General features: G+C 55.4%; 2 protein-coding genes and 1 pseudogene across 7 annotated transcripts; 2 read left to right on the top strand and 1 right to left on the bottom strand.

Moving 5' to 3' along the window:
* The first annotated feature begins 14644 nt into the window (after positions 1–14644).
* Positions 14645–28956, top strand: SOX13 (SRY-box transcription factor 13). Of its 2 annotated transcripts, none has more exons than XM_029069481.2 (13): positions 14645–14844; positions 15212–15320; positions 16463–16549; positions 17340–17512; positions 18216–18284; positions 19383–19497; positions 20579–20667; positions 22309–22471; positions 23103–23212; positions 23934–24030; positions 24399–24542; positions 25759–25975; positions 27244–28956. In XM_029069481.2, exons 1-13 carry the CDS (start codon positions 14647–14649, stop codon positions 27518–27520), a joined length of 1848 nt encoding a protein of 615 aa, XP_028925314.1. In that variant the 5' UTR covers positions 14645–14646; the 3' UTR covers positions 27521–28956. The 2 variants fall into 2 exon arrangements, with proteins under 2 accessions (XP_028925314.1, XP_028925316.1); XM_029069483.2 differs by having other exon boundaries at positions 19386–19497.
* Positions 22525–22625, top strand: LOC114813476 (annotated as a pseudogene).
* A 5809-nt stretch (positions 28957–34765) lies between the features above and the next one.
* ETNK2 (ethanolamine kinase 2) lies at positions 34766–60684 on the bottom strand. Of its 5 annotated transcripts, none has more exons than XM_029069120.2 (8): positions 60527–60682; positions 54302–54561; positions 49414–49536; positions 42473–42615; positions 41064–41147; positions 39550–39719; positions 37597–37670; positions 34766–36056 (listed from the first exon to the last, which is right to left on the bottom strand). In XM_029069120.2, the coding sequence occupies exons 1-8, from the start codon at positions 60662–60664 to the stop codon at positions 35984–35986; spliced, it is 1065 nt and encodes a 354-aa protein (XP_028924953.1). In that variant the 5' UTR covers positions 60665–60682; the 3' UTR covers positions 34766–35983. The 5 variants fall into 5 exon arrangements, with proteins under 5 accessions (XP_028924953.1, XP_028924957.1, XP_028924956.1 ...); XM_029069122.2 differs by lacking the exon at positions 34766–36056 and adding an exon at positions 37062–37212 and having other exon boundaries at positions 60527–60683; XM_029069124.2 differs by lacking the exons at positions 54302–54561; positions 60527–60682 and adding an exon at positions 49993–50016.
* Between the last annotated feature and the right edge of the window lie 264 nt (positions 60685–60948).

The raw sequence follows: 60948 nt of genomic DNA on the forward strand, positions 1-60948 counted from the left end.
TACTGTGTTGAGTTAGTGCCAAAGGTCACTGGGTCCAGCCCCATGGTGGGAATCTATGAAGCAGAAAGGGCAGCTGATGAGTCAGAGGGCTTCGATTTGGCATAGGAAAATCAAGAAGAAGTAAGCTTAACTTGTCATGGGCAAGATTGAGATGAAGTCATAGGAAGAATTTAGGTGAGGGATGATGGACGAAGGAGTTGGTGTGTTCAGAGCTCAGACACCCAGAAACAGCGGCGCGATACCCCAGCCTGGCCCTTCCCCAACGTTCACTTTCTTTGGTCCCCTCAGAGAATTTTATGTTTATGATGTACTGTTTGGGCTGGGCCTCAAATGCTTCATGTTTCCTCCTCTCATAGGGTTTCCCGCCAAAAAGAGACTCTATCATCTTCATGCAGACTCTCCTCGGGGGCCTCGTGTGGATCTGCACACCGTTTGCATACTGCCCCTTAAATCCATCGCAGAAGCAACCAACTGACTGATGGTTGCCCTCCTGGTTGCCCTCTTGGACAAGGCTGCCCCTCTGGCATTCTTAACTTTCCCTCAAGTTACTCATCATGAACTTATCATTCATATGACTCTTTCTTGAGCCTTCTAACATTCCTTAGGTTTCCTTCAAAGAGTCCGATGGCTTCCCTCTAGGGATCTAATACCTTTGAATTTCTCCAAACTGTCAAGCCTATTGTTATGTTCTTCCTGGCCATCTTCTTGTGACACAGACCGGGCATAGGATTATCTCTCAGCTTTCTGGCTGGTCTGGTGACATTCTGTTTCTTGTCTTTTTCTTTATTAACAATCATCATCATCATCATCATAACGGTATTTGTTAAGTACTTACTATGTACCGGGCACTGTACTAAGTGCTGGGGCAGATACAAGATAATCAGGTTGAACTCAGTCCCTGTCCCACAGAAGACTCATCGGGAGACGGGCGAACGTGACCGGTCGCCGGTGTGCGTTTGCTGCCCCTGCAGCGGAGCCAGTCCAAGAGCAGCGTGGTGTAGTGGATAGAGCCAGGGCCTGGGAGTCGGAAGATAATGGGCTCTAATCCCTGCTCGCCACATATCTGCTGTATGACCCAGGGCAACTCACTTCACTTATCCTCCAGACTGTCAGTTCACTGTAGGCAGGGAATGTGTCTGTTTATCGTTGTGCTGTACTCTTTCAAGTGCTTACTACAGTGCTCTTGCACACCATAAGCGCTCAATAAATCCAACCGAATGAATGAATTCTCCATTCCGCAGTTACCTCATCTGTAAAATGGGGATTGAGAGTGTGAGCCCCCACATGGGTCAGGGTCTGTGTCCAACGTGATTTGCTTGTATCCACCGCAACACTTAATATCATGTTTGGCACATAGTAAGCGCTTAACAAATACCACAGATATTATTAATAATAATAACCCACATTTTACAGTTTTGGTAACTGAGGCTCAGGGAGGCTGTTACTTGCCCAAGTTCACATAGCACAGTTCAACCCAGGTTGTCTGATTCCCAGGTCCACGGTCTTTTTACTTGATCACAGGCTCCTTTCTCTGTTCTTCTCCCTCATTCACTCCCACGGACTAGGATCCTGTATCTGAAGGGAAAGACGAATGGGGTAGAGAGCTGGTAGTAATCAAAATCTGGGTTGAGCCCTTACCGGAGCCCAGACTCCAAGCATGGAAGGCACTGCTGAGAGATGGATCTGTAGACAGAAATGGGGAATGTGGGTCACCTGCTTGAACACAAAAGCCTTTGTCCCAATGTCTTCAAAATTCACGTTGCTTTTAGGCTCGCTGTGATCGAAGGATTTTACTTGGGAGCGGATTTAGGGCAAGGAATGAGACTGCTACCTGCCTGTTCCCTCTTTGTTCAGATAATCCTAAAAGTGGAGAGGTGAGCATGAGGATAGAGAATTCCAAATTGGGATGAAGGTTTTGGTCTTTACATCAAAAGGTGATTGGGGAATCAAGGCAAAAAACCAATCAAGCTAACCCATGGTTTTCCCAAAGAGGGGACAGCATCATTCCATTCTGCTGGTATGTTACAAGGGTTAGGCTGGTTTCTAGCCAAGTGGTTGGCCTGCTATAGGAGGATAGGAAGCAGAAGGAGCTGGAAGAACCTAATTAATTTAAGGCTTCATGGCCCAAAGACCATCTTGCTATGGGAGGGAAGAGCAGCAGTGGGGATTTGGAACTGAGTGAAACAAGTCAGCAAAGACTTTTTTAAAATTTGTATTTGTTAAGTGCTTGCTATATACCAGACATTGTTCTAAATCCTGGGGTAGGTATAAAGTAATCAGATTAGACACAGTCCCTGTTCCACTTGGGGTTCACGGTCTAAGAGAAGGGGTAACAGGTTTTGAATTCCCATTTTACAGGTGAGGAAACTGAGTCACAGGGAAGTTAAGTAACTTGCCCAGATTCACACAGCAAGCACGTGATGGTGCTGGGATTAGAACCTCAGGTCCTCTGACTCCCAGGCCTAAGGCAGTGTGGCTTAGTGGAAAAAGCATGCGCTTGGGAGTCAGAGGACATGGGTTCTAATCCCGGCTCTACCACTTGTCTGCTGAGTGACCTTAGGCAAGCCACTTAACTTCTCTGTGCCTCAGTTACCTCATCTGTAAAGTGAGGATTAAGACTGTGAGCCCCACATGGGACAACCTGATTACCTTATGGCTACCCCAGCACTTAGAACAATGCTTGGCACATAGTAAGTGATTAACAAATACTATAATAATAATCATAATTATTATTAATATTAGGACCTGTTATTTCTCCTTTGAGTAAAACGTGGCATGTGGAAGGCAGGGAGGCTGTAGTGCCCAGTCTGGTTTACGTAACATTAGTACATTCAAATAATTTTCATCAACCACCCAAACAAGCTATCTGTACTCAGTTTCCCTGGGATTGAGAGCATCTTTCGAAAGGGGAAACTGAGACTCAGAAAAGGAAATGGACCAACTCGAGGTCCCATAACGCACGCATTCAGGGGCATGGCCCGATCTGGAACTTTAGGGTGCCGCCTCCCATTCTTGCATGTAGCCCCCGCACTTGTCCCCACTTCAGAGCTGTGGATCAAAACCGTATGGCCCTGATTAGAAGATGGTGGAAGGGCCTTGCGGGTGGAGGAGGGGAGGAAATGTGGTAGGAAAATCTTAGTCCTCTGCCTGGCTTCAGTCACCTCCAGCTTTTTGTGTTCCCTGATGTGGGTGGGACCTAATGACAATCGTGTCCGGGAGTTTTGTTCGGAAGCTGGTCCTGTTCATCTTTTTATAATTAAATGATTCATAAGTGAGGGTGTCTGCAGGCTTTGAGCTCAGATCCCCTTGCGGGGCAAGGGCAGGGACAGGGGCAGGGCAGGGAGGGATGAGCCAGGGATACGGATTTCAACGCGGGCTAGTCTTATTCTTTCAGTACCGCCAGCTCCCCAAGTAATTTCGCGAGGAACCAGTGGTGGTTGAGGCAGCCGCCTTTCCTTGCCTTCCCTCTAGACGGTAAGCTCACTGTGGGCAGGGAATGTGTCTACAAACTCGGTTATATTGAATTCTCCCAAGATCTTAGCACAGAACTTTGCCCTCAGTAAACGTTCAATAAATACGATTGATTGATTGACTTGGGTTCCTTTGGGCCTGAAGCCTTGTGCTCCTCTACCCGGGATGGCAGACTCTGGAGTTCTGGATGTCAGGAGGCCCAGGCAAGAAATGCTAAGGGGACAGGGTCCTCTAGACTGTAAGCTTGTCGTGGGCAGAAAACTCTGTTGATTGTCCTTTTCCAAGTGCTTAGTACAGTGTTTTGCTCACAGTAAGTACTCAATAAATACCATTGATTGATAGGGGAACTTAGAGGCAAAGAGGGGGATACAAGGGAAGAGTCTCATCCCCTTGAGGGTCTTTTCAGAGAAGGGGCAGTGGTTGAGCTTGGAGGGCAAAGAGGGGATGCCAGGGTGAAAAGCCGGATGGAGGCCAGCGATCTCGGAAGCTCGGTCCAGTCCACACCGGGCTTCTCCTCCACTCCTCCCGTACCCGGGGACTTGTCCGAATATGGCCCTGGGATTCTCCCGGCATAGCACAGCCAGGCCAAGACACTCCCTGGATCTGGCCTGTCCCGGTGCCCTCTGGGGGTGGTGGGAGGGGAGGAGGCGGTGGCCAGGGGTGGGGGAAACCTTTGTCCCTGGCATTCCTGTGTTCACTGTGGAATAAACAGGGGAGATAGGATCACTGCCGAGTCAGGAAGGGTGGCAGGGAGTGGCCCGGGAGAAGAATGGCAGGATGTGGCAGAGAGGTTGGCGCAGAGTGTCCACACCCCACAGCGATTGTTATAGTCCAGCCGGGTGCCAGCCTCCAGCTCACCCTCTCTTTTTGGGGTTTGGGAGAGGTGAGGAAATCCCCAAGGGAATTATCCCCCCTCCTACTCTGGGGCCTCCTCCTGAAGCCCTCCTTCTCCCGGGACCCCGCAGTTGCCACCGGGCACTGCTTCGCTCTGGGGTCTGAGGCCAGCACTTCCTGGCGGGAGGATGGAGTCCTGCTGGTGGGGGTCGTGGACCTCCGGGAAGGAGCCTTGGGCCCGGACTCCTGATCCTCTCAAATTCCTCAGGACTCTGACCCAGGGTTCCATTTTTCAGGCTGGTGAGAAAGTCCATGCGCTGGAAGATATATGATCTTTTCAACAATCATATTTATTGAGCACTTTCTGTTCATTCATTCACTTGTATTTATTGAGTGCTTGCTGTGTGCAGAGCACTGTACTAAGCACTTGGAAAGTACAATTCGGCGACAGATACCGAGACAATCCCTACCCTACATCGGGCTCACAGCCTAGACGCGGGGAGACGGACAACAAAACAAGTAGACAGGCATCAATAGCATCAGTATAAATAAATAGAATTAGAGATCTATACTGTTTTCTCTGTGCAGGACACTGTACTCAGCTCTTGGGAGAGGACCACACAACAATATAACACACATTCCCTGCTCACAATGAGTTTACAGTCCTACAGTCTAGTTCTTATTTGGGTTCCCGCTCCCCGCTAATCCTCAGAGACAATCTCTACCAGTCCCAGGTCTGTATTCTCTCCGCCAATCCCAGGTGTTAATTCCTGGCCTTGTTCTCCCACTCCCTCCTGCGTCACCCTGACTTGCTCCCTTTATTCACGCTCCCTCCCAGCCCCACGGCACTTATGTACATATCTGTAATTTATTTATTTACATTAATGTCGGTCTCCCTGTCTAGATTGTGAGCTCGCTGTGGGCCCGTCGATTGCTATAGCGTACCGTCCCAAGGGCTCAGTACAGTGCTCTGCACACAGTAAGCATTCAATAAATATGATCGACTGACTAGCCTCAGAGGCAGCTCCTAGATAGCTCAGGAACGTTCGGTGGCCTGGGAGGAAGTGACATGGTGAGAGCTGAGTTTCAGAGTGGCTGTTTCTGCTGGAAACCCCGCCGGAGTCCAGGGCGGTGGTTTTGGGGGGTGGGGAAGGAGATGGGGAGGGGAGTCTTTAGCCCTCTCATTACTCCGCTTTGTGACATTTTCACTCGCTTTGAACTAATTTGAAAGGGAGGAAAAATAGCCTGTCAAGAACCACGGACTTTGTCCCGTCCTCCCAGAAAGTTGGGTCGGATGTAATAATAATAATGGTATTTGTTAAGTACTTACTCTGTGCCAGGCACAGAGTTAATTGCTGGGGTGAATATGAACAGATCAAGATGGACACAGTCCCTGTTCACTTGGGGCTCACTGTCTCAATCCCCATTTTACGGGTGAGGTAACTGAGGCACACAGAAGTTAAGGGACTTGCCCAAGGTCACAGAGCAGACAAGTGGCGGGGCCAGGATTGGAACCCATGACCTTCTGACTTCCAGGCCTCTGCTCTGTCTACTGTCTCATTATCATCAATGGTATTTATTGAGTGCTTAGTGTGTGCAGAGCACTTTACTAAGTGCTTGGAGAGTAATATTACTAAACTGAAGCAGGTGTCCTGTGCTCTCGAACCTGGAATCTGACATTTCTTTTTAGGTCTCTCATTGCCTGGGGGAAAGATGGATGTCGATAATATTAATAATACTAATAATCAATTGATGGTATTTAATGAGCATTTACTATGTGCAGAGCATTGTAGTAAACATTTGGAGGAATACAATTCAACAGAGTTGGTAGACGTGTTCCCTTTCCACAAAGAGCATTCAGAATTGTAATAATAATTATGGTAATTAAGCGCTTCATATGTGCCAAGCACTGAACTAAGCACTGGGGAAGCTGCAAGATAATCAGGTCAGACAGAATCCCTGACCTAAACAGGGCTCACAGTCTAAATGGGAGGGGGAAAAGGTGTTGAATCCCCAATTTACAGTTGAGGAAACTGAGGCACAGAGAAGCAGAGCGACTTGACTAAGGCTCCACAACAGGCAAATGGCAGAGTTGGGATACGAACCCAGGTCCTCTGTCTCCCAGGTCATGCATTTTCCACTAAGCCATGTTGTGCTCAGCGTACGTATTTGACCGTGAACATGTGCCCCTGAGGGCAGCCCCATTCCAGTCAAGAAACAGCATGTCCTGCTGGAAAAAGCACAGGCCTGGGAGTCAGAGGCCCTGGGTTCTAAACCCGGCTCCATTTTGACTTGTCACTTAACTTCTCTGTGCCACAGTTCCCTCATCTGTAAAATGGGGATTAAAACTGTGGGCCCTATGTGGGACAGAGATGGTGTCCAACCCGATTATCTTGTATCTACCCCGGCACTTAGTAACCCTCCTCAAATTAGACATTACTCTCCCCACCTTCAAAGCCTTATTAAAGGCACATCTTCCCAGACTAAGTCCCCTCTTTCCTCTTCTCCCACCTCCTACTGAGCAGCCCTGTCATACTTCCTTTGTTCTTCCCCCCTCCCAGCCTTCCAGCACTTATGTGCAGTGTGGGTCAGTGGAAAGAGCATGGACTTGGGAGTCAAGAGATCATGGGTTTGAATCCCGGCTCTGCCACTTGTCAGCTGAGTGACTGTGGGCAAGTCACTTAACTTCTCTGTGCCTCAGTTACCTCATCTGTAAAATGGGGATTAAGACTGTGAGCCTCACGTGGGATAACCTGATTAACCTGTATCTCCCCCAGCGCTTAGAACAGTGCTCTGCACATAGTAAGCGCTTAACAAATACCAACATTATTATTAGCTGTAATTTATTTGCATTGTTGTCTGTCTCCTCCTAGACTAGTCTGCCTAGACTTTAAGCTGGTTGTGGGCAGGGAATGTATCTGTTTATTGTTGTATTGTAGTCTTCCAGGTGCTTAATACACTGCTCTGCACACTGTAAGCACTCAATAAATATGATCGAATGAATGAAAATTAACCCCCCAGAAAGCTGTCAGTGCCCTAACAGTTGCCTGAAGGAAAGGCTAGGTGATTTTTGACCTCTGGGAAACTGAAGGAGCCCGTGGCCTAGTGGATATAGCCTGGGCCTGGGAGTCAGAAGGACCTGGGTTCTAATCTCAGCTCTGCCACTTACCTGCTATGTGACAAGTCACTTCTCTGTGCCTCAGTTTCCTCATATGTAAAATCATAATAATAATGTTGGTATTTGTTAAGCGCTTACTATGTTCCAAGCACTGTTCTAAGCCCTGGGGGAGATACAAGGTGATGAGGTTGTCCCACGTGGGGCTCACAGTCTTCATCCCCAATTTACAGATGAGGGAACTGAGGCACAGAGAAGTGAAGTGACTTGCCCAAAGTCACACAGCTGATAAGTGGCAAAGCCAAGATTAGAATCCACGACCTTTGACTCCCAAGCCCGGGCTCTTGCCACTAAGCCACGCTGCTTTTCCAATGGGGATTAAGACTGTAAACCCCATATGGGACAGGGACTGTGTCCAATCTGTTTATCTTGTATCTACCCCATGGCTTAGAACAGAGCCTGGAACATAGTAAGTGCGGTGTCCAACCTGATTTTCTTGTATTGATCCCAGAGCTTAATACAGTGCCTGGTACCTAGTAAACACTTAATACCACCATTATTATTATTATCAAATACCATTGTTCATTCCAAGCGCTTAGTACAGTGCTCTGCACATAGTAAGCGCTCAATAAATACGATTGAATGAATGAACCATTAAAAAAAACCCAAACAGTTGCCTCCCAGTCCTCCTCAATGAAGAAACAGCTGTTCCCCATCTCCACTGGAACATGAGGAAATGGTCTTCACTTGCCTCAGCAAGGCCAGACCAAGGGGGCGGGGGTGTTTGCTATGACCTTTCCCAGCCCAACCTTCCTCCCAACCAGAGGGGTCTGGTATTTCCAATCCCCGCTCCCACCCGCAACAGCCGGAGCCGGGGCAGACCAGCCATTTTCCCCGCCCCAGGCCCCTTTTGTTCTGCTTCCTGTGCTCACTGGCTCCCTCCATTGTCTTCAGCTCCAGCTCCTACCTGTGCCGGGGAAGAGAGGAAGGAGGGGAGGGCCGGAGGGTGGGAGGGCAGCGGGCCTAGGAGTGAGCCAGCAGCCCGCCAGGGGCCAGGCCGCCCAGCCCTCCCGGCCCTCTGTTCCTAGAACAACGTGGCGGGGGTGGGAAGGGAGGCAGGCTCCATGCCAGGCTGACCTGGGGAGCTCCTGAGCCTAGTTTATCCCTTTGTGTGGCTGAGGGCTTTTCTTAAGCGAATAATTGTTCCCTCTCCTATTCTCTGTGAGGACAATGGAGCTCAGGAGAGACCTGCTGTGGGCTGTTGGTGTGTGTGTGTGTTTGTCCCCGGCCGACCGACTCTCCACAGAGTTGGTTGGAACAGGATTCAGACCCACAGTGGACAGTTTTCCCATCTGTCCAGTGCAGAGGGAGTGGGTCGGGTCCAGGGCCCGGAGTGGCCCCAGCATAAGGCCGGGAGATAGGTGGCCCCAGGGGTCTGCCACCTTCCCCCCTCAGCTAGCGAACAGTGCTTGACCTCAGGCAGCTGCCTCCCTGCATTCTGAGGTGGGGCACTGCCCAGGAGGAATTCTGGGCCCAACCTATGCCAGCGGGGGGTGGGAGGGGTGGGGAGTACCTGTGCCGAGACTGATGAGCGTGGGACCTAAACTCAAGTCCGCTCCTGTTCTCCTTTTGTCCTGGCTCAACTGAGCTTGACCTGGCTTCCAGGGTGTAGAAGCCGGGGCAGAGAAGACGCCCGTGACGTCGCTTCTCTCATGCAGTCGGGAATGCGTAGTGTTCATCGCGCTGGATGCCCTCCGTGGGGCTTGTAACCCGCCTGTGGGGTGGACAGAGAGCCGGTACCAGGTTACCAAAACTCAGGGCCGAGCCCTGAGTCATTCATTCATTCAGCAGTATTTATTGAGCGCTTACTATGTGCAGAACACTGTACTAGGCGCTTGGAATGGACAAATCGGCAACAGATAGAGACAGTCCCTGCCCTTTGACGGGCTTACGGTCTAATCGGGGGAGACGGGCAGACAAGAACAGTGGCGATAAATAGAGTCAAGGGGAAGAACATCTCATAAAAACAATGGCAAATAAATAGAATCAGGGTGATGTACATCTCATTAAACAAAATAAATAGGGTGATGAAGATATATACAGTCGAGCGGATGAGTACAGTGCTGACGGGGTGGGACGGGAGAGGGGGAGGAGGAGAGGGAAACGGGGGGAGAAGAGGGCTTAGCTGTGGAGAGGTGAAGGGGGGGTAGAGGGAGCAGAGGGAGAAGGGGGGAGCTCAGTCTGGGAAGGCCTCTTGGAAGAGGTGAGCTTTAAGTAGGGATTTGAAGGGGGAAGAGAATTAGATTGTCAAAGGTGAGGAGGGAGGGCATTCCAGGACCGCGGGAGGACGTGGCCCAGGGGTCGACGGCGGGATGGGCGAGACCGAGGGACGGTGAGGAGGTGGGCGGCAGAGGAGCGGAGCGTGCGGGGTGGGCGGTAGAAAGAGAGAAGGGAGGAGAGGTAAGAAGGGGCAAGGTGATGGAGAGCCTTGAAGCCTCGAGTGAGGAGTTTTTGAGGAGTCCTCGGAGACCCCAAAGTGGGGCCGACCTGGGAGAGAGAAGAGACAGTGGAGCAGAGGGAGGAGGAGGAAGAGGAGGATGTGTGAGTTCCAAATAACCTGGTCTGCGAGCATGTCCTAGGTGGGAGACCTCCACTCAAACAGCACCTGGCTGTGGTGTGGGCATTGCATTGGAAGAGCAGAGACAGGCCCATTAGAGCTCAGGCAGTGGGCCAGAACCCCCTGGGCTCATCCAGTCAATCAATCAATTAATCATATTTCAAACTAAACATGTCAAAAACAGAACTTCTTATCTTCCCACCCAACCCTGTCCTTCCCCTGATTTTTCCATCCCTGTAGACGGCACCACCATCCTTCCCGTCTCACAAGCCCGTTATCTTGGCATTAACCTTGACTCCTCTCTCTCTCTTTCAACTCACATATTCAGTCTGTCACTAAATCCTGTAGTTCAACCTCCACAGAATCTTTAAAAGCTGTCCTTACCTCTCTATCCAAACTGCTGCCATGTTAATCCAAGCACTTATCCTATCTCGCAGTGATAGCCGCAGCCTCCCTGCTGACCTCTCTGCCTCTTGTGTCTCCCCACTCCAGTTCATACTTCACTCTTCTGCCTGGATCATTTTTCCACAAAAACACTCAGTTCATATTTCCCCAGTCTTCAAAAACCTCCAGCGGTTGCCCATCCACATCCTTATCAAACAGAAACTCCTCACCATCGACTTTAAAGCACTCAACCGTCTTGCCGGCTCCTACCTTTTCATTCAATAGTATTTATTGAGCGCTTACTATGTGCAGAGCACTGTACTAAGCGCTTGGAATGTACAAATCGGTACCTTGCCTCACTACTCTCCTATTATCACCCAGTCCGCACATTTTGCTCCTCTAAGGCCAACCTACTCAGTGTGCCTCCCTTTCCTGTCGCTGATTCGTCCTGCGTCTGGCCTGGAACACCCTCCCTCATCATATCTGACAGACAGTTATTCTCCCTCCCTTCAAAGCCTTATTGATGTCACATCTCCTCCAAGAGGCCTTCCCTAAGCATGCTTTCCTTTTTCTTCCACTCCCTTCTCTGTTGCCCTGTCTTCCTCTCTCTCTTCATCTTCCCTCCCAGTCCCACAGCACTTACGTACATATCTTTAATTAATTAATTTATATTAATGTCTGTCTCCCCACTCTAGACTGTAAGCTCGGTGCGGGCTGGGAACGTAACTGTTATATATATTTTGTACTCTCCCAAGAGCTTAGTCCAGTGCTCTGCACACGGTAAGGGCTCAGTAAATAGGATCGATTGACTGGTATTTACTGAGCCCTTACTGTGTGCAGAACACTACTGAGAGGTTGGGAGGGTATAGCACAACAGTATTATAGATATCCTCGGTCCCCGGCCTTCCAGCCACGCTCTGTTGTGTGACACAGATTCCAGGCTGAGGGGATGAAGCAGACAGGCCTGCCGGTCCCAGGGGGAGAGAGAAGGAATGGGATACCGAAGAGGGAGGGCCCAGCAGCCTGCCCATCCCGAACAACGCGCGGGGGGGGAAGCACACAGAAAGGAGGAAACCCAATAGCCCAGAAAGCAGAATGGCTGGCTTGGAAGAGGGCACGGAATGGAGATAAAAACCCTGGAGCTGAGATCAGAAACTCAGGCGCGCACACATACACACACAGGCCCCCATTGTTCGGCTGTCACACTTCCTTTGGCTTTATTGCTTTTGTCCAACACCCTATTGTCTGGCTTCCTTTAGTCCCCCATTCAGAGCGGCTGCCTTTTCATTATCCAGCCAGCCTGGTTGTTTTCGTTTCTTTTGTCTGAAGTTCCTGAGAGGAAGGTTTTATTTTCAGCGGTTTGATTAATTCACAGCTTGAGCCTGGGGTTTGTTTGTTATGTAATTGCTGCCCTGAGCTTTAGGAGAACACCCGTTTTCCCCTTCCCCTCTTGCTGCCCCCACCCCCCAATCTGCCCTTCCCCCAGGCCCCCATATTCTTGCTCACCTCCCTTGTTTCGCTGGGGAGCTGTCCCAGTGTCTCCCCTTGGCCTGGATAAACTGGGCCCTGGCTGGCCCCTGGCTCCCTGGAGTTCAAGGCCTTGGAGATCTCTCCCTCCTCCTGGCCGGGACTAAGGAGAAGCAGGGGCTGGGAGCCTGGACTCCCTTCTGGCCCTAGATCCAGACAATCCGGTTGGCTTTGACTCCGGGTGGGTGAGCTGGAGTGCTGTCTGCTGGATCTGGGCAAAAGGGTCTGAGATTCTCCAGGCACATGCCTGGAGAATAATAATAATAATGGTAGTATTTGTTAAGCACTTTATCTGCCAGGCACCGGTCTAAGCACTGGGGTAGAAACAAGATAATCGGGTTAGACATAGTCCCTGACCCTCACAGGGCTCGCAGTCTTAATCCCCATTTTACAGATGAGGGAACTGAGGCACCGAGAAGTTAAGTGACTTACCCAAGGTCACACAGCAGACGTGTGGCGAAGCTGAAATTAGAACCCAACTCCTTCTGACTCCCAGGCCCGTGCCCTATCCACTAGGCATACTGCTTCTCGTGTCTACTATGTGCCAAGCACTGGGGTAGATACAATATATTTAGGTCGGTCCCCATCCCACATGGGGTTCACAGTTCTAAGTGGGGAGGGAGAACAAGTGTTGGATCCCCATTTTACAGATGAGGAAATTGAGGCACTGAGATGTAAAGTGACTTGCCCCAGCAGGCAAGTGGTGGAGTCAGGATTAGAACCCTGGTCCTTGAACTCCCAAGCCTGTTCTCTTTCTACCAGGCCTCCCTGCTTCGCTACCACACAGTGCTGCCAACCAGCACGCGTCTCAAAGGCCTCGACTCCTATTAGGCACTTCCTGTTGCCCCCAGGCCCTCCTCTCAGGCACAGGTGTGTCCAGCCCTTGCTATCTATAACCCCGGCCCCTCCATCCCCTCCATCCAGTTCCAGTCGTCTTTGAACACTGGCTCAGCTCACCCTGCCCTGGGAGGGAAATGACGAACCACAGACACAGAGCTGACCACAGGGGACCAGTTGGGGACCTGGAGGTTATTTGGGAAAGGCTGACTTGTCTCCCCTTATTCACCACTCCCATTCCTCCCAAGCCGATCTCTCGGGCCGTACCTCACTCTCAACTTTCCCTGTCTCCAAACCCTTGCTCCTGCTGTTCCCATGGCTTGGAAATCCCTCCATCCCCAAGTCAGACAGACCAGAGTATTTTTTTTATGGTATTTGCTAGTGCTTACTATGTGCCGGGCACTGTATTCAGTGATGGGTAGATACAGATTTATCAGGATGGACAGTTCCTGTCCCACAGAGGGCTTACCGTCGTAATCCCCATTTTACAGAAGAGGTAGCTGAGGACCAGAGAAGTTAAGTGACTCGCCCAAGGTCACAGCAGACACGTGGCGGAGCCGGAATTAGAACCCAAGTTCCTCTGACTCCCAGGCCCATGCTCTATCCACTAGGCTATGCTGCTTCTCCCTACATTTAAATTCCCCCTAAAATCCCACCTCCTAGAACAAGTTGAAAACACCCATCATCCAACTCCAGCCATTACAAATGTATTTATGCCTCTCCTCGGCACTCTTGTATATATGTCTGCTCGATCATTTATTTTAACCACTCTAATTTTAAGTGTGTTGATGTTTGTCTCCCCAGTGACAGTGAAAGCTCCTTTGGGTGGGGAACATGTCACTTCTTTATTCTGGACTTCCCAAGTGTCTAAAACAGTGCATCGCCCTGAATGGACCCTCAAATAGTTTCACTCCTACTTTGAGAATGAGAGAGAGCCCCGTGGATGAAAGAGTTAATGGGTAAGAGTCGGGCGGGGTTAGGGTCACACACCCAGTATTGGGGAGCAGCTGAAGGAATCCTGGCCCTCAAGGTAAATTTATGAGCTTGGCTTCACCTCATCAGACTGCTCTCCTCTTCCTCCACTCTAATTGCCCAAGCCACCTCCTCTAGGAAATCTGCCTTGACTCTTCAGCATCAACAATATTAAGCATATCAGGTGCCAGGGGCCCTGGGGGAACATGCAGTGGAGGTAAAAGATGCAGGCTTTGCCCCTGAGTCAGTCAGTTGCATTTATTGAGTGCTTACTTTGTGCAGAGCACTATCCTAAGCACTTGGGAGAGTATAACAGACACATTCCCCGTCACAGCGAGCTTACAGTCTAGAGAGGGAGACAGACATGAATTTAAATAGATAAATTACAGATATGAACATAAGTGCTGTGAGGTTGGGAGGGAGGATAAATAAAGGGAGCAAAGCAGGGTGACACAGAAGGGAGTCGACAAAAAGGAAAATAGGGCTTAGTCAGGGAAGGCCTCTTAGAGGAGATGTGTCTTCAGTAAGGCTTTGAAGCGGGGGAGAGTGTCGGATATGAGGAGGGAGGGCATTGAGGATGATTGGCCCTGCTTGCCAGCACAGTCTGACACTCATTCCTGCCATTTCCATATATTTCCATATCCGTCCTTCTGTACCGATGGGGACCGTCTGCGTGTCTATCTTAGGCTTGGGCAGAGTGTGTTTTGTAACCCAGGACCTGCACCACCTTGTACACAGCTCCCCAAACTGGAAGCTCAGAAAAGACTGGCAGGCTGCCTGCCTGACTCTTGTTGATTGACATTTGGGGCCAGAGGGGCCAGTGGGTTTGCGGAGAGACCCGCCCTTGCCGTCCACTTAACCCGTCGATCCTCCCTCTCCACCTGGCAGGATGTCCATGAGGAGTCCTGTCTCTCCACACCTGGCGCTCGATGGCGTGGGCACTATGGTGAACTGCACCATCAAGACGGAGGAGAAGAAGGAGATCCGCCCAGAGGCTCTTCTGGTGCCTACCCCTGGCACGGAGCCCCATCCCGGAGACCCTCCCCGAGCGCCCCGAGATGGCAACGAGCCCCGAGCCTCAGCACAGGTGACGTGCTCTCTGCTCCTTCGTTTCCTCCTTCCGGTGCTCCATGGCAGTGCTCCATGGTTCCTTGGTAGCAGGGAGAAGGGTCCCCACTGTCGATAGCCCAGCAGGAGCGTGTGGGCACCCTCGCGGGCAAGCTTCTAGAGGGTGACAGGGAGAGGAGGTGGGCTACCCTGGATTTTGTCTGGGCACAGACTCAGGGGGACTTCGGACAATCGTCCTCTAGATTCTAAACTCGTTGCAGGCAGGGAATGTGTCGATTTATTCTTATATTGTACTCTCCCAAGGGCTTACTACAGTGCTCCTGTACCCAGGGAGCACTCAGTAAAGATCAGTGATTGATGGTGAGATCATTTGGATTGTTTTACAGGAGTGCAGGTCCCCCGGGAGCGACGGGCCTCCAGAACCCAGGAGACCGGCCCCAGAGCTGGCCACTGGGAGCCAGGAGAAGCTGGACTTCAACAGGAATTTAAAAGATGGTAAAAAGAGAACAATTGTACATTTACAGAGGAGGTAAAAAGGGAACAATTGTGCATTTACAGAGGAGGTAAAAAGAGAACAATTGTACCTTTCCAGACAGCATCTCCAATGTCACCTGGTTCAGCCTTCTGCCGGGCTCCCGGCAGGTGACTGCCCAAATTCTTCTTTCCCTCTGAGGAGATGCTAGAATCGGAGAATTTTTATATTCCTTTCTTGTGAAATCTCATCTGCTTTCATGCAAGCCCTTTTCCTGGTATTTAATTGTCGGTGGGAATGGGAAACAAATAGATAGTGCCACCTCTGTCCACTAACTTGAAGAGAGCGACCCGGGTCCTTTACAGCTGTCTCTCCTGCAGGCTGAACCACTTCAAGTCCCTTAAAGTTTCCTCAGAGGACCCATTTTCCTATCACTTACATGATTTTTCTTGCTGGTCTCTCTTCATCCTTTTTAAAGAGAAGCAGTGAGGCCTAGTGGATAGAGCACGGGACCTGGGCATCAAAATATTTAAGTTCTAGTCCCAGTTCTACAGCTTGCCTGCTATATGGCTTTGGGCAAGCCACCTATCTTCTCTATGCCTCTGTTTCCTCATCTGTAAAATGGGGATGAAATGCTTATTCTCTGAGACTGTGAGCCCTTTGTATCCACTCCAGTGCTCAGTTCAGTGCTTGACGCAGAGTAAGCCCTTAACGGATACCACAGTCACTGTTATTATTATCATCATTAATGAAGAGTGAGCAAGTATAACTCCAAGAGCCCGATCAGGGCAGAAAAGAGTGGGTTATTTCTCACCTCTTGCAGGTCAGAATGGTGTTACTCCATTCCGGTACCAATTTGGCTGATTTAACCAAAGCCACAGTAATCGCTGGCTTTGTCAGACACACGTTCACCTAAGAGGATTTTCCAGGATTCTGAAAGGAAAGTCGGGAGGAAATCCTCTCAATCACTGGTGACCGTGGGCAAGTCATTTCACTTCTCAGTTACCTCATCTCTATAATGGGGTTTGAGAGTTGAGCCCCAATAGGACAGACACTGTGTTCAACCAAATTTGGATCTACCCCCTTCACTTAGTATAGTAGATGGGACGTAGTAACTGCTTAACAAATACCACAATTATTAACTAGTATTATTATTATCTCCCAGTTATGCCGACCATTGAGAAGCTTCTCTCCAGTGACTGGAAGGAGAGACTGCTGGGAAGGAACACTTTGGAAACCAAAGAGGTCAAAGGTGAGTAATATAATAATGTTGGTACTTGTTAAGCGCTTCCTATGTGCCAAGCACTGTTCTAAGCGCTGAGGTGGATACAAGGTAATCAGGTTGTCCCACACAGGGCTCCCAGTCTTCATCCCCATTTTACAGATGAGGGAATTGTGGCATAGAGAAGTTAAGTGACTTGCCCAAGGTCACACAGCTGACAAGTGGCGGAGCCGGGATTAGAACCCATGACCTCGGACTCCCAAACCCGTGCTCTTTCTACTGAGCCACGCTGCTTCTCTGAGTAGGCTCACGTTAGGCAGGGAACTTGTCTGCCAACTCTGTACTCTCCCAAATGCCTAATACAGTGTTCTGCACATAGTAAGCGCTCAGTAAATACCATTGATGGTGATGAGCGACTCCAAATCGGCTCTTGCCACGGGGAAGGATGGGGATGCCATCAATCCAGGGGTTTATGTCTCTTTTTCAAGGTTAAGATGCCAGGGGTGTGCATCTGTTGATCCAACGTACGAATGAAAACCCACATATTATCGAGTCATTGCCTACTAAACGGAAACCGATGTACTAATGGGTATTTGCCTAGCTCAGCTCCCGAGTATCACATCTCAATCTTCTGCTTTGTGGTGGTCACAAAGATTTGGCCTGAGGATTGTATTCCTTTTAGTTCCAGAGAAGAAGAATGGCCCTTCCCTACTCTCAGCTGTTGGGAACTGGGAAACTCTAGGCGGGGCTGGGCCCACCCGGCTGGCCGGTCAACCATCTGACAAGCTCTTGGGGTTGGGGGCGGCTCTTGTTTGAGCAGGAACCCAGGAGAGTCTGGCAGAGAAGGAACTTCAACTCCTGGTCATGATTCACCAGCTGTCCACCCTGCGGGACCAGCTGCTGACAGCCCATTCGGAGCAGAAGAACATGGCGGCCATGTTGTTTGAGAAGCAGCAGCAGCAGATGGAATTGGCCAGGCAGCAGCAGGAGCAGGTGAGAACTTCGGCCCCAGTTCTCTCTGCTCGGAGACTGGATGAGCCGGAAGAGGCCTTTGCCGTAGGGGAGGGGTTGATGTCTGGCAGACAGCAGAAAGCCAAGCAGCTGTCAGAGGGCAGAAGAGGGGTCCCCGGAGTTTCAGCCCTCTGGTTGGGACCGGGCTGGCCAGGACCCTATCTTGCATCAGTGGCCTTGGGGGTCTGGTCTACTCTCTGCAGACCCCTGAACTTGAGACTTTCAGGGAGAGAGAGAGAGTGTGTGGGTGTATGTAGGGAGCAGAAGGTTGGGGTTGGGGTCACAGTGTGGCAGGCCAGAAAGCCCCATCCACTCTGCAGATCCTAGACCAGGGAGACAGAAACCCGAATCTGCAGGGACCTGACCCCGTCACAGTCCTTGACCAGAAACAGTCCTGAAGTGATGCAGAGCCCTGGACAGGCCTGGTCTTACCCGGACCTCAGTGAATCACGAGAGCACAGGGCTCCTGGGAGTCAGAGAGACCCACATCTTACTACTCCTTGCTTCTGGGACCTGCTTCCAGGCCCCTCCTTGGGTCTCCCCGGGTGCCCCACTCCCTTCTGGCTTTCCCCTCTAATATTTGAGTTGCCCCCAGGAGGGAAGGGTGGGAGCTGAGGAGTTAGGAGACCCCATTCCCAGCTTCAGTGTTAATACCATTAATACCCTACTCTCTTGCCTTCCTCAGATCGCTAAGCAACAGCAGCAACTCATCCAGCAACAGCACAAGATCAACCTTCTTCAGCAGCAGATCCAGGTAGCCAGAAAGACTGATAGGGGCGGCAGGGAGGACGGGTTCAAAGCCACAGTCCAGCCGCCGGTCCCATATCCCGGTATTCCCCCTGGATCCATATCTATTTCCTGGCCCGGGATTCCATGCCCATCTCCCAGCACTCCTCCTGGATCCGTATCGAGATTTCTCCTCACCTAAGAGGACTGTAGGTGGGGAGATAGAGCTCAGAGATCCTTAGTGAGGAATTGAGTCCTCCCCGAGGGCAGAGCTCTATACTAGGTGATTAACGCCTTGACTGGAATATCAATATCACTGGTAATTGAGCGCTGCATGCTGTATACAGAGCTCTGTACTGGGTGCTTAAGGAGAAGTAGGGGAGTCCATCCCTGTCCTGGGGGAGCTTACAGTCTGATGGAGTAGATGGTTACAACACATATGTACATATCTTTAAATTACATCTTATAAATTACTTATTTATGCATATTAATACCTGTCTCCCTCTCCAGACTGTAAGCTCATTATGGGCAGGGAATATGCCTGCTAATTTTGTTGTATTGTACTCTCCCAAGTGCTTAGTATAGTGCTCTGAACATAGTACGTGCTCAATAAATATGATTGATTGATGATTGACATAAACTGTCGAATCGCCCATCTCCAAGGAACTCACAGTTGGAGCGGGACGTAGGAGAGATACACACAGACATTTAATCTAGCAGATCCAGCAGGAATGAACAGTTGCTGGGGAGGGGAGGGTCTCGGATTGTGTGAGGTGAGGTTAATCAGGTTAAAAGGTTATAAGGCTTCCTGGAGGAGGTGGGATTCGAATTAGAGGAAGAAAGCAGACAGGACCAGAGACACCATTCCAGGCATGAGGGATGTTTTGGGGGCAAAGGCCTGGGGACCAGACAGGGGGAGGACAAAGGCCAGAAGGCGAGTTGGGGGCTGGCAGGAGATGAGAGAGTTGGTAGGGTTGGTTGAGCCATCGGGCCAGAAATCAGAAGTGACTGATGTCCCTGGACACGAGTTCTGCCTTGCCCTCTGGGAAGCGGGAAAAGTGGGGGCTGTGGGGACGAGATGGTCTCTCATTTCCTCAGGGAGTCACTGAGATGTCTCTCCCTTCAGCAGGTCAACATGCCATACGTCATGATTCCTGCCTTCCCTCCGAGCCACCAGCCCCTGCCCGTCACCCCCGAGTCCCAACTGGCACTGCCCATCCAACCCATCCCATGCAAGCCAGGTAAGGGTGGAGAAGGGTGGGGCAGCCCCCTCCGGCTGCCTCGAGGGACAGACGGGGAGGCCTCTAGAACCATGGGGACACTGAGGATCTCATTCCTGCCTGAGTTCTAGAAACTCAGGCAGAAGCTACGTGTTGGGGGCTGTTTCCACTCAGGCACACAGTTCCCAAAATTTCAAAGCCACTAATTTCCACCTCCCGGCCCAAGACAGGTGCCTTTTCTCTGTATTGGCTCATGCCTGTCTTCTGCTCCGATGGCTACGAAGACAAGCCTGATACATATATAGGTAAAATGTATATATCAATCACCTTTCTATCTGTATATCACAAATGAATATATATGTGTATATATATATATACACACACACACATACACATATAAATATATCTATAATGAATCATATTATTTATTGAGCCCTTACTGTGTGCAGAGCACTGCTTTAAACGCTTGGGAGAGTACAGTATAACAATAAATAGATACCTTCCCTATTCACAACAAGCTTACAGTTTAGCGGATATCTATATAAATGCTCAGTCTACCCGGGCAAATCTAATCCCCCGAGGAATGGGAAGGAGCAAGGAACAGAGAAGATAATACAAAGAACAAGAGAAGTGACAGGCTAAATAGGACAAAAAGCCTAGGTTGCTAAATGGTTGGCAGACCTAAATTTCACATTACCCCACCACCTAATTTCTCTGAAACCTTCTGCAAGGACTGACTTCCTTCTAGCCACCCCCACACTCTACCAATCCAGGGAAGAAGAAGCTGTTTAGCATCGTTTCTCTTCTTGGAGCTCTGCTTCTCCTTCCATGTCGTGAGACTTGGGAGGGTGACTTGGCACTTGGGTGACTCCCCGGCATTAACGTTCCCCAGGGAATGGCAAAGTCAGGGCGGTGAGGGCATCTTGCGTCCAGCTGGACGGGGCCGAGGGTCCCGAGGGCAAGCCCGCGCCTGCAGGTGGGATCCGAGAACAGGGTGTCGTCCGCCCGTCTGCCCCAGGCCGGCTGGCCGCTGTGCCCGGGTGCCGTGTCAGTGGGTTCTCTGCTGTTCTGTGCTCATCCAGGGCTTTTCTCCTTGCCACAGTGGAGTATCCACTCCAGCTTCTGCACAGCCCTCCGGCCCCTGCGGTGAAGAGGACCTCCGGAGCCGTCTCAGCCCACCACTCCCTGCAGGTACTGCTGCCGGCCCCTTGTGGGAGCTGGGGTCAGTGGGTGGGGAACACGGGGGGGAGGGCTCCCAACTTCTCCTGTAGCCACCTTCTGCTTCCAGTCTCCCCATTCATAATAATAATAATGCTGGTATTTGTTAAGCGCTTACTATGTGCAAAGCACTGTTCTAAGCGCTGGGGTAGATACAGGGTAATCAGTTTGTCCCCCGTGAGGCTCACAGTCCTAATCCCCATTTTACAGATGAGGTAACCGAGGCACCGAGAATTTAAGTGACTTGCCCAAAGTCACACAGCTGACAAGTGGCAGAGCCGGGATTAGAACCCATGACCTCTGACTCCCAAGCCCATGCTCTTTCCACTGAACCACGCTGCTTCTCACGTTCATCTCGCTGGCAGCTCAGCCGGGGCATGTTCGGGGTAGGGAGGGCCTAGGCAGGAGGAAGAGTATGGGCAGGGAATGTGTCTGTTTATTGTTATATTGTACTCTCCCAAGTGCTTAATACAGTGCTCCTCACACAATAAGCACTCAATAAATACAATTGACTGACTGACTTGTCTGGCACCGAGAGGGGAAATCAATCAATCAGTTGTATTTACTGAGTGCTGACTGTGTGCAGAGCACTGTACTAAGCCCTTGGGAGAATACAATATAAGAAGAGTTGATATACACATTTCCTGTCTACATTGAGCTTACAATCTAGAGGGAATTGTGGATTCCTTGGGGAATCCCACCCTCGGGTGGAAGGAGTCGGGGGGAGGCCCAAAGTGGAGGAGGGCTTAAAATGGGAGGAGGTAGAGCTGCAGTCCTGTGGGTCGTCTCTCTCCGACCGTGGTGAGTGATCAATCGGTAAATCTATCAGTCATATTTATTGAGCACTTACTATGTGCAGAGCACTGGGCTAAGCTCTTGGGAGAGTGCAATATAGCAGATTTGGTAGACATTTTCCCTGCCCAAAAGGTGAAGAGCCACCGACTCAGCATCTCTTCCTATCAATCAATCAATCATGTTTATTGAGTGCTTACTGTGTTCAAAGTTCTGTACTAAGAACTTGGGAGAGTACAGTTTAACAGAGTTGGTAGGACATGCTCCTTGCCCCCAAGCTGAGCAGCAGCATGGCCTTGTGGAAAAAGCATAGACCTGGGAGTCAGAGGACCTGAGTTCTAATCCCGGCTCTGCCATTTGCTTGTGGTGTGGCCTTGGGCAAGTCACTTAACTTCCCTGGGCCTCAGTTCTCCTGCGCTCCCTCTTACTTGGACGGTGAGCCCCATGCAGGACAGGGACTGTGTCCAACCTAATTAATTCATATCTATTCCAGTGCTTAGAATAGTGTTTGACACATAGTAAGCACTTAACAAACACCATTAAAAAAAAGCTAGTGGGGAAGAGCCCTTGACTCAACAGCTTTTCTTCTTCACCTCTTCCCCTCCCACTTCTCCCTCTGCCTACGTCTTTGTGGCACGTACGTGTGTGTCTGCCTGCCTCACCGTGTATCTTTTGCTTTCTCTTACCTGTCTCCGAGGTTCTTTCTCTGCTTCTCGCTGTCTCCCTGCTTTTCTTTCTCGGTGTCTCTCCTCGGCACTATCTCTCCCTTTCTGTGTCTCTCCCTTCCCTGTCTCTGCCTCTTTCTGTTACCGCCTCTGCCAGGAGCCCTCTCAGCCGCTCAACCTGACAGCGAAACCCAAAGGCCCCGAGCTGCCCAACACCTCCAGCTCCCCAAGCCTGAAGCTGAGTGGCTGCGGCCCCCTCCCTTCCAGCCATGGGGGCCCTACCCGGGACCTGCAGTCCAGCCCACCCAGTCTGCCCCTGGGTAAGTCTGCCCCACCTCCAGCCCCCCAGCCCTTCGTCTCACCCTGAGAGAGAGGCTGCTCGGCAGCACATATTCTAAAATTCAAACGATAGAGAGATTAGCATGTCCCCTCCCCAAGGATGACAAGCAAGGTCATGAAGTGTTCTATATTTTTCTGTAATTTTATTTATTTGTATTGATGTCTGTCTCCTCCACCCCCCCCAGACTGTGAGCTCATTGTGGGAGGGGATTGTCACTCTTTATTGTTTGTATTGTTCATTCCCAAGTGCTTAGTATAGTGCTCTGCACAAAGTAAATGCTTAATGAATATGATTGAGTGAATTGAATGAATGAATGGATGGATTTCCCCTCCCAGGCCCTTGACGGGGACCCGAAGCCCTGTATTTCTAGTTGGCAACTGGTGGGGACTTTGGGTGCCTCACCCCAAGGGTCTCCTTGTGCCAGGAAGGTGGGAAAGGAAATCAGTGTGAAAGGGGGAGAAAGGAGTGAGTGCTAATGGGGATAGAAGGTCTCTGGAGGAAAGAAGGGGCTCTAGGAGATTTGAGAACTCATTTGTCCTCCTTATCTGTTTCATCTTTCTTTCCTCTCTGTCCCTTTTTCTCTCCATTCCTGTTCTCTGTGACTCTGGCAGGGTTCCTGGGGGAGGGTGATGCCATCACCAAGGCCATCCAGGATGCCCGCCAGCTGCTGCATGGGCACAGTGGAGCCATGGAGAGTGCCCCCAGCCACCCCTACAGGAAGGTGAGAGACCTCCGGGCTCCGGCTCCCGGCTTGGAGTGGGGGATTTGGCAGGAGGAGGCAAGGGGTTGGCAGTACACCTGAGAGCTCCGGTTGGCCGTTGAAGGAGATTGAGGGGAGGGAAGAATCGGGGATTCGGGGTCAGGGAGGCAACAGGAGATGAGCAAGGGCTGGGATCCGGGGAAGGAAGAGCAGGGACCGGAAGATCGAAGGACCCAGGGAGAAGGTGAGCATGTTGGGAAGTAGAGCAGGGGCCCAAACTTCTGGGCACTGACCCCACTTTGTCCTCCCTGGGCCTGCATTCATTCATTCAATCATATTTATTGAGCACTTACTGTGTGCAGAGCACTGTACTGAGTGCTTGGGAGAGTACAATACAACAATAAACAGACACATTCCCTGCCCACAACGAGTTTAAAGTCTAGAGGAGAGGAGACAGACATCATTTATTCGTTCAATCATATTTATTGAGTGCTTACATCAATACAAATAAATAAATTACAGATATAATAATAATGATGGCATTTGTTAAGCGCTTACTATGTGCAAAGCACTGTTCTAAGTGCTGGAGAGGATACAAGGTGATCAGGTTATCCCACGTGGGGCTCACAGTTTTAATCCCCATTTTACAGATGAGATAACTGAGGCACATATAAATGCTGTGGGGTCTGGGACATAAATGCTGTGGGGCTGGGACTTAAGTGCTGTGCTGTGGGGCCTGCAGGACCTCCTCAGTCTGGACTCGTCCCCGCTCAAGGACCGACTGGAGGAGAACTGTGGGCCTCCGCTGGATGAGGCCATGCTGAGCTGTGACATGGACGGTATGAGCCTCCCGGGGAGGGAAAATACAAAGGGCAAAAAACCCCTCACCCTCCTATTAGAGGTCCCAGGGCGGTGGGCTTCGGCCAAGCCGGGGCCAGAGAATTACAGGGCTTGGGTTCTGAGCTCTTGCTATCTCTCACCATGCTTCCTTTCGCTGGCATTGGAAGGTCCTTTTCGGGCAAGAGAAACACAGCAAGGAATTGCCTAATTCAGCGCCCACAGGTTTGGGGGTGGTGCCCATGAGCCTCCAGTGCCCCCTGGTTGTAGGAGAGCTGCAGGATGCTCACCACCTCCAGCAAACACCCCTCTCTTCCCGGCCCTTCTGGACCTGGCCACTGGCTTTCTGACTTTTCTCTCCTCCCGACAGGCTCCCGCCACTTCCCCGAGTCCAGGAACAACAACCACATCAAGCGGCCCATGAATGCCTTCATGGTGTGGGCCAAGGATGAGAGGAGGAAAATCCTCCAGGCCTTCCCAGACATGCACAATTCCAGCATCAGCAAGATCCTGGGTGAGATTTCCCAGGTGGCTCCTCGGCTTCCTGGGCGTGTGGCAGGGGGACGTGGATGAGCTCAGTGGCAGGGCTGAACTGGGCTCGGACTCCTTCGTATTGGCTGTTCCCCGTGGCCCCATCGTGGCTAGCCCCAGGTGGACCCCTGGGCATCGGAGGCAGAACCCCGGGGGTCCAGATTCCTAGTTGGGGCCCTAAATCCCTGCTGAAAGCCTCAATGGGGGATGAGTTGGGGGCTCTGCCCTGGTCAGGGATCTGTCAGCCTGGGACGAGGACCGCTTCTCGTTCCAAAGGAGGACGTCGTCAGTGGTGGCTGCTGGCTGGGCCGAGGTCTCCCCCCTCTTCTTCAGACCTTATCTCCCACCCCTCATCCTCCTGTCGCTCCTCTCTGAGCTGCAGGCATGGCACTGGGAACACTGACAGATGAGAAATGGAGAGTCTAATCACCGGTGCTGGTGGTGGTGGTGACAGTGGGGCAGAGAGGGCTATTTTAACCTCAGCTCCTTGCTGAAAGACACACTGTGAGAAAAATAGGGGTCATGGCAAGGCACCGGGAGTGAGCCCCCTTTTCCTTGCCCCAGGCCAATGGGGTCTCTGGCACTAGCCCCACCCCTCCGTGTCCCTGGGAGCTGGAGGTCTCAGCCCAGCTCTCCTGAGGCTGGGTCAGAGTTGTCTGCCAGTAGGGCATTGCCTAGCTACCGGGGAAGGCAGGAGTAACCTCTTCTTTGTGGGTTTAAATCCTGCAAGTAAAAGGTCCTGGGAAGTGAGGGGCTCATGGGTTAATCTGGGGGGGATGCGGTAACGCCATGTGAATTCACTACTGCCCAAAGGGCCGCAGCAGAAGCCCACCTGTGTATGTGTGAGTGTGTATGGGGATGGGGATCCCAGGGCGGGAATCTGATTCTGCCTAGCCTTCCCCTTGGTGGTGCCGGGCAGTGTACTCTCTGGCTGGCTGGTTGGCTAACCGATCGATCGGCTGGCTGTCTGGTTGTCTGGCTGACTGACTGGTTGCTAACTGGTTAACTGACTGACTGACCGACTGACTGACTAGCTGGCCGGTTGTCTGGCTAGTTGGCTGGCTGGACAACTAACTGAATGATTGACTAGCTGGCTGACTGGCCAACCGACTGGTTGACCGGCCAGCTGGCCGCCTGACTGACTGACAGACTGCCGGACCCGCTGACTGAGCGTTCGATTGTTCGGTCGCCGCCGCTAGGCTCCCGCTGGAAGTCCATGACGAACCAGGAGAAGCAGCCGTACTACGAGGAGCAGGCGCGGCTGAGCCGGCAGCACCTGGAGAAATATCCCGACTACAAGTACAAGCCCCGGCCCAAGCGTACCTGCATCGTGGAGGGCAAGCGGCTCCGGGTGGGCGAGTACAAGGCCCTGATGAGGAACCGGCGCCAGGATGCCCGCCAGAGCTACCTGATCACGTGAGTGCCCCGGCCCCAGTCCTTGGTAGCGAGGGCCCGGCCCGGGATGCCTCGACAGTCGGTTGGCCGGAATCGCTCTCTGTGGTCACGTCGCTGGCTGGAGGGCTCTGTCGCTGAATGGAAAGGATTTGGGGGTGTGAGACCGTGACAGTAAGCTAATGGTTGGCGTGTGCATGTGTGGGTGGGTGTGTGCCCGTGCCTGGAAGTGGGCAATTCAGCTAGAGGGGTGGGGTATACGTGCCCAGTTGTGTGATTGATAGTCTATGCTACTGTGTGTGGCAGTGTGTGTGAATGATTGAATGTGTGTAACTGTGTGAGGATGTGTGTGTGATTGAATGTGTGTGTGACTGTGGGGGAATGTGTGTAACTGTGTGTGTATGTGTGAATGTGTGTGTATTGTATGTATGTATATGTGCATGCACGCATGGGTATGCCTGGAGCTGGTCAACTCTCGGCTGTATGGTTGTGGTATACTTGCACAGTTGTGTAATTGATAGTGTATGTGACTGTATGTGGCAGTTGTATGTATGATTGAATTGCATAACTGTGTGAGGATGTGGATGTGTGATTGAATGTGTGTGTGTGTGTGACCGTGGCAGAGTGTGTGTGTGTGTGTGTGTGTGTGAGAGAGAAAGGGAAAGAGAAATTCCACGTTTATGAACGTGACTGCGATTGTCCAGAGGCAGGCTGGGACCTGGGGTTGGAGTGCGTGTGCTTGTGCGTGGTCGGATGACTAGGAGTGTCTGCGGGCATGTGTATAGGTGGACCTCTCCCTAGGCCCTGACCCCACTGCCTTTCTCCCCTTCTGTGGCCTGGGCCCCCAGGGGCAGTGGGCAGTGGGTGGTGGTCATCTCCAAGGATGTTTGGCTCCCAAACTTCACTTAAAAAGGCTATAGCTGGGGCACAGGGTGGGGTGTCAGTCGGGCTCCGCCCAGCCCCGGCCGGAACCCACCTGGACATTGAGAGACCCACCCGCCGGTGCCGTTGCTGGCCCTACCTCCTGTCCCAACCTGGTTTTTGGAGGGGCAGAAGTTGGAGGAGAGGTCCCGCTGTCATTCTGGACGGCCCAGGTGGGCCCCCGGGGGGGTAAGAAGGCGTCTGGGAGGCTCCACGCTGTGTGGAACCCACCCTTCTGAAGCCGCCGGTCTCATGTTAGCCCTGGTGGGTGCGGGGGGAGCCCCTCTCCCTGTCTGTGGCTGCAGCTCCGGGGGAGGGCTCCGTTGGGTTAGTTGGGGTGCTAACGCTCCCTCCGCCTTCCTCCCTTCCAGCCCACCAGGGGGCCCGATGCCCCTCGGCTCTCCAGAAGTCCTGTACCCGCGGGCGGCGGGCGTGCCCCTGGCCCAGCCTCTGCTGGACCCCTATCTGCCTCGGGGCCTGGACCCGAGCATGCCCGTCATCGTCAACACCCGCAGCCTCAAGGAGGAAGGGGACGGGCCGGAGGACGGACACTCCGTGGCCGAAGGCGAGATGTACCGGTACAGCGAGGACTCGGACTCGGAGGGTGAAGACAAGAGCGATGGGGAATTGGTGGTCCTCACGGACTGAGCCCAGACGTGTGGGTACCGGGGGACCCTGCCCCGGCCGGCCCCGTCCCGGCCGGCCCCGCCCCGGGCAGAGCCAGGGAGCCGGGGCGGGGGGGGAGTTGGGCGGGGAAGTGCTTGGTCCCTGGCCCCGGGGCGGGGGGCCCCGCGGGTTGCCGGGCACAGGAGAGCACTTCCCTGACGGGTGTCCTGGGGCCAGGGGGGAGCTGTGCATATGTAGATATGTGTGCTGAGGAGGGGAGACCGGACGGCGGACACTGCGCCCAAGAGAAAGGGAGACTTACGTGGCCTTGGATTAGCGTCGCCGAGGACTTACTTTCTCTAGTGGCGGGGGGAATGTCGGGGACTGAGTGGGGGTCTGGGAGCGTAGGCCGTGGCTGGGAAAGAAAAGGAGGAGAAGCCTCCCAGACGGGCCTGGAAACTTCAAATGCCAGCTGAGCCTGGCACAGCCCTCCTGTGCCCACCAACAGAAAGCCATTGTGTGGTCACCCCTTGGGACCCTTTCTCCCCTGTTTGGGGCCAGAGCAGCTGGGGCCACTCGGACCCCCTCTCCGCCCCTACCCCTCCAGGAACTGCTTATTTTGTGTGTTGATTTTCTTCCTCCCCCTCACCTCCAGCCCTGTGCCCAGGGAGAATCTTGGGCTCCATTCATTCCCTGTGCCAGTCAGTACCAGGGATTCTCCCCGTCCCGGGACCACCCCCCTTCCTCCCCCCACCTCCTTCCTCCTCCTCTTCTCCCCCTTTGCTGGGATTCTTTCCTTTGGGGCCTTGTCCTCTTGGGTTTTCTGAGCCTCTGCCAGGACTGTATGAGAAGGTTTGTCTCTGCCTCTGTCTCTCGCTAGGGCCTCTAAGAACCCCTTGTCTTCTTCCAGGCAGGCTGTGTGTGTGTGTATGCGTGTGCATGCACATGTATGTGTGTGTCTGTGTGCCTTTTCTGTCTCCCCTGTGTCCCGGCAGTGAGTTCCCGCCTCTGTGTGGGTGTGTTCCAGCCTGTCTCTGAGGGTTTTGCACGTCTCTCTGGGCCTCTCTTGTTTCCCTCTGTCTCTGGCTGGCTTTGTGTGGGGGCTGTGTCTTGGGGTCTCTAAGCCTCTGTGTGCCTTTCTTTGTACGTCCGCCTCTGGGTCTCTCTGAGACCCTGTGTTTCGCATTGTCTCGGTTTCTGTGAGTCTCTTTGTGTGTCTGTCTTTCCACAGCTCTGTCTCCCTCTCGGCTGTCTCTCGGCGTCTCCTGCTCCACCCTCGTGCCTCTCTACGTCTCTGCTGCCTTCTCTGTCTCTAGCCTTTGTCCTCCTTCGTGTCTCTCTCTATCTCTGCTGCCTTCTCAGTCTCCAGCCTGTCCAGGCTGCCTCTGAGTCTTTGTTCCCCAGCCCTCTCGTTCTGTCCCGTGGCTGTTGCCTCCGAACTGTGCCGGAGGCCTGGATCTCACCCCTGTGTCGTCCCCCCCCCCCCGGCCCCCCTTCCTCCCCGCCTCTGCCAACAAATTCCCACGGAGCTGTTTTTAGCTCCGAGCTGCCTGAGAATGAACTGTGGCCTCCAGACCTTGGCTCTCCTCCCCTGCCCCTCCTCGCTCTCCCAACCGGCTGCCATCCTGGTTCTCAGCAGAGGGGGCAGGGAGATGGGGCCCACTCGCTGCCCCCAGCCGCGAGAGGTTGAGGGGCGAGGGGGCGAGAGAGGAGGCCGAGGAAAGAGACGAGAGGCCCGTGAGCCGAGCTCCCAGGGTCTGGCTGGGAACTCACTGCTTCTGGATCCATCCTGGCAGGGCTGCCGGGGCCGGCCGCCGGGGCTAGTTACGAGGGCAGCTTCAGGGAGCCGGGGGGCGGGGGTGGGGTGGGGGGGGGGTTGTGTGTTTGTGTGTGTGCGCACGCGTGCATTTGCACACATGTACGTTTGGACGCCTGTGTGCATAGGTTAATATGGGTGTGTTAATATGTATTGTGTGGGTGCTGTGGTGTGTATGTGTTGATGTATGCTTGTGTAGGTGTGGATGGGGTGCGTGTGTATTATGGGGGGAAGATTAGGAGATTAAATCACCCCACTTCCTCCCTGTCCCCTGCCATTCCCTCAGGGACTCTCTTACCCAGCAATCCTCTCTTTTCGCATTTATTTATTTATTTTCCCAGGAAAATGGAAAGGAATTGATGAGTCTTTTCTTGACCTAGGGGCTGGGGAGAGGTCGCTTCTCCCCCCTCCCCCCCTTCCTCCACCGTGGGACAGATCCTCAAATCCCCCCCAGTCCCTCACTGCCTCCCCAAACTCTCCCATCCCCCTAACTTCCCTAGCCCCCACCTCTCTTCTGGTTGTTTCTTTTTTATGACAGTAAACATAGATAGGGCTTTATTTTGTTAATGAGATAAGATGATGAGTAACTTAACCTGTATATTTCTCTGATCTGTTTACAATCTGGGTTGTTTTTTTGTTTTGTTTTTTGTTTTTTTTCTGTTGGCACAATAAAGCAAGAACATTTGGGACCATGGCCCTTGCCTGAGACCCCAAGGGGAGAGGGTGCATTTGATTAGGGGAGAGGTCTAGTTGTCCCTTACCATTCTTCTGGTACACTGCTCCACTAGTATACTGCTCCCGGATCTTTTCCTCAGAGCCCCCCCAGCCAGCGTTTGCTGTGAGTCGGGTACCATGCTGGGGAGATGCTGGCTGGGGTAAGGAGGGCAGGAGAAAGGAGCAGCCACTGCTGGCCTTTAGCCCCTGTTCCTGCCCCTCTCACCTCCCCAAATGTAAGACCCTGCTAGACTGCCTCTCGGGAGCAGGGTTGGGGGAAATGAAGAGATAGGACGGAGAGGAATCCGTCCAGCTCCCTGATTCCACAACCCTTTCAGCCCCTCCTCAGACCCCTTCTCTCCAGAGGCACCCTGGCCCTCTGACCTCCCCCGAGAGGGTGCCTTCGGGAGCTGGGGCTCATCAGCGTCTGCGGGGGTGCAGGCCATGGGCTATTGTCCCTGGGTGTCCTGGAGATGGAGCCCGGAGCTTCTGGGAGTTTGCAGAAGGCTTAGTGCCGTGAACCAGTGGGGCTCGGGGCCAGATACCCCTGTGGGAGTCCTGAGGGCTTGGGAGGAGAGGAGGAGGAGAAGAAGAGGAAGGGAAGAGGAGGCAAAAAGTCTTGCATGCGCCAAATGGGCCCCGGTTCCATCCCTGGATGCAGGGAAACTCACATTCGTACCTTCCGACTTTTCAATTCATGTGGAATTTCCTGCTCCGCTCTGCCAGACCTCACTGCCCTCCCCACCTCCACCCCACCCCCGCGACCCCATGGAAAGCCAGAGGCCTCCAGCAAGCCCGTGCTCAGACCCCCTGCTAGTCCGACCCCACAGACTCTCTGCCACGGCCCTCCCCATCCACTCCTGCTCTCCATCCCTGACTTTCTCTGCTTCTCTCTATCTCCTTTCCTGTCTGCGGCCTAGCCCACCTGTCTTAGGGCCTGTTTCCCTTCGTTTCCCTATTCTTTTCAGGGTCACGAGGCCTCCTGAGGGAGGAAGGTAAGGGGTAGGTTTTGCCTCAGTTTTACCGATCACAGTAAGACAATCTTAAAGAAAGATGATGATAACGCGATACTTCGGCATCTGACGAGAACTTGGTGGCCCGTGGCCCCCTGAGGCTGGTTTTCCGAACATCCCTCCGTGCGTGGAACCGGGAGAATTCCGGAATCGATCGGTCCATCGTATTTACCCAGTACAGGGCACCGCTCTGAGTGCTCGGAAGAGTTCACTTAGAGTCGGTTGACAAGTTCCCTGCCCACAAGGAGGTTACGGTCTATTGGGAGAGACGGACGTTAATATATAATCGATGACGGTTATGTACATAAGTGCCCTGGGGCTGAGGGTAGGGTGCAAATCCAGGTGCGCGGGTGATGCAGAAGGGAGAAGGAGTGAGGGAAACGAGGGCTGAGTGTGAGGAAAGACTACGGCTCCTCCATCCTGGTGCTGCTCAACCTGCAACCTAGTGGCCTTCTGGCCTCTGGGCCGGGTGGCGTGGGTACCCCCGGTGGTCCCGCCCCTGGTCTGGCATCCCGGTTTGCTGAGCCTGCCTCCTTCCCTCTCAGAAATCCCGTTGGATTCCAACGGGATTTGTATCCTGACTCCCGTTTGGACTGGGGCGGTGCTGGGGCCAAGCTCTGTGGCGCGCGCCCCCCGGTGGCCGACAGCGGAATCGTTCCTCTGCTGTTCCCGGTTTATTTGTCCACTGGACGCCCTTCCCGCCCTTCCCTCCCTCCCCGTCCGGCCCAGGATCTTCCCTCTCCTCCTCCTTTTCACCCTGAAGACCCTTCCTCAGTCCCGTGGCTCAGTGGAGCTTGGGACTCCGAGGTCACGGGTTCGAATCCCGGCTCTGCCACTGTATCCCGTATCCTGATACAGGATAATCAGGTCGTCCCACGTGAGGCTCACAGTTAATTCCCATTTTACAGAGGAGGTAACTGAGGCACAGAGAAGTTAAGTGACTTGCCCACAGTCACACAGCTGACAAGTGGCAGAGCCGGGAGTCGAACCCATGACCTCTGACTCCGAAGCCCGGGCTCTTTCCACTGAGCCACGCTGCTTGCCCGTTAGGTGACGCTGCCTTCCACCTACCTACCGCCTGTCCTTCCAACTACCTCCTGCCCACCTCCCACTGGCTCACTCCTCGCCTGCCCGCCTCCTACCCGCCCTTCGCTGGGAGCCGGAGAACAGAGGCCCAGTCTGAGGTAACGCTGAGCGAACTCGCTCCTTCCCGGTTTCCATCCCCTTCCCCTCATCTCCTGCCAGAGGATCTTTGAAATGGAGGCTGGGACTGACAGAACCCTGTCAGGGAAGGATGTGGGCCATACAGATTCAGGTTGCTTCTTCCCCTCTTCTGAGTACCTTAATTTCCCCACCCGAGAATCCTGGCCGGCAGTGGGAAGAGCCCCGGTGAGGGTTCGTCTGGGGGGCGGGGGGGCGAGTCGCCCCTCCGTCTTGGCCGCCCACCGGCTCCCCGGAGACCGATCCCACTAATTGGCTTCCCGCTAGCCGGGACTAGCAGGGTTGAGCCTCGGACTGTCGGGGCAGTGGTCCTTGATGCTGCCCTTTCTTCTCCTCACTCCAGTCCTCAGCTCCCCAAAGGCCCAGAGCTCCCAAAGCTGGCATGGGGGAGAGAAGGGGTTGACTGGGCCTAGAACCCCCTTGGTTGGCATGGGGTGGGCTTGGGAGAGAGAGGGTGGCTCAGTTTCCCCTCTGAGTATGGAGTGGGTGCCCAGATGCCACCATGTCCCTTTACCTGCCTCTATGCTCGCCGACCGATTCTAGGAAAATGAGGATCTTTACAGCCTGGCGGTGCCTGGGTTCCTCAGCGTAAGTGATAAGCAGTTGAAAAGCGGTGTGGTTTATTGGAAAGAGCATGGGCCTCAGAGTCGGGGGTTCTGAGTTTTAATCCTGACTCTGCCACATGTCTGCTGTGTGACCTTGGACAGGTCACTTAACTTCTCTAAGCCTCAGTTACCTAATCTGTAAAATGGGGATTCGGCTCGTGAGCATCTGAATGGGGGCATTGGCTGTGTCCGACCTGATCAGCTCGTATCTACTCCAGTGCCTAGTACAGTGTCTGGCACATAAGTGCTTAAAAGCAAAGCATCGTCGCCGTAAGGAAGAAATGTGAGGTATCATAGGGTGGGTCAGAGACGCAGGGACCCTAGTTCCCCCTTGCCATTAGACTGGGAGTCCCATGTGGGAGTGGGATTGCTTAGCACAGTGCTTGATGCATAGTAAGCGCTTACATACCACAGTTACGACGATGAGGAGGAGGAGGAGGATGTGGCCATTCTGCTGCCTTGGGGTCCGCCTCGTGCCCCACGACTTCCGAGTCACGGTGACTTTTCTGGGGGCCTTGCCGTCGGGTCGTGTCGGCTGCCTCGAACTCCAGGGTCCGTTAGCGCAATCGGGCGAGGGAACGGGACCGAGGCCAGCGGGGGGCCGCCGGACGGGAGGCCGGCAGTCGGGGCCCTGGCAGGGGGATGCCCTAGTGGCACTCTGCCATGATTCCTACTGGATCCTTGAGATCGTGAGCTCTGAGGGGCTCTTCCTCCCACCCACCTCCTCCTGCTTTCTCCCCCGGGAGGAACTGGAATCCCCGGAGGCCGCAGTGGCGGACCAGGACCGGCCGAGGCTCGTAGAGTCCTTTGGGAGCCATCTTGTCCCCGCCTTCCTCGCCAGCGGCGTCACGGTCCAGAATAATTACCCGACCTCTCCTTCCTGCTGCAGCGGGGCCCCGATTCCTCTCAGTAGTCTCCACGTGACCCGGCCGTGTTCGATTCCACCCGGTAAGGAAAGCTCTGAATTAGCGTGCAGCAGCTAATAGCTGATAGCGGCAGCGTCAGTAGTAACGCAGTAATATCTGGGGCTGCGTCCGGGGCCAGGCCCAAAGAACAGGAAACTCTCTCTTCCCTTGCATCAGCATGGGACCTCTTCCCCTGAGGCCGTTATTCTGAATGCCCCCCCCGCCACGTCCCCTGGTTGGACCTATTTGAATTATACTTACCCCAGCGCTTAGAACAGTGCTTGACTCATAGTAAGCGCTTGACAAGCACCGTAAACCAGTGAGTGGGTACCAGCCCCCTGGTCTATGTGGGGCAGCTCCCACCTTTGCAAGGGACTGGGTAGAAAGAGAGTACAGGTAGTGAGAGTCCAGGTAGGTAGGGAGAAGCAGCGTGGTTCAGTGGAAGGAGCCCGGGCTTGGGAGTCAGAGGTCAGGGGTTCTAATCTCTATCTGTTGCCGACTTGTTCATCCCAAGCGCTTAGTACAGTGCTCTGCACATAGTAAGCGCTCAATAAATACTATTGAATTGAATGAATAATCCCGGCTCCGCCGCTTGTCAGCTGTGTGACTTTGGGCAAGTCACTTCACTTCTCTGGGCCTCAGTTCCCTCATCTGGAAAATGGGGATTAAGACTGTGAGCCCCACGTGGGACCACCTGATCACCTTGTATCCGCCCAGCGCTTAGAACAGTGCTTCGCACATAGTAAGTGCTTAACAGATACCATCGTGATTATTATCACAGTGCTCTGTACACAGTAAGCGCTCAATAAATACGATCGATGGATCACTGGGAGTCGGTCACATCGGGGGACCCCTCCCTCGTTTGTCTGGCCCCATAGGGGGGTGTGAGCCCCACCCACAGTCCAGCTCTCCCCACTCCCCAGATGGGGGTGGGGACGTGTCTGACCCTCCGCCCCAGCCGACCCCTCGCTCCCCATTCGTCCGCCGATAAATCCAAAATCCAGCTTCGAGGCTGTCAGAGGCTACCAGCATGGGCCCGAAACGGCCATTTTAATGAAGAACAAACCGGATCATTTACAAACGAATCTCACAATTTCTGTGCTTGGGAGGGAGGGAGACCCCAAGGCCCAGGAGGGGCTGAGAAGCAAGTGCTGTCTGCAGTCCCCAAGGGTTAGGGACCCGGTAAAGAAACTCAGTGATTTAAGGCAGCTTCCCCTCCCTCCAGGACCTAGCTCTGCTGAGGTCCGGCTCCCCGGTGACCCCCCTCTCCTCTGGGCGGCCCCCCTCCCCTGGTCCCTGGCCACGGCTAATTCCAGTGCAAGAGCTTTGCGAGGTGAGGTAGGAGACTTGGGGGGAGAGGGAGCTCACGGCATCCCGGGAGGAAGGGCGGGACGCAGTGGAAGGATGCAACTGGGGTTCTCCTCCACTGGCGAGGGTGGGGAATGCCCTAAGCCTCCTGGCTTCCAAACTGAACGGAGAGCCCCTTCCCCCACCCAGCCCCGGCCCCCCGGGGCTCTCAGTAGCCACCTGCCAGGAGGGCAAGAAACTGCGGGGACCCTGTCTGTATGCAGAGATTTAATCCCGGGTGGGAGGCGGGAGAGTGGGTGGGGAAGAGGGGATGGGTCGGGGGTTGAGGCAGGGGGACTGGCTCCGGTGGGGAGAGGCAGGGACCCCAGCGGGACGCACGAGGCGTCCCCCGGGGGCCGTGTAGGAGCTGGACAGCCGGCTACCCGGGGTCATCCGAGGAGCCTCCCGCGGCACGGCCCCTTCGCAGAGGTGGCTTGGGCAGTGGGGGGAGAAGGGGCGGTGCCCGGCCCCCTGCCCCCAAGAGCCGAAAGAGGTCCGGGAGGTGCCTGGAGTCCGCCAGGTGCGATAGTGGTCCAGGGCAGAGTCGAGGAGGTGGAGACGGTGCAGGGGAAGGTGCCTCGTCCCGTGATGTTGCCATGGCAACACCACTGCCTCTCCCCCATCCCCCGACTCCATCTCTGTACCCAGCCTTCTCTCGCCCGCTGCCACGACCCGGTTGATCCCCGTGAGTCTGAGACCAGAGTGGGGAGCGAGGGCTGTGGTTTTAATCGGGGGGCCCCGGGATTTGGCATCTCCCTCCCACCCAGTTCCCACTCCCACCACCACCACCCTCCCCGGTCTCCTCATCCCTCGGTCCGGGCCGGCCGGAGCGGATGGCCTCCGGAGGTGGGGAGGGGCCGAGGTCCCTGGGCGGTGGCCAAGGGTCACTTTGGCATTTCCAGGGCAGTGACCAGGGGCTTCGCCTTGAAGTACTGGTCGAATCTGATCAGCGCGTATCTGTGGGAGAGATGGGGGCGTTGGGGGGGGAGGGGTCAGGCAGCCACATGTTGTTCACAGCCATACGGCCTAAAGCCTGCGGCACCACTGCAGCCTAGTTCTCACCCCGATACTGTCAGTGACTCCAGGAACAACAAAGTTCCCTACCTGCAGCAATCACATCTACCCGCTTCCATCACACCGGTGAGAGAGCTCCCAATTTTATGTTAACTGCAATAATGAATCCAGGTGAAGGGAATCACAGGCCCTGCGTTGGTTGTTCGGTTGGTTAGTTAGTGGTCTGTCATTAAAGTTGAAGGCCTTCTGGACTCTAGGATCTGCTATTGCTATTGCCCTGAGAGAGGCAGACAGTCATGGCTAGAGGTCTGCAAGGGGGATTGGAAAGGTCACTTTGTCAAATGAACTGGACACAGGTCAGCGTGTCCTAGCTCGCTTCTTCTCTGAGTGGGCCAAGCAGCTCTGGGGGCTGTGGAAGGGGGCCAGCTGCAGCGGAGGCAGGGAGGGACAACGGCCCCCGGAGCTTTGAGTTTGGGGTCTCCCTCCTTGAGGCTGGGTCGCCCTAATCCCTACATCAAGGCATGCCATCCGGGTAAGGCACATTAGGGAAGCGGGGGCTGAGGCGGTCTTTGGCCCTGTGAGATCCCCCTGGACTTGGCCTGCTGTGTGACCTTGGGCATTTTTTCAGTCCGAGTCACTTCATTCTCTGTGAATCTGTTTCCGCAGCTGAAAAATGAGGATTCAATACCAGTTGTCCCTCTTCCTTATACTGAAATCCCCGTGTGGGACAGGGTCTGTGCCCAACTTGATTATCCTGTAGCTACCCCAGGACTTAGATCTATGCTTGGCTCAGACCATGTGCCTAACATATTATCATCATTATTATTATTATTATTATGGCATCTTTAACAACTACTATTATTCTTATTTATTATTTTAGCATCTTTGAGCCCTGCTTATGTTCAATCTTGAGCAGGATGGAGGGATGAGGAGGAGGAAGAAAAGGAGTCCAGACTAACAGGGCAGATTTACTTCTTCCCTAATCAGGGGTTCTAGCCCAAGACGCAGCTTGGTCTAGCAAAAAGAGCATTGGCTTGGGAGTCAGAGGACCAGTTTTCAGATCTTGGGCAAGTCGCTTCTCAGTGCCTCGATTTCCTCACTGTAAAATGTAAAATACCTGTTTCTCTCCCATAGGCTGCAAGACCCATGTGGGACAGGATCTGTGTCCAACCTGATGATCTTGTATCTACCCAGTCCTTAGTACAGTGTTTGGCAAATAGCCAGGCAGAGGTTTCTCCCTGAGGCCTACAACCCTCTCCCCTCAGGGCTCCCCTGCTCATTAGGGCCGAGATCTAGCAGGCAGGAGGCGAGATTTGGGCCCAGCAGGCCTAGGGTACCCCTGTCCTTGTCCCCGGGGGCAGAGCCTGAGGGAAGCGGGGCAGTTGCCCTCGATCTTCCTACCCTCCCTTCCCTGCCCTCGATCTTCCTACCCTCCCTTCCCTGCCCTCCTTCCCTCTCCCACCCACCCATCCGCCCTGCTCACCTGAGGAAGTCGAAGTCTATGGTAGAGTATCGATTCTGGATGAGAGCCCAAAACGCCCAGAAAAAGTGGGAGGCCTGAGAGGGGCAGGGAGAGAGCCAAAGGGTGAGGCTGGCTCCGGGCTGCCCGATTCTCCCCTCCGATGGTAAACCACCCCCGAGAAGGGCCGACTGGGGGGGCGGAGGGGACCAACAAGGCGTCGGGAGGAGTGAGGTGGCGGGGCTGTCAGGTGCTTGGCTCTGGTCTTCGGATCCCACGGGGAGAATTTGGCACCAGCTCTGGGCTTGGGGGTCCCGGGGATGTCCCACTGTGGGTGGGTGGGGGTAGGGGGGCAGTGCTGGGTGTTGGGAAGAGCACCCAGTTCTCAGAGCAGTCTGGGAGTAAGGCTGATTTGGGGATCAGTCTTTTTCCTCCTGCCCTCTCTGGGGCACATCCCATCCGTGGCAGACATAGCGGTTCCAACTAGTGGTCCCTGCTTCCCCGGAGCCTCCCCCTCTAGGCCCCTTCTTCCTCCACCGCGGCCCACCGGACAAGGGGATTGGGGAGGCACCGTGTGGGTTGTGTTGAGAAGTTCCCATTCTTCTGTCGTAACTCACTCTGCCAGAGCGGCTGCAGCCCTGCCTGCCCCGGCTACGGCCGCACTGCCGGCACCACCACTTGCAGCTGCCTGGTAGGGGTGTATTTCTTCCGGAGAGGCCCAGAGCAATCCCATGCTCCCCACACCCTGGGGGGGGGGGGGGGGGCCCATGCTCCCTGCCCTCGGGTGACCGCCCCCCCCCCAACTCTGCATCCTGAGGGACCCCACAGACCCCAACCCCTAGGTATTCCCACATTCCCTGCCCCTGATGTCCCCGGACTGCAACATTTGCCCTCCACATCTTTCAACGACCGTACCAGACCCAAAATCTCTCCTCTCCCCAGCACCCTGTGCACACCCACCCCCCGGGACGGGGCCAGAACTGCCCCAGCCTGACGGAGGAAACGGGGGGGGGGGGGGGAGAGGGGGAATTCCTTTCCCACCTGCCTCAATTCTCCTGTTCTGGGCCACTGAATTTGTAGGAGGCAAGGTGATGTCCCACACCAGCCGATCCCATCAAAGAGCAACCGGCAGCCGGGGTTTTTTGCTCTCCATTGGTGGCCCAGGGCGAGGGTCGCCCCAAGTTCTGGCTTCTCTCCCCCCGCTGCCCCACCCCTGTTGGCTGGGTCATTAAGGGATCAGTTCGCTGGACACAGGAGAGATGGTAGGGACCCAACCCGGAGCTGGGCACTGGGTCTTCCTCTCTTTGGGACTTCTGAGGCAAACGGGGAACTTGGCAGAGGGGTAGAGGAACGCCAGCTGGATGTGTTGGAAAATAAGACACAGGAGGCCAAGTTAGAGGAGTTGGGAGTTTTTGGACCGGAGAAGAGAAGGCCGAGGGACGAACTTTAAAACGGATTTGGAGGCTAGGGAGGGCTGTTACCCTACACAGAGGACCTCGCCACCCGCCCTAAGGACAGAACCAGAGAAAGGAGATTAAAAACTGCGGCAGGCAGGAGGGATTGACGTTAGCCTTTGGGAAGAAGCTCCTGTCAGGTGAGAGAGACACCAGAACAAGTCATGGAGGGGTTGCCCTCCCCGGGACGGTCCCCATCTGTTTAGGGCTGGTTAATTACAGTCCCGCCCGGAGTCGGGGAGTTGGCCGAGATGACCTTCCGGAGGACCCGCCCAGCTCGGAGATTCGATGATTCTACGTCTTTATGCCGCCGCAAACCCATCAGGGCAGAGTAGAGTCGGTTCCTCTGAGGCCAGCTGCCTGCCATCCTCCCAGAGCGGGAGCTTCTGGCTCCGGGTCTCTCCGGGGCCGGTTGCGATCCGGAAAGGTGGCGTCCCAGGGGCGGATGGGGGCCCGGCCCCCCACCCCCACCCCTCTGCCGTCACCCCCCCTCCCCGTTTCCCCCGGGGACGCAGCCACTCACTAAGGCGAAGTGGTTGACTTGCACGTAGAGTCTCTCCACCTCCCTGGGTGTCACCGCCGACCCTCCCGGATGGTCCTTGCTCAGCTGCTTGTGCGCCTGAAGGTAGTGTTGCAGCCACAGCATCTGGGTCTCCCGTCTGGGGTACAGGCTATAGTCCACCTCGTTCACTCCTACAAAGGCGGGGGCGCGGACGTTTGGAGCGGCAAACCAAGGATTCTGGGATAGAGGGGGACGGTGCCCAGGACACGGGGGCATCTCCCGCCAGAAACTACCGTCCCATCGCCAGGGGCCGGCACCGGAGCTCAGCCGGAGGAACCGGAGGCTGGCCGGGGAGCTTCTTGGTCCGCGAGGAAGGGTCTGCAGATCCCAGCAGCTCCAGGGGCAACCGCACATTTGTACAACCGCCCCCCCCCCCCCCCAGGTTGTGATACTTGACTTCGGGTTTGGCTGAACTCATCCTGGGCCCAGGAGCACTCGAGTTAGGTTCAGCCCGGGGCACACAAGGGTTGGAACCACCGTGGGCCAAGTACAGCCCAGGCCCTTGATTTCTGGCCCACGCCAGGACCTACGGGGACCCTTCCCCCCACCTCCTCCTGGTTCATACGCCAGCGATGTCTGTGGGCCACCCGCCCAAATGACCCCTCCGCCCCCCGGCACGGGGTCTCGGGCCCCTTGGCCAGCTCTCTAGGCCCTCTGCCTAATGGATCTTTCTGGACCTGGGGTGGTCCAGAGTCCGATGGCCCGGCAAACCCGGTCTCTAGCCTTTTTTCCCCCCTCAGGTCGGATCAGGTGGCAGGCTGAGGTTGCCCATGCCTCTGGGCAAACTCCAAATGAACTTTGTTCTGTGCAGAGGGCAAAAGGGACTTGAAATATTTGGGAATGATCATTCCCTCCCCACTCCCCTCCCTGGAGGGGTTGTTTGTTTGGCACCTGAGAGCCACCCACGGGCCTCAGCCTGGGTCCTAGGTCACTGGGTTTGGGTGCCCAGCTGCACCCTGCCAGAGGTCCCCCCCACCCCCTCCCCCCGCCATCAAGTGAGAAAATGGTGCCTAGTGGTTGAGGCAGTGATTTGGCTCCAGTTCTTCCGTTCAAGGACGGCCCCGAGGCCTTCCGGGTAAATAACCCCGAGTCAGGGCTGGTCCCGGAGGCAGGGTCACCTGAGGGAGTGGGGAAGAGGAGCAGCTGCTCCCAACGCCCGGCACCCCTCGGATTAGGGGGCCCGTAGATGGCACAAGAGGGGCATTTCAAGTGGATTGATCGATTGATTGCTGACTCCTAATCCCGGGTGAGAAAGAGGCTGGAGTCAAGGCCGTTGGGTGTCACCTCCTCCTGCCCACGATCCCAGCAGCGGGCAGAAGCCTCCGGGGGGAAGGGAGGAGGCGGGGGGCACGGCTCTTCCTCTTCCCAGCCCCCGCCTGCCCAGAGGAGCCATCAGGTGAGGCACGCAGTGGAGGATTAAGGGACGGCTTCTCGCCGAGGAGCCCCCAAGCGCTCCCAGCATGGGCCCGCCTCACCTGCGAACTCGTTGAAGTGGTTGCCGATGTCGAAGGCCTGATAATTGTAGCCGGCGTACTCGTAGTCTATGAAGCGCACGTGACCTGCGGGGAGGACGACGGGGTTGGGGGCGGGGGGCAGCCCGGCAGGGATGGGGAGAGCACAGCTCTCGGTCGGCTCAAAGCCGGGGAGGCCGCGTCCCCCCAGAAGGCCCTCGGAGTTCATCCCGGACGTCACTCATCTCTAAACCCGCCCCTGCTCCCCCCGGATTCTCCCCAGCAAAACCTCAGTCTCGGTCCTCCCACGCGGCAGAGAGCGCATTTTCCCCTCTCTGCAGCAACACTATGCGGAGTTGGGAGTAGTGGCCATTGGGTTGGGAGGTGGAGGGAGGTTGCAGGATCTTTCTCTGGGAGTCTTTCAACACAGGAAGGAATCTCTCAGATTCTTTCTGGAGGCAGGGGAGGTGACAAGATGACCTCAAGAGCCCCTTCCATCTCATTCCAACTGAAACTGTGATAGGGGCTGGATGGGGAACCCTACAGGGCTTCCCCACACCATCCTATTCACAGCAGTCAGCCTGTCCCCTGATCTGTCATCCACATTGGGCTTCCTTAAAAATGGGAGCTTTCGACTTGTCCTTTCCTGACTTGATTGTCTTCTCGAAAATTTAAGTCAGTGTTCTCACTCCGGGCTCATTCCCCTATGCTCTCAGGGGAAGCAGAGGGAGGAAGACAGCAGAAACAGATCTAGAAAAGATAGCGGCCCGAGGTAGACAGCCCCAACGGGGACAGAATCCTCACCGGGTAGACATCTAAGACCCTGAAAGAAATAAAGAAATGCATCCCAGCTCTGCCACTTGGCAGCTGTGTGACTGTGGGCAAGTCACTTCTCTGGGCCTCAGTTACCTCATCTGTAAAATGGGGATGAAGACCGTGAGCCCCATGAGGGACAACCTGATCACCTTGTATCCCCCCAGCGCTTAGAACAGTGCTTTGCGCATAGTAAGCGCTTAACAAATGCCAACATTATTATTCTCTGTGCCTCAGTTACCTCATCTGTAAAATGGGGATTAAGACTGTGAGCCTCATGTGGGACAACCTGATTACCCTGTCTACCCCAGCGCTTAGAACAGTGCTCTGCACATAGTAAGCGCTTAACAAATACCAACATTATTATTCTTATTATCCCCAAAGGGGCAAGGGAAATAAAAGAGACACTAAGCCCTAGAAAGACCTTCCTGGTATTCAATGATCTTGAGCACTTTACCCCTCACGGGAGAGCACTTTCCTGAGAGCACCAGGTCAACAAGGTACAATCCCCTGGCCGCACCGAACCGTTCTTCCCTTTCAGGTCAGGGGTCCTCTCTGACCGATTCCCCATCCCCTGCTCCTCGCGCCGCTCGTCTCCACTGGGGCTGCCTGCCACCCACCTTCTGTTTCGTTGTAGATGATGTTCTTGCAGAGCAGGTCATTGTGACAAAGTACTATGGGAGAATCCAGCTGAGACAGGTGCTCTTTCAACCAGGCCATCTCCTGCTCCAGTACCTCCACGCTGGGCATTCCCTGGGAAAGTCTGAGAGGGCAGGGTGACAGGTCAGACAAGGAGTGGAATGGAACCAAAGCAGCCAAAGTCAGGAGGCAGCGTGGGGTGAGGGGCGGAGGCGGCAGCGGTGGGCAGGCAGGACTCCTGGGACTGAGTGCGTAACCCGGAAAAGGGGGGAAGACACCGATAATCCTGGGGATATTTGGAAAAGAGGGAACAGTTGTGGAAAACGCAACTATCCAGCAGAAATGGAGACACCAGACCTCCGCGGCTTCACCTCTTATCAGGGTCCTCTGGAATTACAGTAATAATGATAGTAAAAATAACAACACGTAATTGCATTGGTTAAGCACTTACTAGGTAGGGAGGGAGTAGTGACAAGGGACTCAAGTCAGACACAGTCCTTGGGGCTCCCAGTCTAAGCAGAAGGGAGAACAGGTACTGAATTCCCATCCTAAGAATAATAATAATAATGATGGTATTCGTTGAACGCTTACTATGTGCCGAGCGCTGTTCTAAGCAATGGGGCGGATACAAGCTAATCGGGATGGACAGAGTCCCTGTCCCACAAAGGGCTCACAGTCTTAATCCCTATTTTACAGGTGAGGTAATAGGCACGGAGAAGTGAAGCGATTTGCCCAAGGTCACACGGCAGACAAATGGCGGAGCGGGATTAGAACACAGGTCCTTCTGACTCCCAGGCCCCGGGCTCTGTCCGTTAGGCCAGGCTACAGATAAGGAAACTGAGGTACAGAGAAGATAAGTGACTTGTCTACCATGACCCAGCAGGCAAAGATGAGAACCCAGGTGCTCTGATTCCCGGCCCTGAGCTCTTTCCACCGGGTCACGCTGATTCTCAGAGCAGGATTGGGGCTCCCGGAGGGGCTCGACGCCCACCCGGCCGCTATGGAACGTATCTGCTAATTCTGTTGTATCGTCCTCTCCCGAGCACTTAGTACAGTGCTCTGCACATGGTAAGCGCTTAATAAATACCACGGATCGATCGGACCCTAGCTGGGCTTAGAGGGGCGGGAGAGGGCGGTGAAGACCATCCCATCGGATTGGTTTGGATGCCCTGGACTCTGACTGCTGGCACAGGGCTGGGATGACCGGACTCTGGTCCGGTGCCGGGAACCCTCGAGAACCAATCCCGGGTGAGGCGGAGTCGGGGGCAAAAGGGACCCAAACAAAATGTTCTCTCCTTCACTGTCTCCTGTTGGACTTTATTCACGTGGGGGATGTCTGAGGCTGGGAGTCTCATGCCCCCACCCTACCCCAAGAGCTTGGGAATGCAGATTACCCTGTATCTACCCCAGCGCTCAGAACAGTGCTCTGCACATAGTAAGCGCTTAACAAATACCAACATTATTATTAGTATCTCCCCCTCGTTCAGATTCTTGCTTTTCTCTGATGGACTTTCAGGCCGGCAAGCTAACGGCACGTTTTTGAGGGTACTGGGGTTTGAAATAAAAATGAACAACTGTAATGATAATTCTTGTGAATCAAATGACCAAGATAATCCCTACCGTATAATAATAATAATGTTGGTATTTGTTAAGCGCTTACTATGTGCAGAGCACTGTTCTAAGCGCTGGGGTAGATGCAGGGCAATCAGGTTGTCCCACCTGAGGCTCACAGTCTTAATCCCCATTTTACAGATGAGGTAACCGAGGCACCGAGAAGTGAAGTGACTTGCCCACAGTCACACAGCTGGCAGGTGGCAGAGCAGGGATTCGAATCCATGACCTCTGACTCTCAAGCCCGTGCCCTTTCCACTGAGCCACGCTGCTTCTCAAATCTCTTGGTTAGTCAGTCGATCCATCCATCAATCAGTTGGTGGTATTTATTGAGCCCTTACAGTGTGCAGAGCACTGGGTTAAGCGCTTGGGGGAGTTCGACAGAGTAAGTAGCCCCAATCCCTGCCCTCAAGCAGCTTCCGACCTAGCGCGGGAGACAGATGCTAAAATAAATTACGGGTAGAGGGAGCAATCGCATACAAGGCTATGTACTTTCATTCAGTCATTCATTCGATCGTATTTATTGAGCGCTTACTATGTGCAGAGCACTGTACTAAGCACCTGGAATGGACAATTCGGCAACAGATAGAGACAATCCCTGCCCAGCGACGGGTTCACAGCCTAAACCGGGGTTGGGTGGAGAGCCTAAGTGCCGAAGAGGAAATAGTAATAATAATAATGTTGGTATTTGTTAAGCGCTTACTACGTGCAGAGCACTGTTCTAAGCGCTGGGGTAGATGCAGGGTAATCAGGTGGTCCCATGTGAGGCTCACAGTCTTAATCCCCATTTTACAGATGAGATAACTAAGGCACCGAGAAGTGAAGTGACTTGCCCACAGTCACACAGCTGGCAGGTGGCAGAGCAGGGATTCGAACCCATGACCTCTGACTCCCAAGCCCGGGCTCTTTCCCCTGAGCCACGCATTAAGACCATGAGCCCCCTGCGGGACCAGAACTGTGTCCAGACTGATCACCTTGTATGTACCCCGGTGCTTAGAACGGGGCTTGGCACATAGTAAGCGCTTAAGAAATACCATAATTATTATTAGTAGTCATAGTACTACTAAGAACCTTCAGAACTACAGCCTTCGGAACTTCAGCCAGTTCACGTGGAATCCCCAGATCCTTAGGCTGTTCAACAAGCGTCACCGAGAGGATCCCAGGCTCCACTTTGAATTGGAGTCTCCAGATTCGGTTGATATGTAATAATAACAATGGTAGTGATGATAATTATGGTATTTATTAAGCGCTCACTATATGCCAAGCACTATTCTAAGCACTGGGATAGATCCAAGACAATCATTCAGATTGGACACAGTCCCTGCCCCACCTGGGACTCACAGTCTAGAGGAGGAGGAGAAAAAGTACTGAGTCCCCATTTTAAAGATGAGGAAAATGAGGTCCAGAGAACAATAATAATAATAATAATATTGGTATTTGTTAAGTGCTTACTACGTGCCGAGCACTCTTCTAAGCGTTGGGGTAGATACAGGGTAATCAGGTTGTCCCACGTGAGGCTCCCAGTCTTAACCTTCATTTTACAGATGAGGTAACTGAGGCACCGAGAAGTTAAGCAACTTGCCCAAAGTCACACGGAAGACAAGCGGCAAAGCCGGCATTAGAACCCAGGTCTTCCGACACTCAAGCCTGTGCTCTTTCCACTATCTGTCTTCCAGTTCCAATCGATAGCATGTATGGAGCGCTTACTGTGTGCGATCACTGTACTGAGCGCTGAGCCTCGTGGCTCAGTGGAAAGAGCCCGGGCTTTGGAGTCAGAGGTCACGGGTTCGAATCCCGGCTCGGCCACTTGTCAGCTGTGTGACTTTGGGCAAGTCACTTCACTTCTCGGTGCCTCAGTTCCCTCATCTGTAAAATGGGGATGAAGACTGTGAGCCCCACGTGGGACAACCTCATTCCCCTGTGTCGACCCCAGCGCTTAGAACAGTGCTCGGCACATAGTAAGCGCTTAACAAATACCACCATTATTATTATTATTATTCTCTGGGCCTCTTCTGGGGGCCAGTTCTGCTCAGGGGAAAAGCAATATCACAATATCAATAGGCTCTACTGCTCCTTTAAGGCTATCGAGCAGCTTTTATGAATGATTTCTTGGAGCAACTGTTTTCCAACGCTGTTGCTCTTCTCCTAGGCATAACTGGGTTATAATAATAATATAAAGATAATAATAGATAATAAATATAATAAAAATGAAGATGCAGGTCCTTTATCTCTGCTAGTCTTTTCATTCCCACCGGGGATCCGTGAAGGAGAGAAGGGATAGGGATCATCTCATCTGCTTTCCCGAGAGGGAGGCCGCGGCCCAGAGAGGTTAAGTACTTCGCTCGAGGTCACACGGCGGGCCGGAACACAGCCCACATCCCTTTGGAAATTTGGTCTCGGCGATCGGCTCTTCTCCTCTGAATTCACAGCAGAGGCCGCCTCCCTTCTCCTAAGCAGCCTGGCTCAGTGGAAAGAGCCCGGGCTTGGGAGTCAGAGGTCATGGGTTCGAATCCCGGCTCTGCCACTTGTCAGCTGGGTGGCTGCGGGCAGGTCACTTGACTTCTCGGTGCCTCAGTTCCCTCATCTGTAAAATGGGGATTAACTGTGAGCCTCACGTGGGCCAACCTGACGACCCTGTATCTACCCCAGCGCTTAGAACAGTGCTCTGCACATAGTAAGCGCTTAACAAATACCAACGTTATTATTACTCTCCGAATTTCTCCCGGAGGGGTGCAGCCGGAGGGTCTGACCAAGCCCTCGGGTCAGCAGAAAGGAAAACTTTAGGAGAGGGGGAGAGCAGGCCTCTGAGGGGTGACTTGGTGACGGCATCGGAGATGTTATGTCCCTAAAAACGAGTCGTTAATTATTAAGAGGGACAGTGCAGATAAAGTCCCGGGTCCAGCCAAAGACTGGCAGTGGGGTCAGCGTTAATAATTAGCCGGTCCCCTCATCTGTTCTCCTACCGCCGCTCTTCCGGGTGTGGGCGGGAGTTCAGGGCCGGGGGCTTCACCCCTCGATTTACCCGAAGAGACCCGAGAGGCGAGGGAGGCTCTGACCTTGGTCTCTCTCCTTCCCGGGGAGGGGAGAAGAAGGGCCTTCGGAGGAGGAGAGGAGCGGAGCTGCAGGTCAATGAGCAATTGGTTCTGATCGACAGGGAGATTAGAGGAGGATTTAGGGAAGAGCTTCTTGACGGGAGGGATGTGAGACACCGCTTTGGGTGGGAGCGCCCCGGTCCCTGGAGATCTTTAAGGGGATGACAGGCAGCTGTCTGTCAAGGCTGGGTGGGGTGCGGGATGAGCCCTGACAAGTTAGCAGCGAGCTGGAGCTCCTGCCCCTGAGTGGAGGGAGAGGTCTCGGCCCGATGGATTTAGCTTAGCTGCAACGGACCCCACGGTCCCATCTCGGAAGGCCCGGGAGTCAAAGGCCCTGGGTCCCAATCCTAGCTCCGCCAACTGCCTTCTGTGGGCCACGGGGCGAGTCACTTCACTTCTCTTTGCCTCAGTTACCTCATCTGGAAAATGGGGATTGAGACTGTGAGCCCCTCGCGGGACAGAGACCGTGTCCAACCCCATCTGCTTGTAATTGATTCATTAATGTTGGTGTCTGTTAAGCGCTTACTACGTGTAGAGCGCTGTTCTAAGCGCTGGGGTAGATACCGCGTAATCAGGTTGTCCCGCACGAGGCTCACAGTCTTAATCCCCATTTTACAGATGAGGTAAATGAGGCACAGAGAATAATAATAATAATTTGGTGTTTGTTAAGCACTTACTATGTGCCAAGCACTGTTCTAAGCGCTGGGTAGATACAAGGTAAACAGGTTGTCCCACATGGGGCTCACAGTTTTAATCCCCATTTTCCAGATGAGGGAACTGAGGCATAGAGAAGTGAAGCGACTTGCCCAAAGTCACACAGCTGACAAGTGGCAGAGCCGGGATTCGAACCCATGACCTCTGACTCCCAAACCCGGGCTCTTTCCACTGAGCCACGCTGCTTCTCGTGCTCCCCAGGGCTCAGTACAGTGCCTGGCACACAGTAGATGCTTAACAAATACCAGATTTATTATTATTATTGCCTCTTCTCTATCACTGAGGCTCAGGCAAGTGTCCCCAGCGAGTCCTCGGTCCCCATCATTTCCCCCAACCCCTCCTCCTCTGTGGAGCCCTCCCAGATTCATCCTACCTGGCTCCTGCCAGTCCCCTCTCCCCACTGTATATTATAATATTGGGAGCCCCCCTCGGGGTCGACCAGTGACCGTGTATACGGTGTATACTCTCCCTGGACTTAATACAGTGCTCTGCACACAGTCAGCACTTGATAAATACTGTTACTTCTATTCCTATTCCAATCATTTCGGCTCCCCACCGGCCCTCGTGTTTATCTTTGCCCGATATATGTTTCAGTCACTGGGCTGTCAACTCCTAAAGGGCAGATGTTCTGTTCTTTCTTTTTATCGTGTGGTCCCAAGCCCCTAGCCCAGTGTTCTGCACCCAGTCAGTGCCCAATAAATGAGGGAATCGATCAATTAATCGATCACATTTATCGAGCCCTTACTGTGTGCAGAGATTGTACTCGGCGCTTAGAGAAGCAGCGTGGCTTAGTGGATAGAGCCCGGGCCTGGGACTTCGAAGGACCTGGGTTCTAATGCCAATTCCCACCACGTCTGCCGTGTGATCTTGGGCAAGTCACTTGACTTCTCCGTGCCTCAATTAGCTCATTTGTAAAATAACGGGGATTAAGAAGGCGCGCCCACTGTGGGACAGACTGTGTCCAACCTGATTCACTTGTATCTACCCCAGTGTTTAGAACGGTGCTTGGCACATAGTAAGTAAATCACTTCACTTCTCCGTGCCTCAGTTTCCTCATCTGTGAAACGGGGATTAAATCCTGCTCCTTCCTAGACTGTGAGCCCCTTGTGGGACGGGGACTAGGTCTGCTCTGATGATCTCGTATCTACCCCGGTATACTGCTTGGCACGTAGTAAGCGTTTAATAAATATCACAATTATTACTGAACCACTTTGCGTCGTGGGTCGCTACTGGCCTGTGTCCATTCAACACCTCCCCCCCCACCCCCCCATCACACACCCTGAGATTGTCTCTTCCGAGCAAACGTGGAGACTCTCTGCAGTCACCGCCCTCTGGGCCCGATTCAAGGCTCTGCTCCTGGTCAGTGACGGTGAATGCCGAGCGGATGTCCCGGGGCCCGTCCGGTCCTGCCCTCTGTTCTCTCCGCCCCTCGGCCCCGCCAAACCCCCCAGCTTGGGCACCGGGGGCCCGGCTGCGGCGGGCTCACGTCTACCGCCTTCTCTTACCTGGAGCTGATCTCATCCTTCACCAGGCTGAAATAACTGTGCATCTTGTGCCAGAGATTGGGCTTGGGCAAGCTGCCGTTCGCGTGGATCGTGTGGATTTTTGCCATCTCCCGAGCGATTAACCTGCAACAGAGCCCAGGTCGAGGGGGTCACCCACCGAGCTCGCCAGAGGGGCCGGGGTGGACGTGTGGGTTAGAAAGGAGGGGGTGAGCCCTGCTCCAGGTCGGGAAAGAGCCCCGGGTGGCCCAAGGCTTCAGAGAGGCCCGAGCTCGAGGAGATTCGACCCGTTGGTCTGTAGACCTCGACACCCTGCCCAAAATCGGAGGAGGTGGGTAGGCAGGGCAGGAGGAGGGGCAGGGATGGAGTCTCCCGGCTGGAGCTCTGCTTTTCCCCATAATGGTGGAAGGGGGAGAAAACAGATGGGGGCGGGGGGGGGGGGGGGGGGGGGGGGGACGATCGGAATCCCATCTCCCCCCAGACCACCTGTTGAGACCTCCCTCACCCCTCTCCTTTCCTCAGCAGCCCAGGGGGGCACCCTTGCCAAGGATGGGCAGGAGAGTCCCAGCACTCTCCTCTTACCAGGCCGGGAGGGGGCCCCGGCGCCGCCCTTTCTTGGCCACACTCACACCCGTGGGAGTCGGAGTTGGCGGAGCGGCACCAAGGACACGAAACTAATCTGCGCTCTATTTTCAAGCTCCACCATGGACATCGTCCAAGGTCCCGGGGGAGGGGGTGGTAGAGGGCCGAGGGCAGGGGGAGATGCTGGAGGAGGCCGGTCGGGGAGGGGCCGGCAAGTCAGAGGCCCGGCCTCGGGCTGGCGCTGACCCTGTGGTCCGGACCCCGAGAGCGGGCCCCTCCCTCGTTCCCGGCCTCGCTCTCCCTGCTCGCTCCCGGTCCTCCCCCCTCCTCGCGCATTCTGAGCCGCTCTCCCCTAGCCGTTGCTTGGATAATAATCGCCGGATGAGGACAACAAAGGCATTTTGCAGTTTGAAACCTTGTAACCAGGCCGCTCCCCGGGCCCCCTCGGTGCCCAGCTCCAGAAAGGGGCAGGGCCTTGGGTGCCCTGTCGGGTCACGAGGAGGCTGAGGGGAGCCCCGGGGGCGACACCCCCGGCGGGCGGCCGGAGGGCTCCGGGGTCCCGGGGAGAGAGGGGGGTGAGTCGGGAAAAACGGGAGCCGGGGCAGGCGGTCTTTCCGGCTCCTCATCTCTTCCCAGAGGAAGATTCCGCGAGGCATTTCCTTGAATGTCGATGGAGCCGTTGTCTGGAATAGCAATGACCGTACCACCGGTGCTCTGTGAGGTTTTTTGCCTCCCGAGTGTGACAGGCAGAGGCCACCCGGGTGGGTGGCGGGCCACGCTCCCCTAGAAGCCCCCTAACCCAGCCCGGTTATCTCATCCCTCCCTCAACCTCCAGGAGGGATCGCTCCTGGCGCCGCCCCACGCAGCTGGGTGATCTCGGAGGAAGGAGATGCTTCGTCTCTCTGGCACGTCCATTCTGGCGGCTCCCACCCCACCCCGGAGAGAGGTTCTTTCCGCTGTCTAGCCTAAATTCGTTCATTCAGTAGTATTTACTGAGCGCTTACTATGTGCAGGGCGCTGTCCTGAGCGCTTGGAATGGACAAATCGGTAACGGATAGAGACGGTCCCTGCCCTTTGACGGGCTGACGGTCTAGACATTTCAGGAAATGTTGAGTGAGAAAGGGGAGGACTTCTGCAATGGATTACCAAGAGAAATTACTGAAGTAGGTAAAATTCCTTTCCAAGCTTTGGAAACACGGGAGAATTGGCAGAAGACTCTGAGGTCCCCGATAGACATGGCATATTCGAGCCAGGCTCTGACAGTCACAGGAGGTTGGACGGTGCCATAGCACACCGTGCCTTTCGACCCAGGATTTCCGATTAGTCTCAAGACCGGGCCCACCTGCCACTGCTAAATCCCTTTTCAATCTCAGTCCCTCCTAAACTGTCGCAGGCTCTCGGGGTGATTGACGCTCTAGCACGGGAGTAACAGAGACGGGTCAGGTTCGAGCTCAGTTCGGGGTCAGGGGTGGGAGTGGGCTGAGGTGGGGGGTTGGAAATGAGGGGTGGGTGTGGGGGAAGGAACCCCTACAAGTTTCCCTTCGACTCAGGCCGGCGAGCTCACTGTAACCCCTGGCGTGGACGGCCAATCGCCCGAGAGCGGGGTTGACGGGTGTCGGGAAGACGGCCCGGGCGCGGATCCCCTCCTCGGGAATATTTCCGGTGGGCTGTTGGTGGCACAGGATGGAAAGTCACAGAGGTCTGTCCGTGACTTCTCCTCCGTAGAGAGTACTTTGGTGCTCTGAGTCCAGCGGGGTGAGCAGGAAAAGAGGGCAAAGGAGAAGGAACGGCAGCTCCCCGGCCTCTCCGTTTCACCCCTAGAGCCTGACCTGGTTGCCCCCAGCTCCTCCGAGCCAACCTGCTTCTGCGCCGATGGTGAAGCGGCGTGGGGTGGTGGATAGAGCACGGGCCTGAGAGTCAGAAGGTCACGGGTTCTAATCCCGGCTCAGCCGCTTGTCTGCTCTGTGACTCTGAGCAAGTCACTTCACTTCTCTGGGCCTCGGTTACCTCGTCTGTAAAACTGAGACAGTGAGTCCCACGCGGGACAGGGACTCTGTCCAACCTGATTTGCTGGTATTTACCCCGGCGCTTAGTACGGTGCCTGGCACACAGTAAGCGCTTGACAAATACCATTATTATTACTATTATTATGTGGCAGAGAGTACTCCAGTCCCGAGAACCAGTGCCGCTGACAACTGACTCCGCTCGGTTAACTCCTGCCCATGTAGAGGGCATCTTCTGGGCTCGGGTGATGGCAGCAATGGGAGGACAGGGGCCAGGCGAGTAGGGTTGGGTCCTCAGGTTCAAAAAAGGATGATGCCATGTTTGGGCCAGAAAAATTTGAGTGCGGGCACTAATCCGGCCCTGCCAACAAGTCAGGAGATGGATCGATCTTCCCTGAGCCAGTGGGGGGGGGGGGGGGAGGGGTCACCCAATTTTTTTTTTATGGGCATTCTGTTACGCGCTCACTATGCACCAGACCACGCGGCTTCTCTGTCCCAAGGATCCCAGGCACTTTAGCCGGAACGGCTAGAAGTTCCGCCACCTTTCCCCGGTGCCCAGCATACTCATGATTCCCAAAATGCCAGACTTGGGAGCGACTGGTCAAATCCTGGGACAGGCTGGACCTGGGCGGAATAAATACCTAGGGTGGGCTGCGTCCCTACTTACCTGCAGCCCTGGGGCGGCGGGGACCCAGCCCTTCTGGAGGACCTGGCGATCAAGGCCAAGTTTTGTTTCCGAGGTTTCGGCTTTTCTCCAGGAGGGCAGAGGCCGGGGCGGGGGGGGGGCTGGTCAGACCTCACTGAGACCCTATCCCCGCCTCTGCCGATCCCGGCACGAGGCAAGTGGCATCATCATCATCATAATGATGGTATTTGTTACGCGCTTAACTATGTTCCGGGCACTGAACTAAGCACTGGGGTCCCGCCCTCCCAACACCCCTTTTCAGTTCCAGTCCGACCCCTGGGGCCTGGGGACTGGGACCTAGGTGTCCTGGAGGGTTTGGCCCAGCCTTGGAGGTAATTACTATGGCACCTGTTAGGTGCTCACTATGTGCCAAGCCCTGTACTAAGCTCTGGGGTAGATACAAGATCATCAGGTCAGACCCAGTTCCCGTCCCAAATAGGGCTTACCGGCTAAGTAGAAGGGAGTAGGATTTAATCCCCGTTTTTCACAGATGAAGAAACTTAGGGACGGACAAGTGAAGTGACTTGCCCAAGGTCATACAGCAGGCAAGTGGCAGAGCCCGGATTAGAACCTGGGTCCTCTAAAGCCGCGCGGCTCAGTGGAAAGAGCCCGGGCTCGGGAGTCGGAGGCCATGGGTTCCAATCCCGGCTCCAGCCGCTGGCCGGCTGTGTGACTTTGGGCGAGTCACTTCACTTCTCTGTGCCTCAGTTACCTCATCTGGAAAATGGGAATTAAAAACTGTGAGCCCCATGCAGGACAACCTGATCACCTTGTAATAATAATAATAATAATGTTGGTATTTGTTAAGCGCTTACTATGTGCCGAGCACTGTTCTAAGCGCTGGGGTAGACATAGGGGAATCAGGTTGTCCCACGTGGGGCTCACAGTTTTCATCCCCATTTTACAGATGAGGGAACTGAGGCACAGAGAAGTTAAGTGACTTGCCCACAGTCACACAGCCGACAAGTGGCAGAGCTGGGATTCGAACTCATGAGCCCTGACTCCAAAGCCCGTGCTCTTTCCACTGAGCCACGCTGCTTCTCCCCCGGGGCTTAGAACAGCGCTCTGCACATAGGAAGCGCTTAACAGATACCACATTATCGTCATTACCCTTCCATAATAATAAATAACGTCGGTATCTGTTAAGCGCTTCCTATGCGCAGAGCGCTGTTCTAAGCGCTGGGGTGGATACAGGGTCATCAGGTTGTCCCACGGGAGGCTCACAATCTTCATCCCCATTTTACAGATGGGGGAACTGAGGCCCAGAGAAGTGAAGCGACTCGCCCGCAGTCACACAGCCGACAAGGGGCAGAGTTTGGGATTCGAACCCATGACCTCCGACTCCCGAGCCCGGGCCCTTTCCGGTGAGCCCCGACGCCGCCTGTCACGCCCAGTCAGTACGCAAGGCGAGGCGGCCTGGAGGTGGGGTTGGGCAGGGACCCCAGAGGAGACCCCCCCCAGCCCCGCCCCCCCCAACTGATTAAGCATCCCGCGCCCCTCCGTTTCCCCCCCCTCGCGGCTGAGAGGGAGGGAGGGGCGGGTGTTTTCCGAAGAGTCCGGAGGGACGGGAGTCGAGGCCGGACCCCCGCCCCGCCCGCCTCGCCCCCCGCCCCCAGCTCACCTGAAGATGCCGGGTTCGCGGATGTGCTCGGGCCCCAGGGCCGTCCCCTTGAGGAACTCGTAGCAGAGCCCGTTCTGGAAGGTGCAGTAGAGTTTGGGGGCGCAGCCGTGGGCCCAGAGCAGCTGGAAGTTGCGGACCTCGTTCTCCCGGTCCACCAGCAGCTCCGTCCTCTCGCCGTAGATGCGGACCAGCACGGTGTCCATCATGTCCTCGTCCACGTAGCAGCCCACCAGCTTGTTAGTGATGCCGTCGGTGAAGTGCTGGAGGGGAGGAGGAGAGGAGGGTCGGGGAGGAGCCCAAGCGGGGCTTAGTATCCAACTGGCAGCCCGTCCGAGGGCAGGGACCGTCTCTGTTACCCATCTGTCCATTCCAAGCGCTTAGTACAGCGCCCTGCACACCGTAAGCGCTCAGTAAATACTACTGAACGGATGAACAAAGGCCTCGGAGCCGAAGGGTCACGGGTTCTAATCCCGGGTCCGCCGCCCGCCTGCTGGGTGGCCTCGGGCGAGTCGCTTCGCCTCTCTGCGCCTCAGTCACTTCATCCGGAAAACGGGGATTGAGACCGTGACGCCCCCCCCCGGGGGACCGGGGCTGCGTCCAACCCGACTGGCCTGTACCCGCCCCAGCGCTCAGCACACTGCCTGGCACATAGTAAGCGCTTAACAGACGCCACGATTATTCCCGATCAGTCCCCCATCCGAACAGCGGAGTTGGAGGGAGGGCATTCGGCCGTCAGGCGGAGAGGTCCACGGTGGGGAGGCTGGCGGAGACGGCGCTAAAACAACAGGAGCCGAATAAAAGGAGCCATCGCGTTAATCGGTCCGTGGTACTTATTGAGCACTTGGTACGCGCAGAGCACTGTACTAAGTCCTTGGGAGAGCACAATATAACCGAGTCGGCAGAAACGTCCCTTGCCCACAGTGAGCTTCGTACGGCGCCTTGCCTACGGCCTGCGCCCAATAAATAGGATTAATAATTAATAACGAGCTTACAGTCTAGAGGGGGAGATCGACATTAGTACAAATAAAGAACTTCTAAAAATATAGTTCAAAGGGTCAAATGCATCGAAGTTCCCCTAGTGAATGCTCCTTCCCTCCCACTGGGCCTCCAGCCCCCCCCTCCCCTCCACCGCTCAAGATCCTGGTCCCGACGTACCTGCTGGTCCCTGGCTTAGACAAATGATAATTTTTTTTAAATACTATTTGGTAAGTGCTTCCTTACGTGACAGGCACCGTACTGGGCTCTGGGCTGGACAGAAGCAAATCGGATTGGACACAGTCCCCGTCCCACATGGGGCCTCGCAGCGTGGCTCAGTGGAAGGAGCCCGGGCTTCGGAGTCGGGGGGTCATGGGTTCGTCTCCCGGCCCCGCCGCTCGTCAGCTGTGGGACTGCGGGCGAGTCACTTCACCTCTCTGGGCCTCAGTTCCCTCATCTGTCAAATGGGGATTAACTGCGAGCCTCACGTGGGCCGACCTGATGGCCCCGTATCTCCCCCAGTGCTTAGAACAGTGCCCTGCGCATAGTAAGCGCTTAAATACCATCGTGATTTTACACACGACGTAACCGAGGCAGAGAGAAGCGAAGAGCCTCGTCCACTCGGTCACACAGCGGACGGGTGGCGGAGGCAGGATTAGCACCCATTTCCTTCTGACTCCCGGGCCCGTGCTCTATCCACTTCGCCATCCTGCTTGTCTAGTGGGTTGAGCTCCGCTTCAGATTGCTCGGCTAAGCCTCCACCTCTTCCTGCTCCCCCAGCTGGGAGCGGGGACGGGTAGGCGGGTCTCTCAGCGCCCCAGACCCCCCCTCGGCTCCTCACGATTCCAGCCTCCCTCTGAGCCAACCCTGAAAGAAGCAGGATGCCCGGGTTGGAGAGAAGCGGCGTGGTTCAGCGGCAAGAGCAGGGGCTCGGGAGGCGGCGCTCGCGGGTTCGAAGCCCGGCTCCGCCGCTTGTCGGCTGGGTGACCGTGGGCAAGTCACTTCACTTCTCTGGGCCTCAGTTCCCTCCTCTGTAAAATGGGGATTGAGACGGTGAGCCTCACGCGGGACGACCTGATTACCCCCCCCCCCCCAGCGCTTAGCACAGTGCTCTGCACGTAGTAAACGCTTAACAAACACCAGCATTATTATTATTATCTGCGGAGGGCAGAACCCTCTCCGCCCGGGCCACCTTGACCACGGCCTTTGGTAGGTCACAGCGATCGTTTCCGTACAGAAACGTTCAGGCCGCGTCTCCCCTCTCCCGAAGAATCTCCCGGGGTCGCCCGCCCACCTCTGCAGCCAACAGAAACTCCTCGCCACTGGCTTCGGAGGACTCGATCGCCTCGCCTCCTCCTACCTCACCTCACCACTCTCCTAGTAGCGTGGCTCGGCGGCAAGAGCCCGGGCTTGGGAGTCAGAGGTCACGGGTTCGAATGCCGGCCCTGCCGCCTGGCAGCTGTGGGCAGGTCACTTCACTTCTATGGGCCTCGGCGACCTCATCTGTAAAATGGAGATTAACCGCGAGCCTCCCGTGGGACAACCTGATTACCCTGTATCTACTCCAGCGCTTAGAACAGTGCTCGGCATATAGCGGGCGCTTAAATACCCACAGCCCGCACACTTCCCTCCTCTAATCCCAACCTTCTCACTGTTCCTCCATCTCATCTATCTCGCCGTCGACCGCTGGCCCAGGTCCCACCTCAGGCCCAGAGCATCCTCCTCCCTCATCTCCGACAGACTTCAAAGCCTTATTGAAGGCACATCTCCTCCAGGAGGCCTTCCCTGACTAAGCCCTCTTCTCTTTTTCTTCCGCTCCCTTCCGCCTCTCCCTGACAGGCTCCTTCTATTCATCCTCCCTCCGGCCCCACCGAACTTTGGCACGTATCTGTGATTTCTTTATATTCACGTCCGTCTCCCTCCCCGGACCTTTGTTGCGGGCGGGGGGGGGGGGGGGGGGGGGGGCGTCTTTTAGATCGCATTCTCCCAAGCGTCCGGTACGACGCCCCGCAGACGGTGAGCGCTCAGTAGATGCGACTGACTGCCGTCGCCTTCCCCGCCCTGCAGCCTGCCCGAGGTCGGGGGGGGGGGGGGGGGGGGGAGCGAGGAGAGCCGTGCCCCGGGAGGCGTCTGCGCCGCGAACTGGGAGGGCGGTGAACCCGGGTGACCCGGCAGGTCACGAACAACACCCGGAGGTCCCCCGGTGACCCCGGCGGCTTGCCGGGCCGGGCGGGCCGGCCTCCGACCCAACGGCGTGGCTCAGCGGAAGGAGCCCGGGCTTGGGAGGCGGAGGTCACGGGCTCGAATCCCGGCTCCGCCCCAGTGGAAAGGGCCCGGGCTTGGGAGTCAGAGGTCGTGGTTCGATTCCCGGCTCCGCCACGCGTCAGCTGTGTGACCGTGGGCGAGTCACTTGGCTTCTCTGCGCCTCAGTGACCTCATCTGTCAAATGGGGATTAACTGTGAGCCTCACGTGGGACCACCTGATGACCCCGTATCCCCCCCAGCGCTTAGAACAGTGCTCTGCACAGAGTAAGCGCTTAACGAACACCAACATTATTACTGTCAGCTGTGTGACTGTGGGCAGGTCACTTCTCTGTGCCTCAGTTCCCTCATCTGGAAAATGGGGGTTAGAACTGTGAGCCTCACCCCGTACCTACCCCAGCGCTTAGAACAGTGCTCTGCACAGAGCAAGCGCTTAACGAATACCAACATTATTATTCCTCGGGCGCAATTTTACAACGATTCTGGTATTTATTAAGCGCTCACCGTGTGTGTCAGGCACCGTACTGAATGCCGATACTCCCTACCCTGGCCCGCCGACCTGGCCATCCCATTCATTCAAGAATATTTACTGAGCGCTTACTAGGTGCAGAGCACTGTACTAAGCGCTCGGAATGGACAGATCGCAGCCCCCGCAGGCCCTCCCGCTCCTCATAGGATGATTTGCCTGGGGCCTGCCCTCATTTCAGAGCAGCAGCACGGCCCAGTGGAGAGAGCGAAGGCCCGGGAGTCGGAGGACCTGGATTCTAATCCCGGCTCGGACACGCGCCGGGCCTCGGGGCCGCCTTCGGGAAGCGGCGCGGTGTAGTGGACGGAGCCCGGGCCCGGGAGTCAGAAGGTCACGGATTCTAATCCCGGCTCCGCCGCTTGGCTGCCGCCTGACCCCGGGCGAGTCGCTTTTCTTCTCCGGCCCTCAGTTATCGCATCTGTAAAACGGGGATCGAGACTGTGAGCCCCATGCGGGACGGGGACTGTGTCCAACTCAATTTTGTCCACCCCAGCGCTCGGTACAGTGCCCGGCACCCGGTGAGAGTAAGCGCGTAATAACAAATACCATTCTTCTCATTATTCTGTGTGTCCTGGGCAAGCCACTTAACCCCGCTGGGCCTCGGTTTCCAGGACTTTAAAACGGGGATTCGAGACCGTGAGCTCCATGAGTGACCGGGGCCGTGTCCCACCCGATTCACGTGTCTCCACCCCAGCAGTCAGAACGGTCCTCGACGCCTAGTAGGCGCTTAACCGATTCCGTTAAAAAAAACAAAATAGAGGAGTCGCGGGGCCTTAGCCCGGTCTGACAGCGTGACTCAGGGGAAAGAGCCCGGGCCGGGGAGGCAGGGGTCACGGGTTCTAATCCCGGCCCCGCCACCTGTCAGCCGTGTGACCTTGAGCAAGTCACTTCTCGGTGCCTCAGTTACCTTATCGGTGAAACGGGGATTAACTGTGAGCCTCGTGCGGGCCAGCCTGATCAGCCGGTATCTCCCCCAGCGCTTAGAACAGTGTTCGGCACATAGGAAGCGCTTAACAAACACCGACATTATTATTATTAGGAGGAATCCCTCTGCGGTTGTGTGTGTGTGCGAGAGAGATCTTTATTCCTCAAAGAAAGATAAAGTCACTGGGGGGAATCTGGGGAGGGTGGGGGGGGGGGGGGTCCTCAGCTTCCACGCCATGGTCCCTAGGGACGGTGCCCACCTGCAGGGTAAAAACCCACGTGGGAGGTTGGCGTGGCTCACCTGGCCCAGGTGGGCATCGTGTGGGAGGGCATCGCGGACTCCCTGGGGTTACCAGGTGGGCAGCGTGGCTCAGTGGAAAGAGCCCGGGCTTTGGAGCCAGAGGTCATGAGTTCGAACCCCAGCTCGGCCACTTGGCAGCTGGGTGACCGTGGGCCAGTCGCTTCACTTCTCGGGCCCTCAGGGACCTCATCTGCAAAATGGGGATTAAGACCGTGAGCCCCACGGGGGACAACCAGATTCCCCTGGGTCTACCCCGGCGCTTAGAACAGTGCTCGGCACATAGTAAGCGCTTAACAAATACCAACATCATTATTATTAGGGTAATGAGGTGGGCACCGCTCCTCGCTCCCACAGGGGAGGGCATCCCAGACTCTCTAGGGTTACCAGATGGGCATCGCTCCTCGCTCCCACAAGGAGGGCATCACAGACTCCCTGGGGCTACCAGGTGGGCATCGCTCTCTGCTCCCACAGGGGAGGGCATCCCACACTCTCTAGGGTAACCAGGTGGGCATCGCTCCTCGCTCCCGTTAGGGGACGGCATTACTGACTCCTTGGGGTTACCAGGTGGGCATCACGGACTCCCCGGGGCTCAGGTGGGCATCACTCTCTGCTCCCGCAGGGGAGGGCATCCCGGACTCCCTAGGGTAACCAGGGGGGCATCGCTTCTGGGAGGGCATCCCACACTCCCTAAGGTAACCAGGTGGGCATCGCTCCCTGCTCCCCCAGGGGAGGGCATCCCACATTCTCTAGGGTAACCAGGTGGGCAGCGCTCCTCGCTCCGGCAGGGGAGGGGCATCACGGGCTCCCTGGGGTTCCCAGGGAAGATGGGGCACCGATGCCCCCGGCCACCGGACGGTCCGGGCCGCTGCGGCGGGGTCCCTTGGGGACCAAACTCTGGCCACTTCGGCCCGCCGGCCCCTCGCCGGGCGGGGACCGTCTCCCTCTGGGGCCCGACTGTCCCTTCCGAGCGCTCAGCACAGCGCTCCGCGCCTCGTGAGCGCTGGACGCGGCCGCGCGGCTCGGGGGGGGGGCGACGGCCGGGGCCCGGGAGTCGCAGGTGGCGGGTTCGAATCCCGCCCCGGCCGGGCGCCTGGGGGGCCCGTCGGCTTCTCGGCGCCTTCTCCCCCCGCCCCCCCGGGACCCGCCCGGGGCTCGGCGCGAGGCCGACGGATGGGGGGAGGGGGGGGGGCCCGGGTGCCGCCCCCCCCCCCCGGGAGGCCGCGGAGCCCCGGCCCACCTTGGTCTTGATTCGCTGGGGCGGCCAGTGCGGTCTGAGCTCCCGGATGAGCCGGAGGGCTCCGGGCAGGACGTCGTCTTCGTCCACCAGCATCTCCAGCCTCCGGACGGCCGCCCCTGCCGCCGCCTTCTGCTCCATGCCCCATGTGCGCGGGGGGCGCGGCTGCCGCCGGGGCAGGTGGCGGCGGGGGGCCGGGCCGGGCCGGGGGCGGGGGGCGGGGGGCGGGGGGGGGGTCCCGGGGGGCCGCCGCGCGCAGCCCCGCCCCGCACCAGCCGGAGCGCAGAAGGGTCGCTAAAGCCGCCGACGGGGGCGGGGCCGGGCCCGGGGCCTCAAAGCATGAGTCACGCTCCCCGCCCCTCGGAGACACGCCCCCCTCCGCGCGCCCCGCCCCCGATGCGCCGATTGGCTCCGCCCCCCACCGA

The sequence above is a fragment of the Ornithorhynchus anatinus genome, chromosome 7, assembly GCF_004115215.2.
Source record: "Ornithorhynchus anatinus isolate Pmale09 chromosome 7, mOrnAna1.pri.v4, whole genome shotgun sequence".
Lineage (NCBI taxonomy): Eukaryota > Metazoa > Chordata > Mammalia > Monotremata > Ornithorhynchidae > Ornithorhynchus > Ornithorhynchus anatinus.

What these genes read in the sequence shown, in the direction of transcription:
- ETNK2 (XM_029069120.2), bottom strand. Translation starts at nt 60,664, where the DNA reads ATGGAGCAGAAGGCGGCGGCAGGGGCGGCCGTCCGGAGGCTGGAGATG. An exon ending in CATCTACAACGAAACAGAAG is followed by an intron (nt 41,148 to 42,472) that starts GTGGGTGGCAGG and finishes TCCTCCCCGCAG; the next exon opens with GTCACGTGCGCTTCATAGAC. An exon ending in AAGTCAACCACTTCGCCTTA is followed by an intron (nt 37,671 to 39,549) that starts GTGAGTGGCTGC and finishes TGCCCCTCTCAG; the next exon opens with GCCTCCCACTTTTTCTGGGC.
- SOX13 (XM_029069481.2), top strand. Translation starts at nt 14,647, where the DNA reads ATGTCCATGAGGAGTCCTGTCTCTCCACACCTGGCGCTCGATGGCGTG. An exon ending in CAACAGGAATTTAAAAGATG is followed by an intron (nt 15,321 to 16,462) that starts GTAAAAAGAGAA and finishes ATTATCTCCCAG; the next exon opens with TTATGCCGACCATTGAGAAG. An exon ending in CGCCAGAGCTACCTGATCAC is followed by an intron (nt 25,976 to 27,243) that starts GTGAGTGCCCCG and finishes CCTCCCTTCCAG; the next exon opens with CCCACCAGGGGGCCCGATGC.